General features: G+C 43.3%; 2 protein-coding genes across 4 annotated transcripts; both read right to left on the minus strand.

Annotated features, from left to right (window-relative positions):
• Positions 1–21,811: 21,811 nt before the first annotated feature.
• Positions 21,812–29,715, minus strand: LOC115776534 (matrix remodeling-associated protein 8-like). The gene is made up of 4 exons (XM_030724251.1): positions 29,646–29,715; positions 28,390–28,752; positions 27,692–28,051; positions 21,812–21,984 (listed from the first exon to the last, which is right to left on the minus strand). Exons 1-4 carry the CDS (start codon positions 29,713–29,715, stop codon positions 21,812–21,814), a joined length of 966 nt encoding a protein of 321 aa, XP_030580111.1.
• A 25,581-nt stretch (positions 29,716–55,296) lies between these two features.
• On the minus strand, positions 55,297–71,615 carry LOC115776560 (NACHT, LRR and PYD domains-containing protein 12-like). 3 transcript variants are annotated; one of them, XM_030724281.1, is made up of 11 exons: positions 71,559–71,615; positions 71,031–71,163; positions 67,066–67,185; positions 65,329–65,396; positions 63,439–65,221; positions 62,599–62,769; positions 59,737–59,910; positions 59,021–59,194; positions 58,389–58,562; positions 57,753–57,926; positions 55,297–57,523 (listed from the first exon to the last, which is right to left on the minus strand). In XM_030724281.1, exons 2-11 carry the CDS (start codon positions 71,150–71,152, stop codon positions 57,508–57,510), a joined length of 2,976 nt encoding a protein of 991 aa, XP_030580141.1. In that variant the 5' UTR covers positions 71,153–71,163; positions 71,559–71,615; the 3' UTR covers positions 55,297–57,507. The 3 variants fall into 3 exon arrangements, with proteins under 3 accessions (XP_030580141.1, XP_030580140.1, XP_030580143.1); XM_030724280.1 differs by having other exon boundaries at positions 63,439–65,224; XM_030724283.1 differs by lacking the exon at positions 59,021–59,194 and having other exon boundaries at positions 63,439–65,224.
• Positions 71,616–72,089: the final 474 nt, after the last annotated feature.

Genomic DNA, 72,089 nt, shown 5'->3' on the forward strand with positions numbered 1-72,089 from the left:
GGACACACAGAGGGAGAGAGGAGCAGACACACACTGAGAACTGGATCAAACCTGTGGCTCACTTTGATTTGGAGCTCATAAAGTGAAGCTGTGAACCAACCAGAGACACACGAGGTGAGGATGAAGAGCAGCAGGAGCCTGCAGATCATCTTCTCCCTGTGAGGAGGCAGAGGAGAAGAGTCAGGACCACAGGAGGTCAGAGGTCACTCAGTACAGTAAATCTGCAGTAAAGTGATTCCTGCCTCCTTCAGAGGTTCTGTAGAACAAACTGTTTCATGAACTGATGCTCAGGTTCAGGTTACTTTAGTCATTCCTGTGGACAGATTTACTCTGCAGCATTAACTCCTCCATCAGACACACAGCACACAAACAAATAAGCACAAACACTGAAAAATAAAATAAATTAATGATAAATAGAGAATCTCCACATTATCAAAGCTTTGATTGTTTTTCCTCTGGTTTCCTCTCGCAGTCCAAAGACATGCAGTTACTGGGCTGAGGTTAATTGGTCACTCTAAATTGCCCGTAGGTGTGAGTGTGAATGGTTGTCTGTCTCCCTGTGTGAGCCCTGTGACAGGCTGGCGACCTGTACAGGTGCACCCTGCCTCTCACCACAGCCACCCACAAAACTTTGTTCAGAAGGAAGAAACTGAAAGTCACTCTGCAAAGGTGGAGAGTCATCAAGTCAAAATGAAGCAACCAAGAAAATCATTTCCAAATAATCAAAGAATAATAATTTATATATTTTTAAATCACATCTATAAATTACAGATGATCGATTCTCACATTCTTTCTTGACTTGAAACGACGTTTCAACACTGCATAAATGTTGTGATCAGGCTCTAACAGAAACACACAGTCATGATGAGTGAGGCCTTTTTATCTCACATCATTTCCACCCTCTGACCACAGCTCATATGAAACTGCTAGACTAAATAATGGCACACTGATATATATTATGTGTTGTTGTGCATCAGCTTAATTTTAAGACCTGCTAATCACCATTTTTTTTATTTGTCAAGTTGTTTTTTTTTCTGTGTACTGACTTCACTTTGGTGGAGTGAAAAATGATACAGGAAGATTTTTGTCTGAATGTTTTCACAATGTGAGCTCCAACCTGTGGGCCTGCTGTGACTCTGTGACCCACTGGGTGTGGCTTCCTCTCTCCAGTCTCAGGTGCCACCCCCTTTGGTGCAGCAGACTCAGGCCATAACTGCTGATTGATGTCAATTCTTTATGCAGGAATCTGTTCAGCTGTCATCTAAAGCAGCTGTGTGTGTGTCTGTGTGTGTGCTGGTGGAGACCAGGATTTCATTATTTCTGGATACAAAAGAAGATTTCCAGACAAAAACATCAGCTTTGCTTTCATGTTCCAGTGATTTATAATCTGATCTAAGATCAGCCTTCACTGATAGATGATGGCTCTCTGACGGCTACAGCAGAGTTACTATTAATATAAATCCACTTTAACTCTTTAACATTGAACTAAAAACGACCGAGCGGCGAGTTTCTGCAGCTGTCAGTGTGCCGGTGAGAACGTTCCACATGTTGCTCTGAAGGAGGCTGGAAAACTTTGTGAAAGCAGTTCAAATCAAGTGAAGCTCTGCTGATCCTGAGGACATCCTGACCTCTTTCTGTCAGAGTCACTTTGCTATCTGGGCAATCAATGAAATCAATGAAAACCTGGAGGAGTGCACAGAGGCAGAGCCTGAGGCAGGTCCAGCTTCTGCTCCCAGAGATGAACCCACCTCTTGTGTGAGTGCAGCAGAGCAGGAACTCGCACATTTGGACTCATTAGCTGAGAAAATTTCCAGGCACCTCATGGTCTATCTCTTCACAAAGGTAATTTCAAAGTGTAGGATTTCTAGAGAAATTTCTACCATAAGAGTCAGGGACACCGTCAACAGACTGACAGAGGTGATTACACAAGTTGTGAAGGTGGAAATCACAAAGGTCCAATCTGTGACAAAGCTCATAAAGAACAGATGTGAATTCATTGAGGCTGTGACGAAAGGCGTCATGAAGGAGTTCAGATCTCCAGACCACCTCTTGGAAGCTGCTCTGACTTTAGAATATTCATCTTTTAAAGTGGCTCTCCTGAAGCACCTGGAAATCAATCTTGGTGTCTTCTTCAAGCCTAGAAAGAAGTCCAAAGTTTCCAGGTTCTTTTCAGCAGTGGGAAAAGCTTTGACAAAGCCCTTCAGGTGCTGCTGTAAGGGCAGCAGTGGAAGCCCCATCATGCCACTATATTTAAGCAAAGAGAACTTCCAATCCAACATCTCTGAATGGTTTCCCTCCCTCACACCTGAAATGGTTGTAAGTGAGATCCTCAGTGCAATAAGAAGAAACGTGCATCTCTTACATGATGAAGTCAAGGAGTGCACAGAGGCGGAGCCTGAGGCAGGTCCAGCGTCTGCTCCCAGAGATGAACCCACCTCTTGTGTGAGTCCAGCAGAGCAGGAACTCACACAACATTTGGACTCATTAGCTGAGCAAATTTCATTGCGCCTCATGGTCTATCTCTTCACAACGGTCATTTCAAAGTGTAGGAATTCTAGAAAACTTTCTGCCGTAAGAGTCAGGAACACCTTCAGCATTCTGACATTGGTGATTGCAAGAGATATGAAGGTGGAAATCAAAAAGGCCCAATCTGTGACAAATCTCGAAAACAACATACTCCTGTTCATCGAGTCCGTGACGATAGGCGTCATGAATGAGTTCGGATCTCCAGACCAGCTCTTGGAAGGTGCTCTGATTTCAAAAGGTTCATCTTTTAAAGTGGCTCTCCTGAAGCACCTGAAAATCAATCTCGATGTCTTCCTCAACCCCAGGGTCTTTGTAGGGGTGAGAAGAGATTTGAAAGAGCCCAACTGCTGCTGCTGCCTTTTAGGCTTCATCATCCTACTGTTGTCACGCATACTGAGACTCCAATCCAAAACCTATGAAGAGTTCCTCACAATTGAAATGGTTGTAAATGAGATCCTCAGCGCAATAAGGAAAAATGAGCATCTCTCACTTGAGGAGTACACAGAAACAAAAAAAACTGCTGAAAGGTCCCAACCTTACAGCACACCACGAGAAGATTATTGTAGTCAATACGGTGAACTGATGATATGTGGCTAAATGAGGAGCGGGGCTTTCCTTCATGAAAGTTTAATTGTTGAACTGCCACTTCATCTACATATACTCAAATCATAAAACTACAGCAGACATAAAACACAACATGTCAGTTAGAAACGGCTTGTTACACTTTCACATGCATTTAAATATTTCTTATCAAAATAAGCACTCTCACATTAAGCGATTATCAAACACGGACATCGTTGCTAGGTAACAATGTATAACACAGGCTAGTAGCAAAAGGCTAACACAGAGGTGCTTCATCAAAACTTAACTTAATGATTAAAAGAAAACGATTCACGTGTCGTATTATATGACAAACTGGAAAAATTTCTGCCATAAGAGCCAGTTGTGAAGGTGGAAATCACAAATCTCCCCGTGTTCTTTCCCCCAACCAGCCATGGCAATCGGCCGCCCCTGTGAGCCTGCTTCTGCCAGAGGTTTCTTCCTGTTCAACGGGAGTTTTTCCTCTCCACCGTCGCCTAGTGCTTGCTCACAGGGCATCACCTAAATGTTGGGGGAATTCTTGCTAACACACCAGGGTCCTTATATTACATCAGAAAGCACCCTGAGGAGACCTTTGTTGGGATTTGATGCTAGAAAAATGATCTTGAATTGAACGCAATCTTAAGATCATTTAATACGGCATCAAATCAATACAAAAACAGATGAAGCCTTTGTAATCATATTTATACCTAGTTAAATCATATTTGTACCATCAAATAAAAAAAAAAAAAAAATTCTAGTTTCTGTTGTGTTTTCCTGTGTTATAAATGAATCGTACTGTTGCAGTACTGGGCAGAAAAACAGAAAATGGAGCAGAGACTGCATCATTACACAAGCAATAAGTTTTGGAGAAGCATTAGATCTAATAAATATGAGCATTTTATTATGGTTTGAATTGAAAACTATTGAGAAACAAATTTCAATTGTGCATTTTGTGAATAAATTTTGAGAAAAAAGTCCAAATGTGCAGATTAAAGTGGTTTTGAGTCAAACAACTGCCACGTGATGTCTGCTATACCCTCTGCAGAACGTCATGTAGATGAGTTGATGAAACTATACTTCAGAATGGGGTTTGGTAACAAGGAAATCATTTCTCTTTTAGCACATAAACACCATGTAGTGATAAGTATGAGGATGTTAAAGAGATGGAGCTCTTTGAGCAGGTTATGACCTGTCATATGACAGCAGCACAGTACGACTTTACCGCCTGCTGCAGAGAGCGCCCCCTGGTGTTTCTTTGGGTTTTCTGGAAATGGATGAACAGGATCAGCTGCTGCCAGCACTGATCAGAGTCACTCTGAGACTCCGACCATCAAAATGCCATCATTTAGGCCAACATCTGGGCCAGGGGTTTTAAATTAGTATTTTTAAATTAACATCATGAAGCAAGAAACAAAACCGATAGTAATGGTTTAGAAATATATATAAAACATATAAATTTAAATAATGACAGAACAATGATATTGTGAATGCAGTCATGTAACCTCATAAGTTTTTCTTCTTTTCCCTGAAGGTCATTAACTGACAGATGTTGCTCAAGTCAACACATAACTGATGAGCCTGATTGTTCCTGATACATTAAAGCTTATGAAACATAATATCCTTAAGACTGTTTTCATAAAGTGCAATAAAGATTAATTAGAGTCTCTGTGACTGTTGTTGTAGTTTTCCACCCACGGTTGCTTGGAGCAAAGCTCGGGAGGACGAGCTGTGCTCCTCTGACTCTGATTCAACACCAGAGGGAACACACAGGAGGGTAACAACAGCACATATCATGGCTCAAATGGGACTGCTCCCAAAAATGACTAACATACAAATTAACCTCCCAACCTCCTGTCCTCTGTCTCTGTGAACCTCAGCCTCCTCTCAGTTTCTCTCTCTGCCAAAGTATTGCTTTTATTAATTAAAAAAAAGTCTGTTTTTGTGTTTCGACTTGAAGCTGTGACTGAAACCAGCAGATTAAAGTCTCTCCGCCCTTTGTTTCTGCATCAGTGTCTGCTGTGGGTTCAAAGCTGGAAACTCATGAAAGCTTCCTGCTCACATTCAGACAGTGTGCAGTGATCCTCCCAAAGAAAAGAGCACATTTAGACAAGCTGAGAAACGATGAAGCACTCAAAGGTGCTGATTTTTTTGAGGGTTTGAAGTTCAAACAGGCTTTTAATGTCAGTCCAGCTTCAGCTCCCTCTGATCCAGCTGAGTCACCTCTCCTCTGTGAACCGGCTGCAACAATGAAGTGATGACTTTCACGCTTAGTTTTTATTATTTTTTTCATGTTGAGTTTGCAGAAAAGTATTAATGTCTGAGCACTTTAAACACAGTTTGACATTAAAAGCACTTCATGCTTTATTTTTTATTTTTTAAATCAGTTCTGAAGAACTTCTCCAGCTACTGATTCCATTTATACTCACATACAAATATTTATTTCCTGGTGATGGACGTAAATCAGTTCATATGAGAGAGGTCAGAGGGGAAAGTTGTGTTTGTGAAAGTGAACATAAAACGGTAGAAAACAATAAACAGTTAAAATTAGCCTTAAAAAACAGAGAAATGGGGACTATGTGTCCACAAACATGAAGAAAAAAATATTCGCGTTTATGTCTCTAATTTGAGCCCACAAACAGTCCAATATGATTTTAATTGCTCTAAAACTAATCCCGAAAACTATTAGGGAAATATTAAATGAAACGAGCAAACGTAATGTGGAAATAAAGTGTAATAAAAAACTGTATTATATTAAAATCTTATTTAAAAAACACAATAATGGTGTTTAAGATTCTCCGCTGTACCGGATCGAAAACGCCTCCGCAGAGCTTTGAGACCGTCGGTGCTCTCAGTGTTTTCATAGGCTGCGACAAAACAGAAGAGCACCTGTTTCTGTCCGAAGGTGACAGCTTACCTGCTCAAAAACGCTCTTCGACACTGAGTTAATCGAAGATTGGTGAATAAACGTCGGCGCAAAAGGATGGAGGAGACGCGGCTCCTGGTTAACTCGCAGCGAGAATGGCTACATTTACACCTGCGTCGCTTTTCGGGGGCGTGGTCTGCGTCTGCTTCCTGGTTTCGGCCGCTGAAGGTGAACTCCGCGGTCATTCAGACTCTGATACAGGTGAGCAACACCTGAACAGCTCCGCGCCAGCAGAGCCGAGTCAAAGCTGATGATCATTTTAAATGTGGTTTTATACAAATACACAGGATAGCACTGCACCCATTATTATTATTATAATAATTATTATTATTATTATAGATTGACTGCTCAGACACCTTAGTGTCTGCAGCTCTCCGTTCCTCTTCAGTCCGTTTCTGTTACCGTAGGCTGACCCAGGCCCGGATTAAGGTGGGTCTGGGCCCTGGGGCAAGGAGATTGCAAGGGCCCCCCCCTCCCCCCCTCCCGCTCCGAGCCCATACCAACCCAACCCCCCCCCTTCCGACACACACTCCCCTACAAAAGTCTCTTTCTACTCCTCCTTCGTGCAAAATCATCTACCAACTCATCAAAGTTCAGCTGTTGCACAAACTGTGATTCAATTGCAAGAAGTGAGAGGGAGTTCAGACGATTTTGGGTCATTTTCATCCTGAGCTCATTTTTTATTCGAGCCATTCTGGAGAATGACCGTTCCCCTTCACAGTTCGTAATTGGCAGAGTCAAGAACAGTCGAAGTGCGATGTAAAGACTTGGAAAAGTGGACTGCAAATCCAAATTTACCACGGTCTTTAGCATTGTATTTGGGCATCTTTGTTCTTTTGGAATGAATGATTTGAATTGAACAAGTTCATCTGCCAGGCTCATGGTTAGATCAGTGGGATATGCTGCAGCAAGTGCTTCGGCCCTTGAAGTGAGCTCACTGATTGACATATTATCAGGCATGAAAAGAACATGAAAAAGATTGGTCAAGTGTGTGTATGCAGTTAACCGATGGTCAAGACAGGACACAAGCTTGTCAATTAGAACATTGAACGTTTCAATTCGAAACTTTTCTTTTCCACCTAATTTAACATCTGGCTCTGCACTTTCATCAGCCATATGTTTGCGCTTCTTTGTGAGCTGGAGATCATGTCTGTAGTCTTGGGAGACTGAATCAGTAACACTTAAGGCTGATCTTTCAAAATGGGCAAAATTGTCTCTCTGTGCTGCCACAAAATCACAAAGAGAACTGAGAAGCTGTGTTGCCGTATTTATGTTGATGTTAGGCTTCTGTAACTGCAGGCTTGTGGCTTGGAACCGCTGCAGTATTGTATCCCAAAAGTATGCCATGACAGCTATCTCTAGGGTGTCCAGCTTGCCACAAAGTGCAGAGGCCTCACTTCTAGTGTCACGTTTCTCCTGTGGATCTTTGGAAATATTGTTCAGTGAATCTCTCACTTGTGCATAATATTTCCACAGAGCATTTGTTGATTCAGCTCTTGCACTCCAGCGAGTGCCTGACAAGGACTTCAGTGTGAGTTTCACATTTGTATTTCTGAAAACCTTTCCCCACCTGTGTGTTGAAGAGGCACAAAATGTGTACAAAGATTGCAGGAAGTCAAAGAAACGCCCAGCTTCTGGGCTACTGTCAACAGCACTGACACCAACTAAATTCAATGAATGCGCAGCACAGGGGACATAACAAATCAATGGGTTTATGCGTTTCAGATGAGCTTGAACTCCATTGTACTTTCCTGACATATTACTTGCATTGTCGTAAGACTGGCCACGACAGTTACTTATGTCTAGGCCCAGGTTCTCCATCATTGCAACAACACACTCAGCCAAATTGCTCCCGCTATGATTCTCAATAGGGTCGAAACCCAGAAACCGCTCAACAACGTCTCCCCCAGCTTCAACAAATCTGAAAATAAAAGTGAGTTGGTCCACATGTGCAAGATCGGGAGTGGAGTCAACGATAACAGAAAAGTATTTGGCCTCTTTTATCTCACTGATAATCGCTTCCTTTGTTCTTTCTCCCATTAAGTGGATAAATTCCCCACAGATTGTGGATGAGAGATAGGACACAGAGCCTTTGCCCTTGCCTCCAAACCTTTGGAGATGGTCAGCTAGAAAAGGGTCAAATTTGGCCAACAGTTCGATAATGCCTAAGAAATTACCATTGTGAGGTGATCCAAACTGCTCGTCATCTCCCCTGAACGCAAGGCCCCTCTCTCCCAAAAACTGAATTACAGCAACAACTCTTCTCAAAACGTCCCGCCAGTATTGCCTTTCTGCATCAATTTGTTTCATAAGATCAGAATCAATTCTTCCTGTGTCTTTGGAACGACTGTGTAATGCTAACATGCAAGCCCTATGCTCCTCATTCCTCTCATGCTCACCGATACGCTCAGAATGTTTCCAATCAGAAAACCCATTGACAAATGCATTGCACTTACTTGAGAACAGTTTGCAAGCAAAACAATAAATGCAACCAGAGGAAGATGAGTAAAGGAGCCACTGCCTTTCCACAGACTGACCATTAGGTAGACAGCATTTGACTAAGGAATTTGTGAAACTCCTAGTGCCACCCCCCATGGTCATATCTCTAATTGAGGCAGGGTACTTTTCACTCCGATTTTGAAAAGCAACTGCTCCTCTACTAACCAGAATCGACTTAGCCTGTTCAGTAATGGCATTTGGCCACAAAGCAGGGTCATTAACGGTTTCACACCAGGAGTTTGAGGTCCTAGCTGCTAATGGGATACTGGTCTCAGTGTACTCCTCCTGGTCTGACAGTGAGTCTGCTGTTGTAAGAGTACACGAGTCTGGAATGGCTGTGGTATTTGAGCATGAAGCAGAAGATCCATGACTGGAGATGGTGTCCCCAGCTTCTGGGTGGAAACTGAGCTCTGTGTGTGGCCCTGAAGCCTGAGCCTGAGAGGCCAGGTCTACACCGGATTGGATCTGTGTGGGCTCCGGCATGATCAAATCAGTGGTGCTCTCTACACTGCTGCAACTCGGACCACTGATGACATTATCAACATTGGTATCAACATTGGAATCCTTTGGCTTATCAAAAAAGCCAGAAATCGAAGGCACATTTTTTAAGAAGTCAGCCTGTTTTGCCTCTCTGTTTTTTTTTGGCTCTTCGCTTTGAAGCGCCACTTTTTTGTTTGCAATCCATAGGCCTACTATTAATGACAGTTGCAAAAAAAACCAAAAAAAAAAACAAGACAAACAAAAAACCAAGTCGCCACTGGCTCTGTGAAAAGTCACTTGATGACAACACGATATATGATTAAGGGCAGAAGCTAGATAAAGGTAATATCTCAACCGTGTAAGACTTCCTAAGACAGAACAGAATATGATGAAATGATTAAAATGGGAAAAAGTCGCTTATCAGCTTTTTAGTTATTAAAGATGGCCAAAAGTTGCAGTGTGAAGCTTAAAGGCAGAAAGTAGCTGTTGTTTACATATCAAAACTAATAGGCAATGTCGCTAAATTCACTAAATGAAGTTGCCAGAGAATGGCCAAATACAATACAACACTCCTTAAAGTTCGGAAGGTGTTATATTTAAAAACGAAATACACTAGCCTTTTAAGGTAGGCTTTTAACCTTTAAAGGTGTAATGTGATATGCGTATAATGTGATAAAGTATAATGTGATATAGTACACAATTATAAAATATAAATGTATACAAGCCTTTAAAAAGGCTGTTGAATATTAAACTACATATGATGATATAGTATGATATAATATAATACAATATAATATAAATGTATACAAGCCTTTAAAAAGGCTGTTGAATATTAAACTACATATGATGATATAGTATGATATAATATAATACAATATAATATAAATGTATACAAGCCTTTAAAAAGGCTGTTGAATATTAAACTATACGTATAATGATATAGTATAGCTTAATATAATATGATACAAATGAATGCAAGCCTTTAAAAAGGCTGTTGATTATTACAACTAAACAAGTGATGTTGCACAGGTTGAATGCAAAGCAATTTGTCAAGCAGTAAGCCAAGGTCAAGTTCTGAGTGAACAGAAGTGATGCAGGGGGTTATATATATAGAGACAGAGCCAAAGTCTCCGCCCCTTCTTTCAGTCCACTACTTGTGGCCAATTCAGCGACTTTTGATGGTCCCTGGCGACTAAAAATGTTGTGTAGCGCCTTTGGCAACTTTTTGGTCAGCTGATGACTCAACTCATCTTTTCAGTGGCATTGTCCGTTGATTCTCGCTATCCCGACATGCCGCTATTCCGACAACTAATGTAATAAATATTTGCCTTTACTGACGGTTAGGGTTAGGAATAGTTTTAGGGTAAGGCATATGCCTTTATTGACGTCATATGTCACGTCATGACGTCATCTGGCGATTTTTCAGAGAGCCAATAGTGACTTTCTGTGATTTCCACAGGAAAATCCATATTGGACATCCAAATTTGTTCATATGGACATATGCAAGCGAAATCTGCAAAGTTGAGAGGTACAAAACCTTGTGTTCTTAAGGTGAATATCTACTGGTGTATTACTCTCCCCGAAGAGAACTAATAGGTTATAATGACAAGTGAATCACCATGTCATTTTGTGTGCAAACAATATTGTGCAGGAGCGAAATCACTTCCCACAGAATATAGATACAAGTTCTGCTAGCTCTCTACTGGGGCCAGCGTTAGGCCCAGGATATGCGGTGGTCACAAAGCGACAGTGTTGCTAGGTCTAGTAACTTGTGCGCATCTCTAGCGATAAAAGAAACCATCTATTGACTTTGGCGATTTTATGGCGAATCTGGCTACTTGTCTTTTAAGTGACAAAAGCATTATTTTTCAACACAACTGTAGCCCTGCGCCACTGTCAGAAGCCATTCTAATGGAGAAATAGGGCAGCAGATTAGCTCTGATCTGTAAAAAGCTGCTAGCACTGCCTTGGTTAGCAATACCTATTCCGACATCCCGCTATGTCGACATGTCGCTATTCCGACACTTCTTCACTGATGGTTAAGGTTAGGAATAGTTTTGGGTTAGGCACATATTGCTATGCCGACAATAGACATCAATTGTCGGCATAGCAGCATGTCGCAATAGCGACATGAATCCCACTGCCTTCTTGTAGGATAGTCGTAGCCGTGCACCCGTTATAACGCTGTGACATTATACATAATGTCATGACTTTATCTGGCGACTTCTAGCGACTTTTGAGAGAGTCAATAACAACTTTCTGTGATTTTCTTAACAATACTGAGTCCACTGGAAAATCGACATTGGAAATCCAAATTTGTTCACTGAAAAAAATACAGTTGCTCTTTCAATGACATAAGTCTTTAAGTACAATATAATTTATTCCAATACAGTTATAATATTATGTAAATGTCTATGAGCTTTTAAACAAATTGTTGGTGGCTAAATCTGATATGTGAGATATTAATAAAATAATATTGATAGAAGTTTCGATAAATGGATTTAAGAATATTAGATTCAATTTTCACTTAACTGTGGGACATATGGAAGCGTAATCTACAAAGTGAAGTGGTACAAAACCTGGTGTTCCGAAGGTGAATGTCTACTTGTCTATTACTCTCCCCGAAGACAACTAATAGGTATCATGACAACTGAATCACCATCGAAATCACTTCCCACAGAAAATAGATACAAGTTCTACTAGCTCTCTACTGGGGCCAGCGTTAGGCCCAGGATACGTTGTGGTCACGAAGCAGGTGTTGTCAATTGAGAAACTTTGCCGTTAGATTTAGTGACTTGTGGGGGTTACACCTCTCCATTACGAAACCCCGCTACTCCGAAACCCGAAACCGGGGGTGCATATCCCTACCCCCTTACCCTAACCCTAACCCCGTTCGGAGTGGCGGGGTTTTGGAAAGGAAAAACGTCCGCACTTGTGGGCGTCCCTAGCGACAAAAAAACATTTAGCAACTTTCGCAACCTTTTGGTGAATCTGGCTGCTCGTCTTTAAAGTGACAAAAATCATTGTTCTCAACATAACTGTAGCTTTGCGCCGCTGTCAGAAGCATTTCTAACGGTGAATCAGTGCTGCAGATTAGCTCTGATCTGTAAAAATCCGCTAGCACTGTCTTCTTCTACTACAGACATAACCGTCCCCACACGTTTTCTAGAGATTGGCATTGCGTGCATGGTGCTGTGACATCATACGTAATGTCATGATGTCATCTGGTGACTTTAAGCGACTTTTCAGAGAGCCAATTGCGACTTTCTGTGATTTTTAGCAGGACTGAGTCCACTGGAAAATCCATATTGGTTTTTCTCTTACAATGGCTGCCGTTCCTCATGGCCCAGGGATCCTCTGGTTGTCATCCCCCATGCCCCAGGGGCCCTCTGGTTGCCATACATCATGGCTCAGGGGCCCTCTGGTTGCCATATTCTGTGGCCCAGGGGCCCTCTGGTTTTCGTACTGCATGGCCCAGGGACCATCTGGTTGCCATATCCTGTAGCCCAGGGGCCCTTTGATTGCCGTTTCCTGTGGCCCAGGGGCCCTATGGTTGCCATATCCCGTGGCTCAGGGGCCCTTTGATAGCCGTCCCCCGTGGCCCAGGGGCCCTCTGATTGCCGTCCCCCGTGGCCCAGGGGCCCTCTGGTTGCCATATCCCGTGGTTCAGGGGCCCTTTGCCATCCCCCGTGGCCCAGGGGCCCTCTGATTGCCGTCCTCCGTGGCCTAGGGGCCCTCTGGTTGCTGTACGACATGGCCCAGGGGCCCTCTGGTTCCTATGTCCTGTGGCCGAGGGCCCTCTGACTGCTGTCACTCCCCCCAGCCCATTTCAGTTAACCCTTATAGACTAAAGAAGTACAACTAAAGAAGATCCTAGAATAGAGGGCTCTATCGCAATCAGCATCGACATCGGTATCTGGATTGTTGTTTGGCCTCCCCTGGGCCCCCTGGATCCATGGGCCCCGGGGCGCCAGCCCCACTCGCCCGGTCGGTAATACGGCTCTGGGCTGACCTTTTGGTTTTCACAGCTTTTGTTGTCTAAACTATAACAGTTTGTTTTAATGATATTTTCACGCTGCAGTTTGCTTATTTAATTATTTCTGTAAAGTAATACTAATGATGTGTGGAGAAAAAGATCGATCACTTTAAGACTCCGCCAACCCTTCAACCTTAAAGTGTGGATTTTATCATCCTTTAAATAAGGAAGATATTTATTTCCTGCACATGGACACAAAGCAGTGCACGTGTGAGGTCAGATTAAAGAGATTAAAAATAAAACAAACTGTTTCCGCTCCGCAGCTAAAACCCGGAATGAAGGCTTTCCGAAATGTTAATCGAGATTTCGCTGTTTACACGTTGGTGCGAAATTATGGAGGAGACACCTCCCTCGGTTTGTTCTCAGCGAGAATGGCTACAACAACTGCTGCGTCACTCCTCCGGGGCGTGGTCTGCGTCTGCTTCCTGGTTTGTGCCGCTGAAGGTGAGCTCAGCGTTCATTCAGACTGTGACACATGCGGAGCAACAGTATGAACAGCTCCACGGCAGCAGAGCCGATCTAATAATGCAGTATGAGAGTTTTTACATGTTGTATTAATGGGGACAGATCAGCAGTAATAATACTCAGTGAGGTAACTGTAAGTGAACTTAAAGACGCTTTCAGGGCTCATCAGGCTCTATGTGTGGCTGTCTCACTGCAGTCTGTGAAATGTTCCACTTTTAAAGGAGGAAAAACTCCACCTTTGGGGGTTGATGGTCTTGGTTGGAGACGTTCACAGCAGAGACAACAGTTCTAGTTTTAAACTTATTATTTTAGGTAACTGATGCACACGATTAACTTAGGCAATAATAAAAGTTTGACTCAACATCATAAACAGAAGTCCACCAAATACCAAAAATCCTAATCAGTGTTGTTTTGGTCAACTTTAATTCACTTAAACTTCAAACAGTTATTGATCGGTTGCCCTTTGACCTCTGTGACCTCTCTGCTCTGTGCTGCTTCCTCTTTCAGTCCAGAAAAACATCCCAGCTGAGTGTGGACAGAAGGTCACTCTGCCGTGCCGAGCTCCAAACATCAGCAACATAGATGTGAACTGGAGCCGAGCTGACCTGGGAGAAGAATATGTCCTGTTCCACCGGGACGGGCGCTTTGATCCAGCCAACCAGCATCCAGCTTTTAAGAAGCGGGTGGATCTGCGGGACGGACGGATGACGGATGGAGACGTGTCTCTGACTGTGAAGGATGTGACCGTTAATGACACTGGAACATACGAGTGTCGCGTCTTCATGGAAGAAACACGCTTATGGAAATCCATCTGCATCATCAGCCTGACAGCTCACAGCTCACACCTGAGTGTCCCTGAAGGTCCACCAGGAGGACTCAGAGAGGGTGGAGGGAAGGAGGGTGGAGTCAGCAGAGGCCGTGCTGCACTGATAGCGAGTGTGTCACTCTCTGCTGTACTTGTTGTTGCTGCTGTTGCTTTGTGGATCCACAGGAAACATAAAGAAGAGCAGAGTCAGGATCCATCCCATCCTCCTGCTGAACAGCAGACTGTTTGAAATGTCTCAGAGCTTTTTCCACATGAACTCTGAGTCTGCTGCTGCAACACAGAGACACACAGATGACCCGAGGACAGACGCCATCCAGCACCAATGAGCCCTGAATGCATTTCTTACTGGTCCCTTATTTCTATGACATCACTCAGCTGTGTGCATCTCTGATCACCTGCTGTGATACAGTGACTGTACTGTGCGATCAGTCAAGTTCTCCTGGAGATCTCCGTGTTTGAAACAGCAGCAGGTCTCAGCTCTGCCTCACTGCAGCTGATTATATTTAACTTACATCAGATGTTTGTGCACTAACATGTAACACTCAGAGATTCTGCTCTTAGCTGTGACTTTGTATTAGATTATTTATGCATAGTTGTTGATGTTTTCATCATTTGTTTAGCCTTTCATTCATGTTTTTATGTAAACTGTAACAAAAAGAGAATAAATGTTAAACTCAGCACTTTGTTGGTCTGCTTGTTGTTAGATTATCACTCTAACATCCACCCAGTAGTGATAGGTGGATTGATCCGAATATCAATAATATCGATACCAATGTTGATATTGATATTGATCAATACCAGTGTAATGAGATCGATACTTAAGCTTCAGTTTCTCTCCTGTATGTAGTGCTGCGGTTTAATCAAAGATGTGAGCTGACTGTTTAAGTGCCACCCCTGTCACAGCACAGAGCTTTGCTCCTCCCCTCTCCGCAGTGTTTTGACGTTATACTATCACATGACACATAACATATTTTACTTGCGGTCTCAAAGTCCCGGCCCCACCCCCTAACTCCGACCCACAATTTGATGTTAAAAATATGAGACATTTTGGCCCTTTAATTTCCTTTTTTGATATTTCGCTTTCCCCTCCAATTAAGAGGAGTGAGCGAAATGTCAAAAAAGTAACTTAAAGGGCCAAATTGTCTTACATCTTTCACATCAAATAGCAGGGTGGAAGTAGGGGGCGGGGCCGGAAGCATAAATGTTTTAACATTGTGGAGTGATAATTTTGTACAGTTTGTTTATTTAAGAAAAAAATCCAGAAAATTAGTTAATGAATGGATATTTTTTTGTTGCATTTTTCTATTATACTTTCTGAAAATCTACCTGAAAATAAGTTTTAATTTGTTCTTGAGTGATCGTTTTGTACACTTTATTTAGGAAAAAAATCCAGACATCACAGTGTGCGGGGAAAATTGTTTTGTACTGTTCTAATGTTTTAATTTTTATTTTGATAAAAAATTTTCTATTTAACTATGAACTTTGTTCAATTCTATCCTGGGTTTTTACTAATTAATGATCCAAAGGAAAAATAAAATCACAGAACACTTAAACTTCATGAAAAGTCTTCATAATTATTAAAAAAGTATCGGTATCCGTATCAGTATTGGCAATACTGGCCCTGTATTTACTTGGTATCGGATCGATACCAAATCTTGCAGTGTCACACACGCTGGATATTTGTTCCACAGATATACAATTATGATATCTGACAATCATGGCTGTTTATTTATCAGATATAAAGATATATGAGTCTCTTTAATCAGCCTGACCCACTCTGTCAGCATCATAGACAGAATAAAAGTTTGTTATAAATATATCATTTCTGTTATAATGTCTGCTGTCATCATTTACACAACTTGAATCTCCATCAGATGAAGCTGAATCCTAATTTTACATTTAATTTATAAAATCTAATCTAATCCTGAGGCTCACTTGATGGGTATGTAAGCCAAAGGAAGTTTTCAGTCCTTGCTGGACTGTTGCCCCTACCAGGTAGCCAAACTAGGTGCCTTATTTCTGTGCTGTGTAACGCTCTCTTTGCCTTGTGGATTAATCACTGTTTGTGTGCAGAGTTGAACTGGGTTCCATTAGCGTGCGAGCCAAGGATTCTGAGGGTCACTGAACACATAGTCAGACCGACAGAGTGCTGGAGACGAGCCTGCCTATTCCCGGACATCCCCCCCTCAAAAGCTTTGTTGGATTTGTACAAATAAATGCTCTAAACATTTAACGTCTGCCTCTGCAGTTGGGTCCTTCCTTTCCCTGCAAGCCATGACAGAACGATCCGGCCAGCTGGACCCAGCGGAAGCAGCGTCACTGCAGGGAGTGCTCTTATCTCTCAGAGAGCAGCTGCAGAAACGTGACCAAGTACTCTGGCATCTAATGGCAGATCAAGCAGCGGTGACTCCTAAGATGGACAAAATTAGAAATGTGTTGCAAATGCTATGCTCACCCAGTCGTGCCTCCCCCACAGCTTCTCCTCTGGAAGAGGGCACCTCACAGCCTGTCACTGTGCGTTCCCCGGAACGATCTCTTCCCTCTCCTGCTCTCTTCTCCGGTGGATTGGAAGAGGCTCCAGGCTTCCTGATGCAGTGTTCACTTGTGTTTAAACAGCTCCGGAAGACATATACTACGGACAGTGCTAAGATTGCATACATGACCACACTAATGAGAGGCAGGGCATTACATTGGGCACAGGCGGTTATTAGTGCTAATGATGGTCTTTCTTATGCAGAGTTTTTGAACAAGTTTAAGTGCATGTTTGTGAAAGGGGATAGCTGTGACCAAGCAGCCTAGCGCATGTTTAACCTATGGCAGGGCAAACGGCGTATGTCGGATTATGCCATTGACTTTTGGATTCTAGCAGAGGAGACAGGGTGGGGGGGTGAAAACTTTACGGGGGGCCTTCCTCAACGGCCTCGCAGACTACATCCATGATGAACTTGCAACTAAGGAACTCTCGTCTTCTCTAGATCAGTTGGTAGCAATGTGCACCAAATTAGATGACCGTGTCCATGAGCATTGCAAACAATCGTGCCCCAGACCCAAAAATCCTCATGCTCAGCCTATCCCTTCTGATGAACTGATGGCTGCAGGGTGGTCTTTTGAGAACAAAGTGGAAGCCATGCAACTTGGCCTCGCACACCTCACCCCGGAAGAACGTAGGCTGGCAGCTGGTGAGCGCCTTTACTGTGGTGAAGTGGGTCATTTTCTTTCCTCCTGCCCGTGGCGGCCAAAAGGCAGAGCCCATCAGTCCAAGTAGGGGTGCTGGCGGGTGGGTCCTCCTCCCTACCTCGTCTAATGGTGCCAGTTACTGATGATTTCGCCCTGTAGGCATTGGTGGACTCCGGCGCTGAACAAAAGTTACTGGATTCTGCTCTTGCTCAACAATTGAAACTACCTCTTATTCACCTCCCGCAACCTCTGCAGGTCAAAGCTTGTTGGGTTGGATTATAGTGGGTCACAGCTGGATTATAGTGGATTACAGCTGGATAATCAAGAATCAAGAATGCCTTTATTAGTCCCACAAATGGGGAAATTGCAGTTAACAGAACATCCATCCAAAACAAGCATAAACATAACACAGACAGGGGGGGACAGATGTCTGAGGTCATGCAGCCGTTTCTCAACGGCGCTACCTTTAGCAGAAAGACAGAAAGAGATACATTGGGATAGTTAGGTTCAAAAAAATCATCTCATACTGTGTTCATAAAGAACACCTTACGAGGTTCCAAAAAACACCTCAGCAAAAGCATATTGCACATATAAAGCCGGGATAGCAGTATGGTGGGTAGGGTCAGGGTCAGGAGGGGATGCAGACGGAGACGAGAGGGTGGGGGCATTGTGGAGCCCAGATGCCAGCTCCTAGCCAAACAGTTCGCTGATAGTGATGGAAGTTCATCAGCGGCCGTGGTACACCAGATCCAGCTTCACAAATCACAGAGAGGGCTGAGGGGGAGGGCGGCCGTCACGCATAGCTCTGGAGAGATATGATTGCCAGCCAAGGCCGGCTAGGGAGCCGAATTCTGATAATGCAGGTGTTGTTTTGGAACAGGCTGCTTGTTTTTTTCAACAGCCTTCAGTCTCACTGGGAAACCATTCAATAAATCCAATAATCCAAATTCATTAGTTACCGTCCTCACTGTGCAGAACCGTACCTTATCTCCAGATCGAACCCCTCTCACCTGCTACTCCCCAAGTCTACGGCTCAGGTTCATCAGGCTTTGAGTCTGAGTCTGTACGGTTCTGGTCAGCCCATCCACCTGGGTCGGCAGCCTCTGCAGATGTCGAACTGCCATCCAGGTTTTCTTGATTTCTCGGTAAATCAGGTATCCTCTGAGCCCAAACAGAAAAGATACTGCTACCAGATAGCCAAATATGTAAGCGTCTTCCACGTCTTCCACCTCGAGGGCCGAGAAGCACACAGGTCTCCACGAGCTCCAAGAATCGATGACGTATCCAACCGGGTCTGTTCCACTCGGACACGCAGGCTCCCCTTTCCCAGATCTCATAGTGGAAAAAATTCGATCAATGGTCTTGAAGGCCCAGTTTGCCAAATCCATATTGCTCTCAATCTTATTCTTATTCGAACAGTGTGCAAGAGACGCTCTCACAGCAAGCAGCAAGCAGGAAAGATAGGGAGGGCAGGGACAGAGATAGAATGCGACCGTCCCCGTCAGAGGCTGGAGCAAGAAGCATACTGGAACTGGAATACTGGAACACGATTGAATTATAGTGGGTCAAAGCTGGATCATAGTGTGACACATTTGGATTATTGTGGATTACAGCTGGATCATAGTGGGGCACAGCTGTATTATCTTGGATTACAGCTGGATTATAGTGGGTCACAGCTGGATTATAGTGGGTCACAGCTAGATTATAGTTGGTCACGGCTGGATCATAGTGGGTCACAACTGGATTATAGTGGGACACAGCTGGATTATTGTGGATTACAGGTGGATTATAGTGGGTCACAGATGAATCATAGTGGTTTACAGCTGGATTATAGTAGGTCATGGCTGGATCATAGTGGGTCACAGTTGAATTATAGTGGGTCACAGCTGGATTATAGTGGATTACAGCTGGATCATAGTGGGTCACAGGTGCATTATCTTGCATTACAGCTAGATTATTGCGGGTTACAGCTGGATTATAGTGGGTCACAGCTGAATCATCGTGGGTCACAACTGGATTATAGTAGGTCACAGCTGGATTATAGTGGGTCACAGCTGGATTATACTGGATTACAGCTGGATCATAGTGGGTCACGGCTGCATTATCTTGGATAACAACTGGATTATTGTGGGTCACAGCTGGATTATAGTGGGTCACAGATGGATCATAGTGGGTCACAGCTGAATCATCGTGGGTCACAACTGGATTATAGTGGGTCACAGATGGATTATAGTGGGTCACAGCTGGATTATAGTGGATTACAGCTGGATCATAGTGGGTCACAGCTGCATTATCTTGGATAACAGCTGGATTATTGCGGGTCACGGCTGGATTATAGTGGGTCACAGATGGATCATAGTGGGTCACAGCTGAATCACCGTGGGTCACAACTGGATTATAGTAGGTCACAGCTGGATTATTGTGGATTACAGTTGGATTATAATGGATCACAGCTGAATCATAGTGGTTTACCGCGGGATTATAGTGGGTCATGGCTGGATCATGGTGGGTCACACCTGGATTATAGTGGAATACAGTTGCATTTATTGTGATAAGCCTGTTTTACATTTCAAATGTGGAGGCAAAGCTGTTGCTCATGGTGCAACCACAGTCAGAGGTCGGGGGGAACGGACATATTTATCTTTAATGATAAAGCTTATAGTTAGGGCTGGATCAGGTGACCCTGAACCATCCCTTAGTTATGCTGCTATAGGCCTAGTCTGCTGGGGGGTTCACATAATGCACTGTTTCTCATTCACCTTATTTACTTTGTTTATACTCCACTCTGCATTTAATCATTAATTGATATTAATCTCTGGCTCTCTTCCACAGCATGTCTTTCTCTCCCCTCAGCCCAACCGGTCGCGGCAGATGACTGCCCCTCCCTGAGCCTGGTTCTGCTGGAGGTTTCTTCCTGTTAAAAGGGAGTTTTTCCTTCCCACTGTCACCAAGTGCTGCTCATAGGGGGTCGTTTTGACTGTTGGGTTTTCTCTGTATTATTGTAGGGTCTTTACCCACAATACAAAGCGCCTTGAGGCGACAGTTTGTTGTGATTTGGCGCTATATAAATAAAACTGAATTGAATTGAAGTGTTGTCTCACTGTTTCTATGGCTGCGCCCTTATTCACCGTGAAACACACATTTTAGTTCAGACATCTCTTCATGTTACCTTTGTGCTCTTAGTGAGACTAAAAAATACCAAAGGTCAGCATGAAGGCTGTGAGTCCTGGCTACACTCTCTGAGCTCCATCGCTCCACTGGTTCTGTGAACACAGCATGAGTGGTCACAGCAGTAATGAATGAGTGATGACTCGTGATGAAAGCACAGTGTGAGGGGGTCCACGTGCCTCCCAGCACCCTGCAGGTATTTTACTGATGACCACAGACACAGGGCTGCTGCTCAGTCGTGTTTTTACAGGATCAGGAGAGAAGCTGTCCGCACAGAGGGGGGCAGACCATCATCTGGAGGTCTTGGTTCAGTTCAGAAGTTTCAGCACCAAGGACAGCGTGCAGCACTGGCCTTCAGCAGCACAGATGGGCCCAGACAGGAGAGCTGTCTCAGTGGCAGGACTCAGAAGTCTTTAAACCAGGAATCAGTCTCCAGCAGCACACACAGAGACACACAGAGACACACACAGAGATGCACACAGAGACGCACACAGAGACACACACAGCTGCTTTAAATGGCAGCTGAACAGATTCCTGCATAACAAATTGACGTCAATCAGCTGTTACGGCCTGAGTCTGCTGCACCAAAGGGGGTGGCACCTGAGAGAGGAAGCCACACCCAGTGGGTCACAGAGTCACAGCAGGCTAGGGCACACACACACACACACACACACACACACACACACACACACACACACACACACACACACACACACACACACACACACACACCCCTCAGGTGAAATGTTCAACAGAAGTTGCCAGTATGCTTGCCGTGCCATTTCAACATCAAATTTTACCTTCACCAAACACCAAGGCAACGGGTAGGTAGAGCTCGTGGAACTTGCCAAAAGCTTCTCAATGGATCCAAAACACTGAAGGAAGTTTTACTTTGACATTACTGGTACAAACATCAACTTCACCTCTGATCACAGACACACTGAACTCTGCTCACTCACCTGGAGCAGCAACCTTCAGCCTGATTTTATGGGTAGTGGTGCAACTGTTTCCTGTGTCTCCTGTGATGATACGACACCCATATGTTCCAGTGTCATTAATGGTGGTGCTGTACACAACGATGGACATGTCCCCATTTGTCACCTGCGGATCTCTCAGCCTCACTCGACCTTTAAACCGGATGCTGGAAGCTTTTATGCAGACGATCATCCTGATAGAAGAAGACGTATCCATCTGACAGCAGATCCCGTCTCTTCCACTCTAGCAGTACGAGTTTGGCATTTTCAGGACCGTGACACTCCAGATGGGCGTTCCTGTCAGACTCCACATGTACGTCTCTCGCACCTAAACAAAAGGGCAAAAAGCAGGAAGGAAGTTATGTGGGCTTTGTTCAAGGGCCACTCTGTCTTTATAGAGTCACAGGAAAATCAGACCAAGGACGAGTTTATGAGGAACATCCACAATGTGGTATTTTTTCCTTTTTATGATCCCTGTATGCTGCTAATCTCTGCACAGACACCAGGACTATTAATAACTATAGGGGTCACATACACTGGATTGATGAACCCTGTGAGCTTTAGGTCATTAGCTTGGGGATGAGACCTGTTATAGTTACTTTCATATTACGCCTGAGGCCTCAGATTCAATTATGCACACATTTTTGTTCACATGATACCTCATATTATGTTTTAGTTTACTTTATGACTGTGTACCACCTGAAGCGTTCTTCAGCAGAGCAACCTCTGTTTGGATACTGCGAATCATTATGGGGGTAAATTCTAATTAAGTGGGTTCTGCTTCAAAGTGGTGGTGTACTGAAGGCCTTTTAATTATTTCCTATGCCTTTTACAACAGGACACTGGTCCCAGTCACAGTCCAGACCTCAACCTGACTAAAATGCTGTGCTGGGATCTTAAGAAAGCTGTGCATTAACAAATGCCTGCAAACTTCCATGAACTGAAGCAATGCTGTAAAGGAGAGCATTCCTCCACAACCGTGTGAGACTGAAAGTCACACAGCAAACAGTTACTTCCAGTTACTGCTGCCAAAGCTCCTTCTACAAGCTCCTGAATCACGGGCTGTGTTAGCTGTTGTCGCTGAGACCTGTCAAAAATCTCACAGTCTCTTAACCAGCTTGCAGTCTGAAATTGTTTTCAACCTGGTTGTCGCTACAGCACAAACGAGCAGCCTTTTTCTGTTAGTGTCCTTTTGGTGTTATCAACGTGCAGACTCGTCACTGTGGTGTTTGAACGTGTCATTTCATCAGCAAACACATCAGCTTCCTCCTCCTGCTTCACTCTCTGATTCTGAAATTGTAGTGTTGTATAAAGCTGTGCTATAGGGCAGCTTTTAAACGTGACAGATACAAACTGACACACCTCACTGCTTCTGTTGGAGGAAGAGAAGTGAAACTGTGTGTGTGCGCATGCGTGTGCGCGCATGCGTGTGTGTGTGTGTGTGTGTGTGTGTGTGTGTGTGTGTGTGAGTGTGCTCTCAAACGTGAAGCTGATCCTGAAAGTACCAAAAACTGCAGTTCCAGCTCCAAACGTGAGTCGGTCTTCAAGGCCTCCCAAATTCAAACGTCCAACTTCACAGTAGAAGTAAACAGGTTTAAACACACAAAAAACTTTTTATGACATTTAGTGGTGCTACAGTGGAGCGATGGTTAGAGCCTCAAAGCAAGAAGGTCCAGGGTTTGAATCCTGGCTGGAGACTTTTTATTAAAGCTGGGCCCTGGTGGGTGTGTTCTGTGGTTATATTAATGATGTTCTTTAATTTCTTCTTGTTTGTGATTCACTTTCTAAAAGCAACAAGTCAGAGCTTAATAATTAATAATAATAATTCCCATGGTGTTATTTTCCTGCATTTTTTTTTTTCAGTTTTATGCATAAAATCAGTTCTATTTCTTTCAGGTCTGACTTTAAAGCCATTCATTAATTTGAATAAACTGCCGAGTGTGGAGATGATTACCATCGGATTCTTTAAACATCATTTTTTTTAAGCTTCATAATTCAGTAGCTGATAATTAGAATCAACAAAGAAATGATGTTTGTGTCCAGCCCAGTGCAGGAAATGAAGTGAGCTGTTCTTGCACCTGATCGCCCCCCAGTGGTTACAGATGTTACTGTAACAGGCTGGAGCTGCGACGGAGAGCAGGCGCATCGCCAGCTCTGCTTTTAATACCAAGTGTTTATTAAATAACCCAGAGCCACAGTTGAATTCTGCTGCCTCCTATTGGCCACATCGGGGTATTATAATCAAGCTGCAGATTTGTCCCCACAAGAAGAAACTTGGAAATTATTTAAACAATTAGCAACTAACATTTTATGTGTTATTGATCCTGGAACAATGTACCCCTAACTTTTCATTTGGCCACCATGAGACATTTCATGGACAGATACAGGTGCTGGTCATCAAATTAGAATATCATGAAAAAGTTGATTTATTTCAGTAATTCTATTCAAAAAGTGAGACTTGTATATTATATTCATTCATTACACACAGACTGATATATTTCAAATGTTTATCGCTTTTAATTTTGATGATTATAACTGACCACTAATGAAAACCCCAAATTCAGTATCTCAGAAAATTTGAATATTGTGAAAAGGTTCAATATTGAAGACACCTGGTGCCACACTCTAATCAGCTAATTAACTCCAAACACCTGCAAACGCCTTTAAATGGACTCTCAGTCTAGTTCTGTAGGCTACACAGTCATGGGGAAGACTGCTAACTTGACAGTTGTCCAGAAGACGACCTTTGACCCCTTACGCAAGGAGGGCGAGACACAAAGGTCATTGCTAAAGAGGCTGGCTGTTCACAGAGCTCTGTGTCCAAACACATTAATAGAGAGGTGAAGGGAAGAAAAAGATGTGGTAGAAAAAAGTGTACAACAACAGGGATAACTGCAGTCCACTCACAAAGAGTGGACTGCAGCTGGAGTCAGAGCTTCAAGAACCACCACGCACAGACGTATGCAGACATGGTTTCAGCTGTCGCAGTCCTCGTGTCGAGCCGCTCTTGAACAGAGACGGCCAACATTTCTAAAAATCCTTTTTTTGTATTGGTCTTAAGTAATATTTTAATTTTCTGAGAAACTGAATTTGGGGTTTTCATTCAATTATAATTAGCAAAATAAAGAAGAAAAAAACATTTGAAATATATCAGTCTGTGTGTAACGAATGAATATTATATACAAGTCTCACTTTTTGAATGGAATTACTGAAATAAATCAACTTTATATTTTAATTTTATGACCAGCACCTGTAGAGAAAATGCTCTTTCCATGCGGGATCACTAGAACAGGAAGCAGTTTGACTAAAAATAAAAACAGAAGAAAAAATTTTCCTTTACTGACACAATAGCAGAATCTTTTTCACTGTTGCTGTATGATGTTAGTCAGAGCCAGTGAGACCTGTTCAGGAGTTCTAATGCTCAGCATTTTCAGATCCTATTTCTGTTCTAATGGAAATATCTGCAGAACCTTTTTTCTACTTTAAACCCTTTAAAGATTCGAATCTGTATGAATCTAAAGGTCGTCTGACTTCCTGAGAGCCGGCCATGTGTGTTAACAACGTAACCAGATTAGTTTTTATCAGCAGGGTGTTATCATTTCAAACCTGTTCTTTTTATTTCCACCTGAAATGTTTTTATCTGAGGCAGATGATCATGTGATAAAAAGGCTTTAAGTAAAATGTGCTAAAAATGAAAGAACAAAGTCTGAGCTGGATCAGAGGAGTTACAGCTGGACCTGACAGAACATGTAAGGTGTGGAGGCAAAGCAGTGATCCAATCATTACAAGTGTGTCGTATCCTCATGAAAGGGACTGTGTGTTAACAAAGAAGTCTGAGCGTAAAATTGTTACAGTTTTCTGCTCCAAAGCTTCATATTTTCTGCTCCAAAGCTTCATTTATATTTCTGCCATAATGAATGTGGAGCCCATGATGCAGCCCACAGCAGTGGCGACACTGTTTGCAGCATTTATGCTTGTGTGCCTGTGCAGCGGCGTCAACGCAGGACACACCGCACACCGTGCTGAGATATGCCAGGTTTTCAGCTACAGTAGCAGCTTTTATGGAATCAGCCTGTGCAGGAACAAAAATACTATTTTAAGCCTGTTAAACTGTTTGTGTTTGATTATTTTTCATGGATTCTGCAGAAGAAATGTGAGGTGTGAAATGAAGCACTCCAATGTTGGTGTAGGTTCTCAGTCATCCAGGTCACAGTATCTTTGGAGCTTGAAAACAGGGTGACTGGACTGTTTCCTAAAGGCTTCCTCAGTTCTCACAAATATTTAAATTTGGTTCTTTGCAAAGTTGTCTGTTAGACACGACACTGGTTTATCCCTGGAGTTAGGTGCCTCTTTTGTCCTTGAATGATTTATACAGTTTGCCAGAGTTAAGAAGCCACTGAAGAGCTCGAATCAAGCTCTGAACATGTTCAGGTAGAAGTTCCAAAGAACACTTTGAAAAACCTTCAGAAAGCTGCACCCCTCTAACAAAGTGATTCCAGGTCACTCAGCCGACTGCACCTTAGAGCTTTTCTACTCAATCCGAGCACACAAAGCGCCTTCTTACTACAAGCCTTATTCACCCATCATACCTCTAACCTGATGTTCACACACCAATGGATGTGTTGGGGTGACGTGGGGTTCAGTATCCTGCCCAAGGACACTTCAACTTGTCAGGGATCCAATCACCAACCTTCAGATTAGTAGCGGGCCTCCTCTACCTCCTGAGCCACAGTCGCCCAACTGTGAGCGGCAATTTTAGTACCAGTGTTTCCTCCGGCCACGTCATCTTCTGCCACCATTGTTCAAACCAGCTGGATGAGACTGGATCTCCTCACAGTGAAGCAGGTTTTTGGAATAGATGAAAGTACATTAAAAAAGTAAAGCTTCATGAAAGTGTAGTTTTCATTGTGAGTCAGTGTCTCCATAGACACATTCAAACTTTATTGATAATGAACAAACACAACAAAGAAACTTGCAGTAAAAGCTTAAAAGGCCTCACTGAGCTTAGAAAACAGCAGCAGCTGCACCTGATGGAGAACCTGTTATCTTTAACCTTCAATTCCTTCATTTCAATCCCTTTGTTCCAACATTAACAAATAAATCCACAGAGAAACAAACAGGAAAGCTGTTCTGAAAACTGATGACAAAGAAAGAAAAGAAGCATTTAAAAGTTCCTAAAGCAGGAATCTTTGTTTTCCTACTTGTAAAAAAAAAAAAAAAAGGAAAAAAAAAAGTTTGGTGCCTCCAAAGAGGTTCTAGTTTGTCCCCAAAGGAAAATCATCCCAACTGTGCTAGAAATATTTTAAATGATTGTTTTAATCCCTGCATTTTTCATGAGGAAAATAACCACAACAGGTGTGTGTATGTCTTCTCATTTAGAACACAAAGATGCTGATTTATCTGTGTGCAAACTAACCACGTCCAATCCCACAGATCCAGGAAATCCAAGAAAAACACCTAGAGTCATCTACAGGTGACCGTGGGCTGCTGGATCCCATCAACGTGAGCTTCTGTGTGTCTTCACAACATCTGTCTTTCTTCCACGGAAGACAGAATGACTGGGACGCACGGAGCGTTTCGACTTGCTGCTCGGCGGGGGGGTACTGCTTTTTTCTGCTTCTGCCTTTGTCCTTTCAGTCTTTTTATTGTATTTTATCAAAATTGCACAAGAAACAAAAGAAAGCACAAGAAAAACTAGCAGACCGATAAATCGATCCCTCTTCCCTCCATCCTCTGTGGTTCCTCCTCCTGGACCTGCAGGTAGAAACAGGTGTGAGGTGTCAGCTGTCAGGTAGGTGATGAGTGAAGAACAGAACAGAATCCATTTCCTCTTCAAACTGCTGTCAGACATTATCTACTGCACTCTGATCACATCACTCAGACCAGCTGCTTTCTACAAAGTCTCATCAACAACATCTTTAGAAACAAACATCAACAACCAGGAAGCAGCTTCAGCTCCTTTTTACACCTGCCATAAACATTCATCTTCATCAGATCAGAACTGGACTGAGCCAAACTGAATTTGACCAACTTACCTGGTGAAAGAACCTTCAGGTGGATGATGCTGATGGGCTCAGACTTGAAAACGATCGACTTTCTACCGTCTCTGACTTCCTGAGAGATGCAGCACTCGTAGGTTCCGTTATCAGCAGCCGTCACATTGTTCAGAACCAAAGACAGGTCTCCATCCTTCATGTGTCTGTCCTGCAGACCCACCCGGTTCTTAAAGGATGGATGCTGGTAATATGGAACAAACTGCTTTTCCCAGTACCAAAGGACATATTGTGTCTCCAGATCACGTCTGCTCCACTCCACGCCCGGTATGAGGATGTGATTTGGAGCTCGACATGTGAGAGTGACGTTCTGTCCAGATTTAGCTGTGATGTTTTTCTGCTCTGAAAGAGGAAACACAGAGCAGAGAGGTTAAAGGCATAACTGCTCACCACAGCAGCCACTAAAAACATAATTCATCATTTCTGGTCACTATATGTACCATGTTTCATCTTGTCGTTCAACATGTGGTCCATTGCTTATTTTATCTAACTTAGTGTGACCATCTGAGAAGAAAAGATGTTGCCTAGTTCTGCTCTACAGGCTGCATTTTTCTGTGGGCACCAAAGTAAAAGGTACAAACACAAGGACCAAAGCTTTGCACCTCTATTACATTTAACAGAAAAACATCTTCTCAGGCATGTGATAGGCTGGCAGCCCCTGGGATGGATGGATGACTCACCTGGAGCAACAACACTCAGGTAAATGGTGCTGATGGGGTCACCATCCAGACTGGCTCTCGTCCTGCGGTTTGTTCCTCTCTGAACGACGTGACACTCGTATGTTCCGGTGTCATTAACCGCCACGTCCTTCAGAACCAAAGACGCGTCTCCATCCTTCATCCGTCTGTCCTGCAGATCCACCCGGTCCTTAAAAGACGGATGCTGCTCTTCTGGATCGAGCTTCTCGTCTCGGTAAAAAAGGACATATTCTGTCTCCAGGTCCGCTCGGCTCCACTCTACGACTAAGACGGGATAGTTGTTGTTGGGAGCTCGACACGGCAGCGTGACAGTCTGTCCCGGCACAGCTATGATGTTTTTCTGGTCTGAAAGAGGCAACAACACAGAGCAGTACATATACAGTTTATATGTGCAAACTAAAATCAGTGAATGAAGTCATGTGTGGTCTTAATTAACTCTCCAGCCTGTTCTACACCACTGCTGTGGCACACAACAGCACACAGCTTCTAAAAGTGATCAGGCTGTTTGTGCGTTATTGCTCACAGTGAATATTCGGTCGCTTGTGTTTTTTAAGTTTTTCATGCCAGCTAATAAATCCTAATAAATGTCCCCTGCAGAGACAAACAGGAGGCAGAGACAAAGCTCAGCAGATATAGAAGTTACAGCAGCCTTTCCTGCTGCACTCAGAGTGATAATGAAGGACTAAGCTGGAATCTTGCACCAAATTCAAATCTGAAATATCTGTTCTGCTGCTTTTCAAAATCTATTTTGAAGGCATTCAATGACAGCGTGCAGCGGGGTCTGTAAGGCTTTAATATACGACTGCAGAGTCAGAGTCAGTTACCTGATGACTGTTATGCAAGAAGTGATTGAATCAGAGTTTCAAAGGCGTGAACGTCTGCAGATGAGCAGATACCAGATCTGCTCTGATATGAACTTTGACATGAGCTGCAGGTATGAGGAAATGAACCGCGTGAAGCAGGACAGGTTTCTGCTGTTACCTGACTCAGCTCTCTTTGTGGCAGAGACCCTCATCTCAGGGGTAACACAATCATAGTTTTCACTGAACCTGCTCTGGAACAAGAACAGGCCCCAGATCAGTTCTAGTCTCAGCTTTAACTCTTTAAATGGGGTGAGACCTGGAAGGTCATACAGCCCAGTTAAACACACATTTTAAATCATGAATATGAAAAAAGTCCTGAGATATTGTTTTATGAATTAGAAAATCCTGTTGGATGTAAATCAAGTTGAATCTCACCTGCAGAGACAGAGAGGAGGCAGACGGAGAGTAAAACCCAGCAGAGAGACGCAGACGTTACAGCAGACATTTCACTTCATCTAATATTGTGACAAGTGTCCAAAAGATGGCGTGACTGTCCCAGAACAGCTGCGTTTCAAATGTCACTGGACTGACCTGAAAGTCTCAGAGTTTCAGCAGCTGCTTCCTGCCATGGTGGAGTGGAGATGGAGGCTGGCTGCCTACCTGTCTCTGCCCCGCCTGGAGGCGGAGTCTCTACTGCTGCCCCTGGACTGTTTCCCATCACACCTGTTTGACATTACTCATTACTGCAGTGGATTTAAAGCCTGTCTCTCACCTCTGTTCACGCTAGTAATGTCACATTGCAATAAATCATTCTCAAATTTCACATATTTTGATATGAAAACTTTGTATCAAGCTTTAGCAACAACACAGAGTTGAGAAAAAAATACACTTTGAACTATAATACCACAACTGCATGAATATATATATACAAATATGAAAAACTTCTCTGTGCTCAGCAGGTCGATTCAGAGAAATGAAGTGACTAAAAAGGCTCTGAATGCTGTTAGAGAAGGAAAAGGGTAGAAACACCAGCAGGTAACAGACTGCAATCAGCTGTTTTCTGACCCCTCCCACACCACCTGTATAAAGGGAGCTATGGTGGCTGCTGAAGGACAAATACAGATCAAAACCATTACATTTAGACTGCACCACATAATGGCTGCAGCCTTGCTGCTACTATAAAAACATTTTAGTGCACACTATATTTTAACAGATTTAAATAATATCAACACTTAGTAATAGATCAGAATAAGAAGAAAAAAACAGGATTGTGTCAAATATTTTGCAGGATTCTACATTTTTACCCTCAATTCATCTCAAAAAGCCGTCCATCATTGTACCTGAGGCTGTCAGTCTGCTGTTAATGTGCTGGCTGAGAGGCACCTGTGCTGATTTACTCTGGAGGTCGATGAGTCAGAGAAGCTCACTACTGTCTGATGTTGGGGGGGGGTATTATTTTATTATTTTTGATTTGTTTGCTTTAATATTGCTGCTTTCTCACCTCATGAATACCATATTTTCTCTAATAGTGTCAGGTTTATTCAGTTACATATTTGTTACTGCATTACTCAGCAACCCTGAAAAGGAGAAGTGGAAGATGGATGGATGGATGGATGGATGGATGGATGGATGATAGATGGATGGATGGATGGACGGATGGATGGATTTTTGTCCCTGTTGTTTAAATCTTGTTTCAAATAAAGATGAAAAGAGATTCAGTACAAAATTAGACTGACAGCCAGCTACCAATTTAATTGTTTTACCAAAACAGAGAATGCATCTAAACACCACACCCCAAAAACCGAGGACACTGATTGGTCAAAGATTCAGAGTCAGATCACAAACAGAGACTTCAGCATTCAGTCGGATTCATCCCTCCCTCTGGACTTTCTCTAGTTGTACTTTTTTCTAGTTTCCTCCATTACCCACCCTGAGGTGCTGTCATCCCTCTTTTATGGGATTTTGACCATTGTGTCATCCCCAGATGGATATTTTATAACTAATTTAACATCTTCTAGTTCCCCAAACTGTTGTTAGCATGTGAGTAAAATGTAACCTTATTTGCACACAAACAGATTTGATGGTGAATGTTAAGAAGTTTAACTGTTATTTATGAAAAATAAGTAACACTCCCTTTTACCAGTAGATGGCAGCAGAATTTAAATATAATTTATTTCACTGACAGGTTTACTGTGAATTAAAATACAAACTAAAGAACATGATTTTTGCCATGTCAGTTGTGGTTGGTTGGTTTCTGGCTGTCTAGCCATCCCCAAAGTCATGACCGCTGTGGCCCACTTAAAAACCAAAGCACCCCCCAATACTGCCACTCTGTTAAATTTCCCTGGCTTTAAGTCTGTCTTCACTATCATCAAAATACAAAAGAAAGTCATTGACAAAAAAATATTGAAAAACACAAACAACATAGGCTATGAATTGCTAATACTACCATATGCAAAGTGCTAATATGTGACCCACTTGCCACTGGGACACAAACTGCAATACAAGAGCAGTAAATTTGGGCCAGAGTAATATTACAAACACCTCCAATTAACAGATTTAATTTACTTTTTATATAAATAAACGCATTTATATAAATATGTAATTATGCATACATGTGAGTCCTTTTAAACTGAATTTCTGTCATTACTGCGGCCTCCTGCAGTACCTTTGCGGCCCACCAGGCGGCCACAGCCCACACTTTGGTAACCACTGGTCTAAGGAAACAGATAAAAACAGTCTATATCATTGAACAATAATATTCCTGCTGTTTTCCATCTGCAGTTGTGGTTTAATGTTTACTTTGTCTTCTACACTGCAGAGAAGTGAACATAGGTTAGTCACAACCAAACAAGTTCAATTTTCCATTTGACATGTTTTTAAATCCAAATGAGGAAACCAAGTGAGACCTGATGTTTATTAACAACACAGAGAAGCAAAGGACAGGAGCCAGCGACCATCAATAAAGTGAAAACAAGTGAAGTTATGCAAAGCATCGTATTTATGATTTTGCAGCAAATACACTATTTTTTTTCTTGAGGTTATAAGAGGGTAAAAAGCATTAAAAAAAGCATAGAAAAATATTTTAACACATGGATGGTCTGTGGTGTGAGGTGCTGGGAGCAGTCAGAGAGCAGCAGCTGGACGTCAGTGGTTGGACTGGTGGATACTTCAGTGAAGAGTAGACGACGTCTGGCTCTGGTTTAAAGTCTGAACACAAACACACACAGTTCAAACAACAGGAAACATGATTACAAGCTTTGGAGTTCAATCAAGACCTCCAACCTGCACCTGTCTGTATCACACAGTCCCAGTTCATATTTACCAGTGTGAACTGGGACTGAGCTTGAGTCAGGATGTGGTTTGGTTAACTTAGCTTAGCATGATGGCTGCAAACAGCAGCTAGCTTGGCTCTGTCACAGAGCAGCTGTACCTGGGCCTCCTCGATCTCATCGCTGTATGTTCATAACTGACGTCTTCAGTTCTCACTGCAGCTGAATCAGTGTCTGCACAATAAAACACATTTAAATTACTGCAGGTACAACAACTACATGATGTTTACACAGAGGTGGCAAATAAAAAAGTACAAATACTTCATTACTGTAGCTAAGTAGAATTTTCAGGTTTCTGAACTTGAATATTTTTTTTTGACTACATTTTACTTCTACCACCTACATTTTAACCCAAATATCTGTACTTTGTACTCCTTTCACTTTCAGAACACGCTCATGGTAAATGGACCCGTTCTTATATACCACATTTAATAACTACTCTAGCTGAGCACTCAAGGCGCCTTATACAACATGTCTCATTCACTCTTAACACACACAAACACACACACCTCCTTCTACAGCTAAGGGCTCTCTATCTAACATTCAGATACATTCATACTTCGACGGGTTGGGTTTCAGAATTTTGCCCAAGGATACTTTGGCATGCAAACTGGAATAGTCAGGAATCAAACCACCAACCTCTTGATTAGCAGAGGACCTGCTCTACCTCCTGAGCCACAGCCACCCTGAACATAAAACTGATTTTAGCTGATCGATAAAAAGTCCTATTAGTTTGTCCAACAGTGGGCTTAGTGATGGGAGCGTGAAACTGAAGCTTCGATATGTGCTTCGAACCCTGGGCTTACAACTCTAGAACCTTCGAAGCTTCAGGACAAAAAAGAATCATGTGACATGACGTCCAAAGCAGCAACTGCTTCATTCTCAGAATGAATCACCTGACAATCAGCAGGTTCATACTCACAGTTTTAGCGTTGTTATGACCAACAGTTACTGCTGAGTTATGGATTAAAGACAACCTTTGCTGGCTCGTCCTTTCAACGTGATGACGGACGCTGTCATATGAAGATTAACGCAAAAGCGGTAGTTACACAAGCACATCCAGTTCCTACCATGTTTTCCTAGCACTCTGCTCAATAACACAACACACATTCATCCATCTTTATTTGTAATAGAACCTGATATGAAGCTGGTGTGTAATTGAAAACATTGCACTTTTCCAGGAGAGGGCGCTATAATTGAAGCTTCGAGTAATGAACCTATTTTCGAAACAATTGTTCAAGTGATTCAGTGCTTCACAAAAGCTTCAGTTTCTCATCACTGGGGGGGCATCAGTACCAGGGATGCCAGCAGGATCAACAAACTGATTTGCAAGGCTGGAACCATCATAGGGCAGAATTTAGAGACATTTGAGTCAGTGAGGGACAGGAGGTCACAGAACAAACTGCTCTCCATTGTGGACCACCATCTCACTCACTCCACTCCACACTGCTGAGGCAGCAGAGCTCCTTCTCCCTCAGACTGATTCAACCATAACATGTCCTTAACACACACCATGTTCAAACATAAGGATTTCCATAATTGTACGTGGCACCAGGACACCCTAGGTCACAGGTCAATGATTGATAATCGATAAGTGTAATCGTATCATCAGATCTTTCGCTGTATGTTCTGGACACTGAGGTAAAGAGAGGTGAGCTGTTAACTAATCACCACCACGTGGTGAGCTGGATCTAGTGGTGAGGGAGGATGCTGGACAGACCTGGTGCACCTAAACGTATAGTGAGGGTGTGAAATTCTGGGGCAGTGCCATTGGATTGGCAGACCGGTCCCCATCTTTAAGAGGGGAGACCGGAGGGTTTTCTCCAACTATCAGGTCAATCACATTCCTCACTGTCTCCGGTAAGGTCTATGCCAGGGTGCTGGAAAGGAGGGTCTGTCCATCAGTTGAACTTTGGATTCAAGAGGACCGATGCGATTTCCATCCTGGACAAGCTCTTTGTCCTCTGGAAGATATTCGAGTGTGCGTGGGAGTTTGCCCATCCTGTCTACATGCGTTTTGTAGACTTGGAGAAAGCATTCAACCACGTCATTCGGGGTGTCCTGTGGGGCGTGCTGCAAGAGTATGGCGTGGTTGAGGGCAATTCAGTCCCTGTAAAACCACAGTGAGAGCTTGGTCTGTATTGCCGGCCATAAGTCAAACTCGTTTCCTGTGGGTGTTGGACTCTGCCAGGGCTGCACTTTGTCACCGATTCTGTTCATAATTTTATGGACTGAATTTCTGGGTGTTACCAAGTGATGGAAGGCTTCTTCCTTGGTGGCCTCAGAATCTCATCTCTGCTCTTTGCAGATGATGCGATCCTGTTGGCTTCATCAGGTGGTGGCATCCAGCTTGCAGTGGAATGATTCGCAGCCAAGAGTGAAGCGGCTGGCATGGGAATTAGCACCTCTAATTCTGAGGCCATCCTCCTCAGCCCTTAAAGGGTGGAGTGTCCACTCCGGCTCAGGGTTGAATCCTGCCCCAGGTGGAGGAGTATCTCAGGGTCTTATTCACAAGTGATGGGAGAAGGGAACGGGAGATTGACAGATGCCTCGGGGCTGCATGTGCAGTGATGCGGATGCTGCACCGGTCTGTCATGTTAAGAGGGAGCTGAGCGTGAAAGCCAAGCTGTCAATTTACAGGTCGATCTACATTGTTACCCTCACCTATGGTCATGACCTTTGAGTAGTCGCAATGAGATCATGAATACAAGTGGAGGAAATGAGCTTCCTCCCAAGGGTGGCTGCCCCCTCTCTTAGAGATAGGGTGAAAAGTACAATCACCCAAGAGGGGTTCAGAGTCAATCAGCTATTACTCCACATCAAAAGAAGCCAGTTAAGGTGGTTCAGCATCTGGCTAGGATGCTTTTTGGGTGCCTTTCGGGTGAGATGTTCCAGGCATGTCCTACGGGGAGGAGGCTCCAAGGCAGATCCATGACATGCTGGAGTGATTATGTCTCTGGCCTGGGAATGCCTTGGGGTCCCCCCGGCCTAGCTGGAGGAGGTGGCTCGGGAGAGGGAGGTCTGGGCTTCTATGTCTAGGCTGCTGCCTCACAACCGGGTAAGTGGACGGACGGACGGATGGATGGATGATGCAAAGTAAGATTTTCAATTTGATACCATAGATGCCATACTTCACAATTGATACCATTATGAAGGCTTGTGAATACTTTGTTTTAGTAGCACTTTGAGTGACTGACTCCAGGAAGAGTAGCTGTACTTGTTACAGCTAATGGAGATCAAAATAAATAAATAAATAAATCTACTAAAAATCTTGGATAGTTAAATATTGGTGATGTGAGGAGGTTCAAGGGTATGAAGTATATTTTAACATTATTTGAAGTATCTGTACTTCAAACATAGTTGCCCTACAACTGTAAAAAAATATATTTTTCTCATTTGTAATGTTCCACAGTGAAGAGATTAATAAGTTTTATAAACCAGGGCCACTTTTCATCCTAACGACTTTGCTGTGAAACACTGATGATTCAGTCGACCACAAACGTGCCATCTTGTTTCAGTGCAGGCTGATACACTTGACCACCGACCACAAAGCAAACATGTTTGCACTGCATGAACGATATTTTTAGCCTGACCAGGTACAGTGTGGTTAGAGGTCTCATCAGTTTCAGACTACAGTTAACTAGAACATGATGAATGTAGGTGGAAAACATGTCAGTATGTCACAGAAACTACCAAATTATTAACTTTATTAAAGTCAGATTAAGATTTTCAGCATAAATTCTGAGATAGACTGGAATTAAAATCTCTGAGTCACATGAATTTAAAAGGTAAAACAGTAAATTTAAAGGACAGCAGTGAACAATGCTGAACGAACTGCTGCTCTGTGTGCAGTTTAGACAGATGAGCTGTGCTGAAAGTCCTGCAGCTGATTTTGATCAGAAACAGGAAGCATGATGACTGCAGAGCTGTTCGCTTCAGTCAACCACAAACACACAGTCAGCAACACTCAGTGTGAAACACACGATTAGATTAGACTACATTTTCTAATTTTGCATGAAATAAAAAAATGTGCTATATCACGGTTCACTTATTGCAGTTTTTTTTTTTTTTTAAAAACATATCAAATTCTGTATTGCAGAGTTTTCGCTATATCTGGAATTTTTCCAGTATATATTTATTTATATAACTCCCCATAACTACGTTCATCACTCGGAGAAAGAGATCAGTTACACCTACACCTTTAGCAGAAACAGAAGCTACGGCCAAGGGTGAAGATACTGCACCACCTGATGAAGAGGTGCCTTCAGAGGAGCTGTAATGCTCTTCTTGGCTGTGTAGTTCTGTACATTCATCTCAACGTCATCACCTTCATTGTCTCTGTGATTTCAGGTGTTGATAGAATCAAATCATGAATGACAAAAAAGACATTTTTATACTTCTGATCATTCCTCACATCTTCATCATGTCCTCATAAAGCCATCATATCAACAAAGTCAGCAGCAGTCTTCATGAAGCTGAATCTGATTCTACCTTCAAGCTAAACTCAGTCTCAGACATTTGAAGAGGAAGAAAGTCAGAAAATGTTCACACAAACCAAACTATCATAATCATAATGCACTCTAATTCATTTCCAGGTCCTCATATACTCTCCCTCCTACTGTCCATGAGTGTTCTCACACTCAACAACTGCACAAAAATAGAAGCAAAATCCAACCACTCAGCAGCCATCTGGGAAGATGCAGTTATAATAAAATCCCTGCAGAAATGATGGGAATTACACTGTAACTTGAACTTCAGAGGTCACCAGTGCATAAAAGCATCATGTATAGAATAAATAAAGTTAAATAAAGTTACTGTGATCATAATGAAAGTGAACTTTCTTCTACTAAACAAACTCAAACATGAAAGATCAGGAAGTCTGAGTCTCACCTTCAGGTTTCCTGTGAACACATCGTCTCACCAGCAGAACCAGTAACACCAGTAGAACCACAACACAGACTGATCCAACAGAGGAGATCACAGAGAGAACAGCAGGAGAGGTGGATGCAGGTGGAGGTGTGGATGTAGGTGGAGGTGTGGTGGTGTGTCTCTCTAAAATAAAGCAAACACAGTCATTAAGTTATGGTCACATTGTGAATGTTGAAACCTGCAGAAACACAGACAGGTGAGTGTGTCACCTGTGACAGTGATCCAGCTGGATGGAGACTCTCCATGACCGCTGATGTCACACTTGTAGAGGCCTTCATCAGACCTGGAAACATGCTGGATGGTCATGTGACCTGTAGGCTGCTTCCTGATGAGGGAGCCATCTTTATAGAAAGCAGCTGGGTGGTTGGAGGGAGTGGTCTTTGTTTGACAGAGCAGAGTGACGTCATCTCCCTCCATCACAGGGAGGACAGGACTCTGCAGGATCACTGATCCACCTCAACACAGAGACAAACTACAGCATTTCATCCATTTACACACAGCTTCATCAACACTAACTCCACACACTCAGCTTACCAGAGACTGTGAGCTTAACCATGTTACTGATGGCACCCTCTCTGGACTCACACCAGTAAACTCCACTGTCCCCTTTGATCAGTGACGTGCGGTGAGGGTCGTGACTGGTGAGGCACTGACGTCATCACATCAGATTTACAAACATATAGCTTATTCACCTCCTCCGTGAATCGCCACCTTATCGTGGTGGAGGGGTTTGTGTGTCCCAGTGATCCCAGGAGCTATGTTGTCTGGGGGCTTGTCCCCCTGGCAGGGTCTCCCATGGCAAACTGGTCCTGGGTGAGGGTCCAGACAAAGAGCGGTTCAGAAGACCCTTATGAGTGAAAAAACAAGGGAACAGTTTACCCTGCCCGGGATAGGGTTACCGGGGCCCCACCCTGGAGCCAGGCCTGGGGAGGGAGCTCGAGGGAGAGCGTCTGGTGGCCAGGCATTAGCCCGTGGTGCTTGGCCGGGCGCAGCCCGAAGAGGTTACATGGGCCCGCCCTCCTGCAGGCCCACCACCCGCAGGAGGTGTCGTAGGGGTCGGGTGCAATGTGTGTCGGGCGGTGGCCGAGGGCGGAGGCCCTGGCGGACCGATCCCCGGCTATCGAAACTGGCTGTTGGGACATGGAATGTCACCTCTCTGGTGGGGAAGGAGCCTGAGCTAGTGCGTGAGGTTGAGAGATACCAGCTAGACATAGTTGGGCTCACCTCAACGCATGGCCTGGGCTCTGGAACCAGTCTCCTGGAGAAGGGCTGGACTCTGTTCCAGTCTGGAGTTGCCCTCGGTGAGAGGCGGCGAGCTGGGGTGGGTATTCTTGTATCCCCCCGGCTTGCTGCCTGTACGTCGGAGTTTTCACCGGTGGACGAGAGGGTAGTTTCCCTGCGCCTTCGGGCTGGGGAACGGGTCCTGACTGTTGTTTGCGCTTATGCGCCGAATGACAGTTCAGGGTACCCACCCTTTTTGGAGTTGCTGGGTGGGGTGCTGGAGAGTGCTCCATCTGGTGACTCCATAGTCTTGCTGGGAGACTTCAACGCTCACGTGGGCAATGACAGTGAGACCTGGAGGGGCGTGATTGGGAGGAACGGCCTGCCCGATCTGAACCCGAATGGTGTTTTGTTATTGGACTTCTGTGCAAACCACAGTTTGTCCATAACAAACACCGTGTTCGAACACAAGGATGTCCATAAGTGCACATGGCACCAGGACACCCTAGGTCGCAGGTCGATGATCGATTTTGTAATCGTATCATCAGATCTGCGGCCGTATGTTCTGGACACTCGGGTGAAGAGAGGAGCTGAGCTGTCAACTGATCACCACCTGGTGGTGAGTTGGATCAGGTGGCGGGGGAAGATGCTGGACAGACCTGGCACACCTAAACGTATTGTGAGGGTGCGCTGGGAACGCCTGGCAGAAGCCCCAGTCCGGGAGATCTTCAACTCCCACCTCCGGCAGAACTTCGACAGCATTCCGAGGGAGGCTGAGGACATTGAGTCTGAATGGACCATGTTCCGCACCTCCATTGTTGAGGCTGCTGCTCAGAGCTGTGGCTGCAAGGTGGTTGGTGCCTGTCGTGGTGGTAACCCCCGAACCAGATGGTGGTCACCGGAGGTGAAGGGAGCCATCAAGCTGAAGAAAGAGTCCTATCGGGCTTGGTTAGCCTGTGGGACTCCGGAGGCAGCTGACAGGTATCGACAGGCCAAGCGGAATGCAGCTCGGGTAGTGGCCAAAGCAAAAACTCGGGTGTGGGAGGAGTTTGGTGAGGCTATGGAAAAAGACTTTCGGACGGCATCGAAGCGATTCTGGCAAACCGTCAGGCGACTCAGGAGGGGAAAGCAGTGCTTCACTCACACTGTTTATAGTGCGGGGGGGGTGCTGCTGACTTCAACTGAGGCTATAGTCGGACGGTGGAAGGAATACTTCGAGGACCTTCTGAATCCCACTGACACGCCTTCTGTAGTGGAAGCAGAGTCTGGGGATGAGGGGGATGACTTGACCATCACTGGGGGTGAGGTCACTGAGGTAGTTAAACAACTCCTTGGTGGCAGAGCCCCTGGGGTGGACGAGATTCGCCCTGAGTTCCTGAAGGCTCTGGATGTTGTAGGGCTGTCTTGGTTGACACGCCTCTGCAACATCGCGTGGAGATCTGGGGCAGTGCCATTGGATTGGCAGACCGGGGTGGTGGTCCCCATCTTTAAGAAGGGAGACCGGAGGGTGTGCTCCAACTTTCGGGGGATCACACTCCTCAGCCTCCCCGGTAAGGTCTATGCCAGGGTGCTGGAAAGGAGGGTGCGTCCGTTAGTCGAACCTCGGATTCAGGAGGAACAATGCGGTTTTCGTCCTGGTCGTGGAACGCTGGACCAGCTCTTTATCCTCTCAAGGATATTCGAGTGTGCGTGGGAGTTTGCCCAACCAGTCTACATGTGCTTTGTGGACTTGGAGAAGGCATTCGACCGTGTTCCTCGGGGTGTTCTTTGGGAGGTTCTGCGGGAGTATGGGGTGTCTGGCCCATTGTTGCGGGCCATTCAGTCCCTGTACAACCACAGTGAGAGCTTGGTCCGTATAGCCGGTAATAAGTCGGATTTGTTTCCTGTGGGTGTTGGACTCCGTCAGGGCTGCCCTTTGTCACCGATTCTGTTCATAATTTTTATGGACAGAATTTCTAGGCGTAGCCAGGTGGCGGAAGGCTTCTTCCTTGTTGGCCTCAGAGTCTCATCTCTGCTTTTTGCAGATGATGCGGTTCTGTTGGCTTCATCAGGGGGGGGCCTCCAGCTCGCAGTGGAACGGTTCGCAGCCGAGTGTGAAGCGGCTGGCATGAGAATCAGCACCTCTAAGTCTGAGGCCATGGTCCTCAGCCGGAAAAGGGTGGAGTGCCATCTCCGGCTCAGGAACGAGTTCTTGCCTCAAGTGGAGGAGTTTAAGTATCTCGGGGTCTTGTTCACGAGTGATGGGCGAAGGGAACGGGAGATCGACAGGCGGATCGGGGCTGCTTCTGCAGTGATGCGGACGCTGCACCGGTCCGTCGTGGTGAAGAGGGAGCTTAGCGTAAAAGCGAAGCTCTCGATTTACCGGTCGATCTACGTTCCTACCCTTACCTATGGTCACGAGCTTTGGGTAGTGACCGAAAGAATAAGATCGCGAATACAAGCGGCAGAAATGAGTTTCCTTCGAAGGGTGGCTGGCCTCTCCCTTAGAGATAAGGTGAGGAGTGCGGCCATCCGGGAGGGACTCAGAGTAGAGCCGCTGCTCCTCCACATCGAAAGGAGCCAGTTGAGGTGGCTCGGGCATCTGATTAGGTTGCCTCCTGGCCGCCTCCTGGGTGAGGTGTTCCGGGCATGTCCCACCGGGAAGAGGCCCCGTGGTAGACCCAGGACACGCTGGAGAGATTATGTATCTCGGCTGGCCTGGGAACGCCTTGGGGTCCCTCCGGATGAGCTGGAGGAGGTGGCGGGGGAGAGGGAAGCTTGGGCTTCTCTGCTTAGGCTTCTGCCCCCGCGACCCGGCCCCGGATAAGCGGAAGAAACTGGATGGATGGATGGATGGATAGCTTATTCACCATTTGATTGGCAACAGTTGTTTTGTTTAACATTAACATAGTCTGAAGCAAACCTTTTAGCTCCGGTGTCTGTGTAGATTCTCAGTCATCCAGGTCATAGTAGTCTCTGGAGCTTGAAAAAGGCGACTGGACTTCTTTTTGTTTCTTGAAGACGTTTCACCTCTCATCCGAAAGGCTTCTTCAGTTCTCAACCAAATGGTGGAGAGACCCAGGTATTTAAACCCCTGTGGGCGTAGTCCCCTGGAGGTGGTTATGACCCTCTATTGATCATGTGCGTGAACACATGTGCCCAGGTGTGAAGAGGGCGTGGGTCATATTTAATCAGTGGTTTCAGTTGAAACCAATTTAGGACTCCGCTCCATTGTTTCCTGTGGCCTATTGAGGTCACTGGAACAAAGGTGTGAATGGGGGTTGAGACGTCTGGGAAGGGAGCTCAGGACAGCACTGTAAGCGGGGGAAAGTTGGTGACGTAATCCACCTCCTCTGTTCAATGATGGTTGTTCACAGTGGACATAGATGGCTTCTTTCACTCCTCTTTCAAACCATCTGTTTTCCCTGTCCAAAATGTGAACATTGGCATCCTCAAAAGAGTGCCCTTTTTCCTTCAGATGCAGATGTACTGCTGAATCTTGTCCTGTCGAGGTGGCTCTTCTATGTTGTGCCATTCGTTTGTGAAGAGGCTGTTTGGTTTCACCAATGTAGAGGTCCGAGCACTCTTCACTGCGCTGAACAGCATACACTACATCGCTGATCTTGTGTTTGGCGGGTTTGTCCTTGGGATGAACCAGTTTTTGTCTTAGGGTGTGACTTGGTTTGAAGTATACTGAGATGTCATGCTTGGAGAAAATTCTTCTGAGTTTCTCTGACAAGCCTGACACATATGGGATGACAATGTTGTTCCTCTTGTCCTTCCCATTCTCTGTAGTTTGTGTTTGGCCTTCATTCCTGTGCATCTTAGCTGATTTGATGAAGGCCCAGTTGGGGTAACCGCATGTTTTGAGGGCTTTCTTAATGTGTGTGTGTTCCTTATGCTTCCCTTCTGCCTTAGAGGGAACACTTTCCGCACGGTGTTGTAGGGTCCTGATCACCCCAAGTTTGTGTTCCAGAGGGTGGTGGGAGTCAAAGAGGAGATACTGGTCTGTGTGTGTGGGCTTCCGGTAAACTTCAATGTTGAGGCTTCCATCTTCCTCGATAAGCACCGCACAGTCCAGGAATGGTAACTTGTTATCTCTGGTGTCCTCCCTGGTAAAACGTATGTATTTATCCACTGAGTTGATGTGACGAGTGAAGGCTTCTACTTCATGGGTTTTGATTTTGACCCAGGTGTCATCTACATATCTGTACCAGTGGCTAGGTGCCATCCCTTTGAAAGAACCAAGAGCTTTACTTTCCACTTCCTCCATGTAAAGGTTGGCTACAATGGGAGACACTGGGGAGCCCATGGCACATCCATGCTTCTGTCTGTAGAATCCATCATTGTATTTAAAATATGTTGTGGTAAGGCAGAGATCTAAAAGTGCACAAATCTGATCTGGGGTGAGGCTGGTTCTGTTCAGTAAGGAATCGTCTTCCTGTAGTCGTCTTCTGACGGTCTCCACTGCCTCAGTTGTGGGTATGCAAGTGAAAAGTGAAACCACATCAAAGGACACCATGGTTTCATCTGGATCCAGTACAAGATTCTGGACCTTGTTAGTAAAATCTGTAGAGTTTTCAATGTGGTGGGGTGTGATGCCAACAAGCGGTGATAAGATGGTGGCGAGGTGTTTGGAAATGTTGTAGGTGACCGAGTTTATACTGCTGATGATGGGTCGAAGTGGGACTCCTTCTTTGTGGATCTTTGGGAGTCCATAAATGCATGGAGTGGCTTCTCCAGGGTACAGGCGGTAGTAAGTGGGGCGGTCAATGGCTTTTTCCTTTTCAAGTTGTTGCAGGCAGCAAACAACTTTTTTCTTGTAGTTGCTTGTGGGATCACGTCTCAAGACCTCATAAGTATTGTTGTCACTGAGGAGTGTAGTAATTTTGTTGTGGTAATCCGATGAATTCAGCACAACCGTGCACCTCCCCTTGTCGGCTGGCAGTATGGTGATGTTTTGATCCTTGCTTAGGGCTGTGATGGCCTTCTTCTCCTGAATGGTGAGGTTGGATGGAGGAAGTCTTGCACTGGAGAGAGTGGCTGAAACTTTCATCCTGATCTGTTCTGCTACAGGATGAGAAAGTTTGTTATTTCTTATAGCGGTTTCTGTTGCTGTGATGAGGTCTACTATAGGAAGCTGTTGTGGGGCTATGGCAAAGTTGAGTCCTTTGGCTAGCACATTTTCTTCTGGTTTGGTGAGGACCCTGTCTGATAGGTTCTTCACCCACTTTCCTTGGTTTCCATTGCTTATCGTGTCGTCCTGTTTGTTAACAGATGAATGGTATGCCTTGGTTTGCAGAGTTTGAAATTTACGTAGTTGTCTTTCCTTGCCTTTGATGTGTTGTGCGAGCTGGGCTTTGTCCACAAATGTAGAAACTTCTTCTGCGATGGTGTGAGGTAAGAGTGATGAGAGTTTCTGCTGAGTCTGGTGGATTTTGTTCTGGAGTGCATCTATGGTGAAATGGACCTGTCTTATCCTTTCACTCAAAAGGTGGTTCTGTGCTCTCCATAGAATTTGGTCAGCTCTATGTCCTTTTACTGTGGACCCAAGGTGCAAACTCTTGGGAACCAGTCTGGACTGTCTGCATCTCAAGTTGAAACGAAGGTGGTTCCTGTAGTCCGCTAGCTTTCTTGAGTCCCTTTCATACTCCCGCACCAATTGAAGGGTGTTCCTCCCAAAGTGCAAGGCAATATGTCTGTGTAGATTCTCAGTCATCCAGGTCATAGTAGTCTCTGGAGCTTGAAAAAGGCGACTGGACTTCTTTTTGTTTCTTGAAGACGTTTCACCTCTCATCCGAAAGGCTTCTTCAGTTCTCAACCAAATGGTGGAGAGACCCAGGTATTTAAACCCCTGTGGGCGTAGTCCCCTGGAGGGGGTTATGACCCTCTATTGATCATGTGCGTGAACACATGTGCCCAGGTGTGAAGAGGGCGTGGGTCATATTTAATCAGTGGTTTCAGTTGAAACCAATTTAGGACTCCGCTCCATTGTTTCCTGTGGCCTATTGAGGTCACTGGAACAAAGGTGTGAATGGGGGTTGAGACGTCTGGGAAGGGAGCTCAGGACAGCACTGTAAGCGGGGGAAAGTTGGTGACGTAATCCACCTCCTCTGTTCAATGATGGTTGTTCACAGTGGACATAGATGGCTTCTTTCACTCCTCTTTCAAACCATCTGTTTTCCCTGTCCAAAATGTGAACATTGGCATCCTCAAAAGAGTGCCCTTTTTCCTTCAGATGCAGATGTACTGCTGAATCTTGTCCTGTCGAGGTGGCTCTTCTATGTTGTGCCATTCGTTTGTGAAGAGGCTGTTTGGTTTCACCAATGTAGAGGTCCGAGCACTCTTCACTGCACTGAACAGCATACACTACATCGCTGATCTTGTGTTTGGCGGGTTTGTCCTTGGGATGAACCAGTTTTTGTCTTAGGGTGTGACTTGGTTTGAAGTATACTGAGATGTCATGCTTGGAGAAAATTCTTCTGAGTTTCTCTGACAAGCCCGACACATGTGGGATGACAATGTTGTTCCTCTTGTCCTTCCCATTCTCTGTAGTTTGTGTTTGGCCTTCATTCCTGTGCATCTTAGCTGATTTGATGAAGGCCCAGTTGGGGTAACCGCATGTTTTGAGGGCTTTCTTAATGTGTGTGTGTTCCTTATGCTTCCCTTCTGCCTTAGAGGGAACACTTTCCGCACGGTGTTGTAGGGTCCTGATCACCCCAAGTTTGTGTTCCAGAGGGTGGTGGGAGTGAAAGAGGAGATACTGGTCTGTGTGTGTGGGCTTCCGGTAAACTTCAATGTTGAGGCTTCCATCTTCCTCGATAAGCACCGCACAGTCCAGGAATGGTAACTTGTTATCTCTGGTGTCCTCCCTGGTAAAACGTATGTATTTATCCACTGAGTTGATGTGACGAGTGAAGGCTTCTACTTCATGGGTTTTGATTTTGACCCAGGTGTCATCTACATATCTGTACCAGTGGCTAGGTGCCATCCCTTTGAAAGAACCAAGAGCTTTACTTTCCACTTCCTCCATGTAAAGGTTGGCTACAATGGGAGACACTGGGGAGCCCATGGCACATCCATGCTTCTGTCTGTAGAATCCATCATTGTATTTAAAATATGTTGTGGTAAGGCAGAGATCTAAAAGTGCACAAATCTGATCTGGGGTGAGGCTGGTTCTGTTCAGTAAGGAATCGTCTTCCTGTAGTCGTCTTCTGACGGTCTCCACTGCCTCAGTTGTGGGTATGCAAGTGAAAAGTGAAACCACATCAAAGGACACCATGGTTTCATCTGGATCCAGTACAAGATTCTGGACCTTGTTAGTAAAATCTGTAGAGTTTTCAATGTGGTGGGGTGTGATGCCAACAAGCGGTGATAAGATGGTGGCGAGGTGTTTGGAAATGTTGTAGGTGACCGAGTTTATACTGCTGATGATGGGTCGAAGTGGGACTCCTTCTTTGTGGATCTTTGGGAGTCCATAAATGCATGGAGTGGCTTCTCCAGGGTACAGGCGGTAGTAAGTGGGGCGGTCAATGGCTTTTTCCTTTTCAAGTTGTTGCAGGCAGCAAACAACTTTTTTCTTGTAGTTGCTTGTGGGATCACGTCTCAAGACCTCATAAGTATTGTTGTCACTGAGGAGTGTAGTAATTTTGTTGTGGTAATCCGATGAATTCAGCACAACCGTGCACCTCCCCTTGTCGGCTGGCAGTATGGTGATGTTTTGATCCTTGCTTAGGGCTGTGATGGCCTTCTTCTCCTGAATGGTGAGGTTGGATGGAGGAAGTCTTGCACTGGCGAGAGTGGCTGAAACTTTCATCCTGATCTGTTCTGCTACAGGATGAGAAAGTTTGTTATTTCTTATAGCGGTTTCTGTTGCTGTGATGAGGTCTACTATAGGAAGCTGTTGTGGGGCTATGGCAAAGTTGAGTCCTTTGGCTAGCACATTTTCTTCTGGTTTGGTGAGGACCCTGTCTGATAGGTTCTTCACCCACTTTCCTTGGTTTCCATTGCTTATCGTGTCGTCCTGTTTGTTAACAGATGAATGGTATGCCTTGGTTTGCAGAGTTTGAAATTTACGTAGTTGTCTTTCCTTGCCTTTGATGTGTTGTGCGAGCTGGGCTTTGTCCACAAATGTAGAAACTTCTTCTGCGATGGTGTGAGGTAAGAGTGATGAGAGTTTCTGCTGAGTCTGGTGGATTTTGTTCTGGAGTGCATCTATGGTGAAATGGACCTGTCTTATCCTTTCACTCAAAAGGTGGTTCTGTGCTCTCCATAGAATTTGGTCAGCTCTATGTCCTTTTACTGTGGACCCAAGGTGCAAACTCTTGGGAACCAGTCTGGACTGTCTGCATCTCAAGTTGAAACGAAGGTGGTTCCTGTAGTCCGCTAGCTTTCTTGAGTCCCTTTCATACTCCCGCACCAATTGAAGGGTGTTCCTCCCAAAGTGCAAGGCAATATGTCTGTGTAGATTCTCAGTCATCCAGGTCATAGTAGTCTCTGGAGCTTGAAAAAGGCGACTGGACTTCTTTTTGTTTCTTGAAGACGTTTCACCTCTCATCCGAAAGGCTTCTTCAGTTCTCAACCAAATGGTGGAGAGACCCAGGTATTTAAACCCCTGTGGGCGTAGTCCCCTGGAGGTGGTTATGACCCTCTATTGATCATGTGCGTGAACACATGTGCCCAGGTGGAGCTCCGGTGTTGGTCTTCCTTTAATTATTATCTTCTGCTTCGATTGAAAGTCCAGTTTAGAAAATTCTTTCAGTTGAGTTATGTAATCTTCCATGTTGAACATAAGGCCAAGCAACAGGAAAAACTAACTGGCCTTGCTAACTGTTTATGGTAGCTTGCCGCCGAGGAGTCGTAGAGTCCCTGGGATCACCAGCGCCCCCTACCATGAGGCACGAGAACTGCGTGCCTCACCTAGAGTCTCTTCGCAGCAGTTTCATGATCGCTCAACACAAGAATGCATTACACACACATACAGTTGTTAATGAAAAAAACAAAAAATAAACTGTGCATTATATACACCAGCTAAAATATGGAAATTTAGTTCATATAGTAAAAGTGCAGTGAGACCGGAAAGTAATCCGGTCTCACTGCATAGCATGCCAGCACAGTTAGTAGTCATTGGCAATGACTATACTGAGCCGCACCACGGATTGCGCAATCCGTGGTGCGGCTCGCCGGGCTGGTGCCTCACCGTCCGTCTCTTAGTATTTGACCGGCAAATGCGAAAATTCAGCGATTTTGAAAAAACTAATCTAAAAATGGTGTAGTTAAATGGAAAAGAACTTTAAAATACAAATCACTGAATGAATATAACCATTTAATTTATTTTTTAATTTTATATTTCCACGATGACAGGTGAGGCCGTGCCTCACCTGCCTCCCCTGACTGCACGTCACTGCCTTTGATGATGTAGCTGATGTCACAGGAAGAATTAGCTAAACCAGACAATCCGCCCCACCCATCTCCACACTGAGTCCTCTGTGGTTTGCTTGTGTTCCTCCTCAGAGTCCATCCAGCAGAGCTGTTGTCCTCCTCACAGCTCAGAGACACAAAGTCTAATTCAAAGAACTGAGAGCTGCTGGGACTCACAGTCAGACGAGCTGTGAGGGTTACAATGAAACATGAAGCCAAACAGGTCATATTAGTGAGCATTTATCAGGTTGAAGCTGTGACAGAAGAAGGTTACTGACCTTGGTTTGTTGTGCAGCTCAGCAGTGAGATCAGAACTAAAGAGAAATGACACTCAGGTTGGTTTGAGGTGAACACAAAGAACAACTCCACACAAACAGCTGACAGACACACAAACTCGTCTCTCTGATAGATCTGCTCATTTTAGACTTGATGCAGCAACAAGTTTCAATAACGTTTGCACAACAGTCTCTCCTGTTCAGTGTGACAGTAAAGTCATGTGTCCTCTGTGCAGCTGTGTTCATGTAATCAGTGAATGATTTGAGCTTTTCACTGCCTGCTGTGTTTCCTGGACTCCTGAGCAAAGATAAAGAGTCAGTTCAGACCTGCAGTTGGTCCTCATGGTGTTTGAACTTGAATTCAGCCTGATTAGTTTTTCATGTCTTCTCCTCCATCATCAGTTATCAGGAGAGCAGACAGTCAAAGGTCAATAATTCAAACAAACACAGAGATTCTACTTACAGAGCAGACACAGCACAGATGTTTCCTTCATCGTCCTTCTCACTCATTTGAGCTTTTTTTCATTTCTCTCACTGACACCAAGTAAAGCCCCGCCCTCTTCCTCTGAGTGAGTGAGGGTGGGTTTTTTCCTTCTCTCTGTGTGAACACAGTGGTGGTTAACTTTTTTTTCTCATTATGAAGCACAGTGAATGCACCCAGATCCACTCTGCCCCCACATATTTATCATTTCACATTATGAAAAAAAGAATCAGCTAAACCATCCTCTGGTGTCAGTGAGCTGTAGTTTGATTCCTGATCAAATCCATTTCCATGTAGTGGACGTCCCCCTCAGTGAGAGAGGCAGATATGAGCTGAAACACAGGAATCAAACCAGGGACGCTGCTGTTATGGAGCTGAACTGGAACCATTCACACACTGAGGCCCTCTGAACACATTTTAATGACAGCTGTGCAGAGACACACTGATGACTGACTGGAACACTATGATTCACATTTTAGATTAACACCATCCTCCCACAGGCTTTAGATATGGACACTAGAGGGAGCTGCTGGACTGGAAACACTACATGGATAAACTGATGTCTCACAGATGGACCTTTGAATAAGATGCAGTGACCCTTGCATATTCATCATCACTCAGCCCTGTGTGTGCTGTTAAACATCTGGCTCTCCTCCTACTGTTTAAGCTAGTTTCAGGGAAACAAATGAATGTTTCCCATCTCTGCTCTGCATGCTGGCTTTTCTTTAGCCACAGCAACAACCAGGAATCACCCTCACCTCTAATCTCAACCTACCAACTCACCTGGAGGAACAACTCTCAGGTAGATGGAGCTGATGAGGACATCTTCCAGATGTGCTCCTCTCTGGACACGACACTCGTATGTTCCAGCGTCATTAATCGCCACATCCTCCAGAATCATCCTCACCCGCTTTGAATGTTATCAGTCCATTAAATGGAGATTACGACAGTCCTGCAGCCAGCTACCAATCTAATTAGTGATAATGACCTATTGAGCCAGCCAGCAGGTGCAGGAGGGCCAGTCTGAACCATATTTGTGGGACTGATGGCTGCTAATAACGTCCATTTAATGGTTTTATCACATTCAAAGCGGGTGGATCTCACCAAGTCTGAGTTTTAACCATTGATCCTCCTCATCAGTCCTTCATCAGATCTTCTTTCATCACTGATTGTTTTTATTCTTTTTCTTAAAAACCTTCAGCACTTGTGTTCAGCCTGTGGTAGCAGCTGATCAGGGGGCACCACGGGCTGAACAACTTAGGCTGAACTTAAAGTCAGAGGTTTCAGGGTCATTTGGAGGTGGTTCTCTTTTCCCCGTTAGGTCACGTGATTAATGAGGTAGGATTTTATAATCAGAGGAAACCTGTTGGCTTTAAAACAAGTTCAGTCTCACCTGCAGAGACAAAGAGGAGGCAGAGAGACAGTAAAGTCCAGCAGACATTTCACTCAGAGTGAAAGTTAAAAATCTAAATGCGTTTAAAACCCGACTGAGCTTTTTTAATGGATTTTTTAATGAAATTAAAACTCTAACAGGTGTATGATCACAGACATCCCAGCAGGACTGCAGGCAGGGTGGAGTCATGAAGACAGATGCTTCACAGGCTGTTTCTCAGAAACCAGCCAGCACGGTCTGACACAGCAAACACTTCATATTTTAATTTAAACAGCTGATATACGTCATGTTTGAAGTTTCTGTGACTACAAAGTCATAATTTTGTCTGTTGTTCAGGAAAAAAGCTACATGAACACATTAACTTGTACAGATTCAAATCTGTAAGAATCTAAGTGGATAAAAGGGAACTGGGAAAGTCAATAAATACAAACTAAAATATAATGAATAAAAGTCAAACTTGAACAAGAAACCATAAAGACACAACTCCAAAGAACTCAAAAGCCCTTCATCAGTGACCCAGGACCACGACAGAGGCTGCTCAGGATGAAGGAGGTCATAAAGGTCAGCTTCCCGTCCTTCATTCAGAGGTTGGTGTAACACAGGAGGATGCAGGTGATCGAGGACAATGACCTGCTGTGGTGACTCAAAGAGAAACAAGGAAAACAAACAGACGAGTGATTGGTTCTTTTTTTTTTAATGAATGTGATCATTGATGAGGAAACAAGAAAGAAAGTGGGATGTGAAAAGTCCATACAACAGGAATCATCAGCGCATTAACAGCAATGTTTTCAAGTTTTCCAACATTCCCAAAGAGTCCAAAGACAGCAGGAATTTTTTAATGTGGGAGCTTACATTTTTATCAGGAAACAGGAAAATGCTCAAACTTCTGTGACTTTATGACATCAGATTTTCTGCTCCTAAGAAGAAAAGCAGCAGGTCCCTCAGTCATGGATCAGGTGGTAGAGCAGATGTTTCACCTGCGGTTCGTCATTAGGGCATCAATTCTTCTACACCATCCATTTTTATAGCACAGATAAAAGATTAAAAAACCAACAGGAAAAACGAATGCAATCCAAATTCCTTGACCAATTATCTGTCCATCAGATGCTCGTGTTGGACCTGTTGGACCTGCAGGTAGAAACAGGTGTGAGGGGTCAGCTGTCAGGCAGGTGATGAGTGAAGAACAGAGTCCAGGAGAAATGAACTCTTTGGTCTTCGGCACACTGACTAATCATTGGAGCTAAAAGCTGCTTCTGGCTGCTGCACTGTGGGCAGCTCTGCATGTTTGGCAGAGCGTTCCTGATGGAACCATAAAGAACCTTTGTGCCTCTGGCTGGAATCAAACCAGCGATTCCTCATTTGAATAAAAGGGAAAATACACAGAAATAAAAACAGGAAGTAATAAAAGTTTAAAAGGAACACAGAGTACTTTGTGTCCTTAATTATACACCAGAATATTTACTTTCACTCGTTGTTTTAACGTAATGTGTATTTTTCCACAGTACTGAAATACAGTTCAGGCTACAAAGACGTGGTTCCCACATTTACTTGGCATCAGCCTCACCTTTGATCACAACCTACTGACTCACCTGGAGGAACAACTCTCAGGTCCACACTCATGGGCTTGTCCTCAGCGTCTCTCTTATTGCGCCCTAACCCTAACCCATTAACGAGGTGTTAATTTGTTTTAATGTAATGGAAATCTGTGGATAATTAATGTATAAACCCTGACAGCTGACTGACAGGAGGAACCTCAGGAGCAGTTATTCATTGGTGGAAAATGTAAATACAAACACACAACCCTTCATCCCCTCTGACACACAGACACGCACACATACATACAGTAAATACATTATCATGTGACTGCAATGCAGTTCAGCAGGTTTTAGTTCAGACAGACTTGTGTGAGTCAGCTGTTCTCCTTTAGCTAAACTGCTTCTCTACACACACACAGAAAACAATCATAAAGTCCAGTCTTCACTTTCATCTCTTTGTCCACAGAATCAGAACAGAATTAATATTTTTATGTACAAACCACAGCAGCCTTCACCTGTGTTTGTGAGTCTGCACAGTCAGAACATGATCAGGACAAAAATATTAAATCCATGGCTCATTTTTGCTGGAATATTTTGATGAAGGTGCTAAAACTGTCAGAGAACATGTATTTATTCACAAACCCTTTCTTCATAAACTCCTGTGTTATTTATCATCATGTTTTATCTGATATTTACTGAGCTGCTGTAATTCTGTTTGCACTCTATCAGCTCATGTTCATGGCTGTGTGTCATTAAAGGTCAGATTTCCAGTTCACACTATTGTTGGACTGACTGACTCACAGTGTTTGTGATCAGTCAGTGAAAAACTGCCTGCTGGATTTAACTGAAGTTGAGTCTCACCTGCAGAGACAGACAGGAGGCAGATGGAGAGTAGAGTCCAGCAGAGAGACGCAGACATGTCACTGTGAGAAATGTCCAAACGATGGTGGAAATGTCCAAGAATAAAGAATACGTGAGTTTAAATCCAGACTGGACCAAGCGGACCTATTTTAATGAAACTGAAAGTCTCTGAGTAAAATATATGCTGTGTGTCATTTCTGCCGCTCGCTCTGATTGGTGGATTCAGATTGACGGTAAGATCATAAACACAACCATGACAGAAAGGGTGGAGTCCTAAATGCAAACATTTGTGTGTTTCAGAGCCTCGAGACGATGCTGTGATGGCCACACAGCTTCCAGACCAGCATAACGAGCGCACATTCAGCCTTCTTGTTTTTCAGCTTGATCTTTGCTCACAGAGGTTTCTCCAAATTCTTAGAATCATATCTTGGAATCTTTATCTTTATGTCAATAGATATTCTTAAATTTTCAAACTCTTTGCTCACACAGTAGCACCCCCCCCCCCAACCCCCCCCATCTTTACATCAGTAAGAGCCTTCTACAGAAGCTGAGTCTTCTTTTCTTCCTTTCTTTCTTCTTTTTTTGAGTCCCAGCAGCTCTCACCCTTCACTGGGAACAGATTCTGTTCCTGCTGTAAAATATTTGTGGAATACTTTTTTCTATTTTAAACCTCAAGCTGAACATTCAAATCTGTAAGAATCTGTCTGAGTGGCAGCCACGTACGTCAACAATCTGATGTCATGCATTGTTGTGTTGGCTTGGATCCAAATGCAGGAGGCGTGAACCTCGAGCTTAACTCGAGGCTCTTATGCAGCAAAAAACAAAACAGAAACCAAAACCCAAAGCAGGACGTGAGTCTACTAAACTTAACCATGGAAACAAGAATAAATATATATATATATATATATATATATATATATATATATATATAGTGTTGACGCTTCCCCAGCCTTAGAAAACACTGAGGTGCTGATTTGTACAGGTGAGAATGATGCTTCTGATTTTCAGATGGGATCGTGGATCCTGGTGCCATGTCGTCACACTTTTTCAGCAACTTCAGTCATAATGAGGTGATCACGTGAGTCACTGTCCTCGTTTCTCTTTTGTCACGTGATATTCTTTTATTTGGAAACACCCCGTTTACTCGAAACAGGCCTCAGGACTGTAGCATCACCACCCTGACCTGTGGAGGCAGAAGTAGGAGGGACGCCAGCAGCTGCCAGAGTTTTCTGAGAGGATTCAGAGGGTGACAGCCTATATTGTAGCTGAGAAGCAGCAGGATGGCTGCACTCAGATCAGTTCTCCCCTCTTGGAACTGGCATACCTGATGGCCCGTGTTGAGGCTGCACATTAATATATCTGTGATCATTCGAACTGCACTCTTCTTCCACACTACAACAGGCCAACTAATCAGGTTGTTTTTAAAGCATCACTGTAATGTGTGCGCACTGGGTTTTATGAAGCTGAAAATGGTCGAACACGTTTGCAAGCAGCAGATCACTGTATGCAGGACTCGATCACAGGTCCGCGATTCATCCATGAGTCAGGAATCACTAAATTCTCAGTTATAAATCACCCACAGTGGGTAGTGACGCACTCCCAGATGTTTTCACCCGCAAAGCGGCGCTTTCAGCTGCGTGTGCCCCACATACGCTGATATACGAGGGTCAGATGAATCAGAGTCCGAGACAAACACTTCCGAAGTTTATGAACATCTTGTCTAAGCATCAAAAGAAGAAAATAAACTTAAATATACATTTCCAGTAAGAAGCAGGTAAAGCAGCCACACACATCCCACCACCTCTACACAGTTTCATTTAACAGGTAAATCTCACCTGTGCGCACTGAAGCGAGGAGGCAGGCGGACGCCTGAGTCCAGGTGACCAGGAGCGATATTCCAGCGGACATGTCAGACGTAATCCTGCTGATCTGGACTCTGCTGGTGTTTCAGGGCCTGCAGTGTTCTGTCATAGCCTCTTTCCAGCTGAGCTGCATCCTTCCTGCCTCCGTTTGTGGAAGCTGGAAAGCATCCTGTCCCTCTTCTGTGCTTCATCATGGTGTGGCACGTATTTCCTCCTTCCCATGAGAAGTCATTGTTGTGCCTTTAAGCACTGTTTTTAATCCAGAAATTGTAAATTGAACAATAACACCACTTTTCCAACATTTCCTGATTTAATATTTCAACATGGCTCCTTTTAGTTTTTTCTTTCTCCCGTTTATCTGTTAGATCATTCCCACCATGAATGTTTATTAAAGCTAAACCGCTTTGGTCACAATACAGGAAATCTGGTGGGAAAAAATTAATATTCCGCCTACATCATCTTTTTAGGTTGGAGATGTCAGAAAACCAACATTAGAGTACATATATAACTAAACAATAAAAAGTGATGTACACAACTGTGTACACAGTGACTGAAGATTTGAAGCCATCTCTGCTTTTCCTCTGTATTGGTTTTTGGTTCTTGCCCTTCTAATACTGTGTACTGTAGTTCTGTCAAAAATACTGCAATACACGAGTCATAGAGTGCAGTGAAAACAGGCAGGATTCAGACCCAGAGTGCAGGACTCAGGAGTCAGGATGTGAAATACGACTTTAATGATGAAGTTTGTTCCACTGGGAATTCCCAGCACTGGAATAAGGACAACACAAAGAACTCTGGGAAACACAAACTATTTATACACAAGGTAACAAGGTGAGAGGAAACGGGAACAAATCAGGGCTCATAAGATAGAACTAAATACATCTGAGGAAGGGCAGCACTCTCATCATGGTTTTTTTATTAAACGTATCCTTAATACCCAGCAGCTTTTCCTGGTGTGCAGACTTCCTGTTTTCCCAGCACCAGTTTTCACAGTATTGGACTGTGCATGTCCTCATTTCCATTCACTGTATAGAGTGAACATGGGAGGACAGGTTGGGCATCTTTGTCTTGTTCCTTTGTGAAGTTTGAAGGTGTAAATGTATTGATTTTGACTACAACCTGCGGGGAGTTTTGATCCCGTTAATAAAACACTTTCCAAATGTTTATTTAATTAATTCTTTAATTATTGGTGGCCTCTGAGGGACAGACACACACCTCAGTGCTTTCATCTGCTTTGATCTGCTTCACTGTGAGGAGAGGCTGCTGGGACATTCAAAAAAACCTTTGACTCTAATACAAATAGGCAATAAGAAAACTCTGATATTCTGAGCACCAGCTGATTATTATTATTATTGGTCAAATTATTGGTAAATTATTCTGTGCTTGTTATCAATCTTTGTCTAAAGCCTCGAGGACTGTTGTTGTTTGAATCTTCTGCAAAGGATTAAACTCTCAGAAAGACCATTTTTGGAGAGATTGATTTTATTTCAAAGATCTATAAAAATGTGGTGTCAGTGACGTGGAAAAGCCTCACTGATGTGGGATCTGGAGTTGATATGGTGGTGATTGATCCTGGAAGGCAGCCCCTCCATCCTCTAACCTCACATATTTGAGGAACACGTCCAACTGTTTGGATCTCAGACCTGTGTCAGGGTGAAGCCCCACATGCACGACTCACCCGAACATAAAAGCAGCTTTACAGTAGTGGAACAAGGAAACACAACCAAGAGGGATGATATGACAATGTACAAAAGGAGGGTCAGACAGTATAAACACACCGGATAACAAGGGACGTGGGGGACAGGTGAAAACACAGCTGAAGACAATAAGCTAATGAGTCAGAGGGGGACGTTAATCTAGACACAAGACACACACACACAAAAAAACACTTAAAATGAACCAGGATGGAGGTAGACAAACACACAACACAGAAACTTTACAAAGGAGGGGAGGAACTCCAAAACTAAAAGCATAATTATAATTACCAGACAGGCTCTGAATCAGCCAAAACTCTAATAAAACCATCAAACTGAACCCTGGGACCATGAATGAACTGCCCCACAGTGAAAAACGGTTTGGGTGTGTGGTGGTGATCGTGTCCTGTGTGTCAGAGTGGATCATGACCTCGATTGTGCACCTCCAATGACTGCACCTGTTCAACCTCCACCTTTTCTCCCACACCTTACAGTGACATGCAGAGCCTCCAGCAGCCCCTCAAATGCCCATGACTGAAGTCGTGGGCGTCACTGGACAGCCGCTACTTTTTTGACCTTCAGAATTGAGCCCTACCATGTTTCAAGCTCCTGCTGGAGGAAGAGGAGGCTACAAAACAGGACAATATGATCATTGCAACACAAGCTATTCCCTACCCCTAACCCCACCTTCTCAGGTTAGTGTTCACTCTGTCAGGGTGTCAGAAAAAATTTGTGTAATAATGAATTAGAGGAAATCTTTATCTGTTGCCAAAAACCTGTATTAGGCCATGATTTAATGTGTTGCCTGGGTATCAGGATTCATTTTGAGAGCTTCAGACTAATTGAACCTGAAGGGTTTGATCCTGACTGGTACGTCAGTCCTGACTGGATCAAATCAGACTTCTAGATTATGATGAAGAAACAGATTTTTATGTTTAAAATAGATGTTTTGTCACTGATTGGTTCTTATAAAACACACTAAATTGTTTGTGTGTGAATGAATAAAAAGATGACATAAAATGAGGTGGAGAAGGTGTGGAGCAGAAGGAGTGGAGGAGTTTCAGTGTGTCTACAGAGACTGTGACAGAGCAGCAGCAAAGCAGTCCAGGTACATCCAGAGGGGCACACAGGGATGGTGTTTGACCATACACTGTGTGGCAGTGGAGCTGTTCTCAGATCAGCTCGCTCTGCAGCAGTCAGTCACTGCTGGATGAAGCACTCAGCCTCCCATTAATGTGGCACAGTCAGATCTCTGCTCATAAGCTGCTGCTGCAGTTATCAGGACACAGCTCATCCACACTCAGCACCGTCCTGTTCACCGTGACTGCCACCTGTAGAGCAAAGAAGAGCAGAGGTGACAGCTGTGTTTACAGAGACTCTCCATCAGCATTATGTCAGCTAATGTTCAACTCTAAAAATCGCATGAGTTTATTCACTAAGTGTCCGAGTCTCACAGTGTTCAAAGAAAATTTCACTCATGCTGTCTAACCTGCCTGACCCTATGTGAAAAAAGTTAAAGGCTGTGACAGCATCAGGGACTGACTCCAACTCTATACTGACCTCACATCCTCCAGTCTGCAGTGGGGACGCTTCACAAAATCAGACAGCTGCTCCACATCTGGTTCCTGCAAGCTGTTTCCACTCAGGTCCAGATGTTTCAGATGGGAGGGGTTGGACTTCAGAGCAGAGTCCAGAGCAGCACAGCTGATCTCTGACAAACTGCATTCTGCCAGACTGATTATTGAATAAAACATGCAGATAAAATCAGTGATATTTCTGTCTAATATGTTCAGGTTTTAAAAAAATCCCATATGATAGAAACCTACGTTTATTGGGTCATAAAATATTGATGAACTCTGAGGTGTAAATGATGAGATGTGAGTGCCTGAAGTCTCTTACTACTGATGTTCTCCCAGCCCCCTCTGCTACTATTTCACCAGATCAGTATCACAGATGTTTCATTGATTTGATGCTACACTCTGATTAAAAAGGTTTCCTATATATATTTATTTTTGAGCAGTATATTTCTCCTTCATAAATCTTTCTCATTATAAATAACTTTAATATATATTTGTGACAACAAATGAAATTAAAAAAAAAATAATTCTCAAAATATTATCAAAGAAAACATAGAGCTTTATGGATAGAAGCTATACTATAAGATTTGTTGTAGTAAGAGGCACTGAGTGACCTGACCTCAGAGTCTCCAGTCTACAGCGTGGACTCTCCAGGAAACCACACAATTGTTTCACTCCTGAATCCTGCAGGTTGTTTGCTCTCAGGTCCAGATGTTTCAGATGGGAGGGGTTGGACTTCAGAGCAGAGACCAGAGCAGCACAGCTGGTCTCTGACAAACTGCATTCTGCCAGACTGAATATTGAATAAAACATGCAGATAAAATCAGTGATATTTCTGTCTAATATGTTCAGGTTTTAAAAATCCCATATGATGGAAACCTACTTTTATTGGGTCATAAAATATTGATGAACTCTGAGGTGTAAATGATGAGATGTGAGTGCCTGAAGTCTCTTACTACTGATGTTCTCCCAGCCCCTCTGCTACTATTTCACCAGATCAGTATCACAGATGTTTCATTGATTTGATGCTACACTCTGATTAAAAAGGTTTCCTATATATATTTATTTTTGAGCAGTATATTTCTCCTTCATAAATCTTTCTCATTATAAATAACTTTAATATATATATGTGACAACAAATGAAATTAAAAAAAAATAATTCTCAAAATATTATCAAAGAAAACATAGAGCTTTATGGATAGAAGCTATACTATAAGATTTGTTGTAGTAAGAGGCACTGAGTGACCTGACCTCAGAGTCTCCAGTCTACAGCGTGGACTCTCCAGGAAACCACACAATTGTTTCACTCCTGAATCCTGCAGGTTGTTTGCTCTCAGGTCCAGATGTTTCAGATGGGAGGGGTTGGACTTCAGAGCAGAGACCAGAGCAGCACAGCTGGTCTCTGACACACTGCATTCTGCCAGACTGAATATTGAATAAAACATGCATATAAAATCAGTGATATTTCTGTCTAATATGTTCAGGTTTTAAAAATCCCATATGATGGAAACCTACTTTTATTGGGTCATAAAATATTGATGAACTCTGAGGTGTAAATGATGAGATGTGAGTGCCTGAAGTCTCTTACTACTGATGTTCTCCCAGCCCCTCTGCTACTATTTCACCAGATCAGTATCACAGATGTTTCATTGATTTGATGTTACACTCTGATTAAAAAGGGTTTATATATATATATATATATATATATATATATATATATATATATATATATATATATATATATATATATATATATATATATATATATATATTTTTTTTTTTTTTTGAGCAGTATATTTCTCCTTCATAAATCTTTCTCACTATAAATAACTTTAATATATATTTGTGACAAGAAACGAAATTCAGAAAAAATAATTTTCAAAATATTATCAAAGAAAACATAGAGCTTTATGGATGGAAGCTATACTATAAGATTTGTCATAGTAAGAGACACTGAGTGACCTGACCTCAGAGTCTCCAGTCTACAGTGTGGACTCTCCAGGAAACCGCACAGCTTTTTCACTCCTGAATCCTGCAGGTTGTTTGCTCTCAGGTCCAGATGATTCAGATGGGAGGGGTTGGATTTCAGAGCTGATACCAGAGCAGCACAGCTGGTCCCTGACAAATTGCACTTCTCCAATCTGAATGAAGAATAGAACAGGTAGATAAAATTACTGGTAATCAAATGTGATGTGTTCAGATTTTAAATGTGCAACTCAGCATCACCATGTCCTCATCACTGAGGTTTGCAGATTCCAACAGCTTACAGGACATCACATGAGACAATGGGCAGCTGAATCACCACTCTGCTCTCTCATTAAATAGAACTAAACTCCAGGTGGCTACAATTCCTATATTGTGTTGTCCAATTTTCTCCCAACCAGGGAGAAAGAGAATGACAAATGGAACAGCATAGCCATCCTTTATGTGGTAGGTTTGTTAGAGAAATCAGGAGTTTTTTTCACCAAGCGTGACATCCCAGTGTACTTCAGATCCAGCCATACTCTAGGACAAACACTGGTTCTTCTCAAGGACACAAACTTTTGAACACTAGCTGAGAAACATACAGTAGTCTATGCTGTGCAGTGCAGTACAGCAATGAGTTCTTGGACTTCTACATTGGAGAAACCAAACAGCCTCTTCACAAACGCACAACATAGAAGAGCCGCCTCGACAGGACAAGACTCAGCTGTACACCAATGCCTAAAGGATGAAGGAAACTCCTTCAAGGAAGACAATGTTCACATTTTGGACCAAGAAGACAGATGATTTGAAAGAGTTTGACAGAGCAGTCAAAGAGTCCATCTATGTGCGCTTTGTGCACTGTGAATGACCATCACTGAACAGAGGTGGTGGCTTATGAGACCAGCTGTCAGCAAACTATAATGCAGTCTTGAGCTCACTTCCCAGGTTCTTCAACCTCCATTCACATCTTACCTCAGGTGGGGGGGGGGGGGGGGGGGGGGGGGGGGGGGGGGGGGGGGATCTTGCAGTGGTTTCACACTAAACCCCTGGTGATGTTAATGATGCACACCTTTTTTTTTTTTCACAGCTTGGTTCATGTGATAAATCACATGATAAGAGAGTCTAACTTCTGGTATTTGTCTCACTCATGTTGCCCCCTAATATTTCCAGCTGCCCCACTGTGGGGATATTTTTTACTACTTTCATTTATCATCTATTCTTCTAATACTGGCATCAGAGGCCCTTTCAATATCTTCTACTGTATGCTGGCTGGGTCTTTCTCACTGGTAGCAGCCTTACACATTGTGTCATATGCAGGACGGGACTTTCCCGCCCATAGCAGGAGGACATCTATCATTTCATGTACTGTGAGGGCCACTCTTCCATTGCTGGGGGACTCATTTATTATCTCAATATTTTACTCTACGTTCCCCATGGCTAATTACTGGCCCTGTTCTTAGGGGCCTCTGATGAGTCAGTGTTACTTCATTTATCATCACATCTATGGGAATATATCTACTCTTATTGTTCACCTATGTTATTTGTATTGTCACTATTTTTACTTTTATTACTTATACTGAGACTATTTTATATTCTGTATGGCCTTCATACTGGTGCATGGAGTCATTATTCTCATGTTTTCGATACCATGCGTCACTTTTATGGCCTGTGCAAAGTAAGAGAAACCTCCAGACACACACACCAATGTATAAAAGTGCTTTATGTTCTCGGGGTAACAGGGGTGAGGGTGAGACCTGTTAGATCTTAGGTGTGCGTTTGAGGCTTTTGGAGAGTTGCCAGAGTGAGCGCTGCTCCTCATGACACCTGTAACACTATGTTATACTTCAGCAGTGTTTAATGACAGGTACATTCTTAAAATGGAGTTCTGTAGGCCCCCACCCTCGCACTCTTCTGGCTAGGAGGGGGGAAGAGATAAGACTTGGCTGAGTGGAGTGGTACTAATGATGTTATTCTAGCAGATGTTTGAGTAGAAATGTTCATCATTGTGACACCTGTCTGAACTGTCATAAACCAAAAGGTACCCCTGTGATGTGTGTGCCTTGAACATGTGACTTTAGAGTGGGCGTGGTTTAACCAAAAGACAATTGGTTGGGGTTCAAGATTCATGGGCTGAGACATTATGTAAATTAGGAGGGGTCAAAGGCAAGTGGGCGGTTATCATGTTTAAGATATAAAATGTTTGCCACTCTTTGTCTCAGCTCACCTCTCTCTGTGTGCTCGTCTCTTTCCTGTTTCTGCTTCTTTCTCTGTCTCCCTGTTTCCCTCTTCTCTTCTTTCTTACTCTTCTCTTCGCTCTGTGTGTGTACCTCAGTCTCAACTATGTTACTGTCTGTGTTTTGGTTTTTGTCTGTGTTGTGTGTAACTAATATGTCTAATAAACAGCCTGCACCTGAACCTGCTCGTCCCAGTGAGTTTTTGGATATTTGGGGTTTAAATGGGTTTGAATCTTCAGCCAAAAGGAACGTGGAGACCCTAAGTAAATGTCACAGACACCACCCTAACACAGCAGGTTAGATCTGACACTGGTCCCTTAGTGGTGCAATGTTGAACTGAACATTATTAGACTGCTGCAGCTGTGTGCAGGATATCCCAATTCTATAAATGCTTGATTTGCAAGAATCAATTAAATTATGTTTATATATTCAGAACACACAACTCCTCACTGAAGTCCAAATCCTGGATACCTGAAGATAAGTGATCATACTAGAACTGAAAAAAAAAAGTTGGATCAGTGCATCCAAATCCTCCATCTTACAGCACTGGAGCCGGGTTATGAGGAGATTACATCAAAGTTCAGGTTATTAAAATACCTTCAGAAACAACAACAGATTCTGTAAACTGACCTCAGTGTCTCTAGTTTGCAGTTTGGACTCTCCAGACTAGCAAATAGTTTCACTGCTGAATCCTGCAGGTTGATTGAACTCAGGTGCAGCTCTCTCAGATGGGAGGGGTTGGATTTCAGAGTTGAGGCCACTATTCCGCAGTGACCCTCTGAGGGTGAAACATCATGAAGTCTGTATTGACATATACATTGGAAAACGTGTTATTATGACTGTGATACTTTAATTTTATGAAGATTTACTATTTGAAAATGACATTTCACTTTAGATACTAAATGCACTTCATGAAAAACAGTGGAACACTTCCTATTTGACGTTTTTCTCTTTACATCAGTGGTTCAGCTGATCTGATCTGACTTCTTAGGACTGCAGGATTTTAATTGGTTCTTGCTTTAATGTTCAGATGAAGGAGAGAAAGTGAAGTTCCATTAGGGGTTTCGTGCTGTCCACAGTCTGTCGGTGTGAGCTGATCACAATCAGAATTAACATTGTTATAACTGACTTTTCTGAATGGCTTCACTGATTTCTGCTGCTAAAATCAAATCACTGTGACAGCATCCAGTGTCATTCCATCATCTTCACATGTGACCACAATAACTGTTTCAGCTCAAACTACAGACATAAAAATTAAATCCAAATAATTATGTTAAAAAATACACACTTTTCCACAGTGTTTGAAAAAGCTCAACAAGGTCTGTGAAAAAATCAAACTGACATCTAAAGTTTGCAATAAACAAGTGAAAAACTATAAAAAGATCAGTTAGGATATTTTATAAAGAATCTTTTAAAGAACTAAATTATTAATCTACTCTGATTCATAACGTTAGTCACATCTGGACTCACCGAGCCTTTCTGCAGTTCTTCACAGCTGGCAGCAGTCTCTGTCGTCCCTCCTTTGACGTGTTGTACTTTTCCAAATCCAGTTCATCCAAAACCTCCTCTGACATCAGCAGCATGTAGGCCAGAGCTGAGCACTGGATTTCAGAAAGTTTCTTTCCTGATTTGTTCCCTGACTTCAGGAACTCTTGGATCTCTTGATATACTGAGAGGTCTTTCATCTCCATCAGGCAGTGGAAGATGTTGACGCTTCCGTCAGGACACTTTCCAGACACATTAATCTTCTTCAGGTTTTTGATGACTCTCTGGATCATTTCTGGACTGATCTCTGTCTGACCCAGCAGACCTCTAAGAAGTCTCTGGTTGTACTCCAGACAGAGGCCATGGAGGAAGCGAACAAACAGTTCCAGGTGGGAGGTTTCACTTAGGAAAGACTTCTCCATGGCGCTGGTCAGAAGTTCTTCTAGAGATGAGATTTCCTTACTCAGGAAGGTCTGCAGCACCTCCATCTTCCTGTTGGTGTAACAGTGGAACATGTAGACTGCAGCCAGGAACTCCTGAATGCTCAGATGAACAAAGCTGTAAACTGATTTCTTAAAGCTCACACACTCCTGTTTGAAGATCTCTGTACAAACTCCTGAGTACACCGAGGCCTCTGTCACATCCAGACCACACTGCTCCAGGTCTTCTTGGTAGAAGAGGATGTTTCCTTTCTCCAGATGTTCAAACGCCAGCCTCCCCAGCTTCAGAAGAACCTCCCTGTCAGTCTCACTGAGCTCCTGTTGATTTCTCTCATGTCCTTCATGGTACTTGTTCTCCTTCTTCTTTATCTGAACTAACAGGAAGTGTGAGTACATGTCAGTCAGGGTCTTGGGCAGCTCTCCTGTCTGCTCTGTAGTCATCATGTGCTCCAGAACTGTAGCAGTGATCCAGCAGAAGACTGGGATTCTACACATAACGTGGAGGCTCCTGGATGTCTTCATGTGGGAGATGATTCTGCTGGACAGCTCTTCATCACTGAATCTCCTCCTGAAGTACTCCTCCTTCTGGGCATCAGTGAAACCTCGTACTTCTGTCACCCTGTCAACACATGTAGGAGGGATCTGATTGGCTGCCGCAGGTCGGGAAGTTATCCAGATGAGAGCCGAGGGAAGCAGATTCCCCTCGATGAGGTTTGCCACCAGCTCTCTGATTGATGACTTCTGTGTGACATCAGACACGAGCTTCCTGTTGGTGAAATCCAATGAAAGTCTGCTTTCATCCAGGCCGTCAAAGATGAACAGAAGATTACAGACAGCGAGCCTCTCTGCTGGGACCTTCTGTAATGTTGGCTCGAACACATGGAGCAGCTGCAGAAGACTGTACTGCTGATCTCTGATCAGGTTCAGCTCCCTGAATGAAAGCAGCATCACCACACTGAGGTCTTGGTTCTCCAAGCCCTCTGCCCAGTCCAGAGTGAACTTCTGCGCTGAGAAGGTTTTTCCAATGCCAGCAATGCCGTTTGTAAGAACCACTCTGATGGGTCTTTGTTGGTCAGGTAAGGCTTTAAAGATGTCCTGGCACCTGATTGGTGTTTCAGGGATGATCATCTTCTTGGAAGCTCTGTCCACCTGCCTCACCTCATGTTGGGTGTGAATATCTTCCCTTTGTCCATCTGTGATGTAAAGCTCAGTGTAGATCCTGTTGAGAAGGGTTCCACTTCCTGTCCTATCAGTTCCTTCTGTCACATGTTCAAATCTTCCCCTTTGAGTGATCTTAAGTCTGTCTGAAACCTCCTGCAGAGCAGCATCTGCTGAAAGAAAGAAAAACATTGAAACTAGAGAGGAAGAAAACTTTTCAACGTCTGAACACAATAAGAAATCCAGTTTTCAGAAATGAGTAGATGCTAAGTCCTACTTTGTACACAGCTACTCTCACTGGGTGCCTGCAGCTCTGGTTCTGATTTTTTCTTCACAATGGAGACTCTGTGGACACAAGTACAAAAACAAACAAAAAACAAAGCAAACAAAAATAAAAACAGTGAAGGGAGAAATATTGAATTTTCCAGAAGAATTTTTATTTCTGTGGAATGTTTGTGGGTCAGAGGACTAATTTGTTTCTCTCCTTCAGTAACTTTTATTTCTTGTCTTCTTTGAGCTCCAGGAGGGAATTTACCTAAGTGTATTTTATGTTCTGGAAACAACTTTTGTACTAAACATAGAAATCACCAAATCTGCTAAAATAGACACAACTCTTCTCATATTTGTAGCTGAGGATTAGTTCTCAGTTTACTGTCTAGTTATGAGTGCAATCACATGAAAAATATGGTGTTGGTGGCATCAAATCAATCACAAACATGCATAAGTGTACTGGTGGGACAGCAGCTTATTTTACAAAGGAAGATAAAAACTGCACTGGGAAAAAATATGGAGAATTTTACAATATAGACTGAAAGCACCTCAGCTGCTGTGTGAGCAGTTGTTTGATGAAAACTCTACTTAAGCATTACTAAAAGCTTTATAAAAATGTGTGAGTGCTTTAAGAACATTGATCAAACAGACTGGAAAAGAGCTACTAAATGTATTAAGTTTACCTATTCTTCCACCATTACTGGAAGATATAGTTAGGCCTGAGCCAACCAAAGGGATCGGTGAGGAGCCTATTGTATCCTGTAGGCAAAAAGCTCAAAAATGCACAAAAATGCTAAAGGTCACACGGAACGTTGTCCAAATTCATCATGGACCCAATAGGAACGTGGGTCATGTCAAAGGGTTTCCATAAAGGTATGGTTGAGGGTGACTGGAAATTTACTTAATTGGAATCGCTCGAGTTCTTAATTATTTTTATTTATTATTAGGCCCGAGTCTCCCAAAGGGATCGACAGGGAGCCTATTAAATTCATTAGCCCGGAAATGAAAAAAACGGTCAATGTCAAAGGTAGGTCAGGTCGAATGCTTCTCGAAAATGTATATATTGGGGTGAATGGAAAAACCCGTAATTGAAATCGTTAGCATCATGAGTTAGCTTGTATGATGAAATGGACCCAACGACAACGCTGATCAGGTTGAGCACTTTCTGAAAACGTATATATATGAGGGTGACTGGAAAAACGCAAAACTGGAATTTTTAGAGTTCTTCATTAGGCCTGAGTCAGACCTAAGGGATTGGGGAGGAGCCTATTGTAATCGCAAGGGGCATACACACACAAAAATGGGCAATGTTGCATGGGACGTGGTCACAAGTGACACGGTCGCAAGTGACGCGGTCGCAAGTGACCATGGACCCCATGGGGATGTGCGTCAGGTCGAATGGTTTCCGCAAAGGTATATATATGAGGGTGACTAGAAAAACACCTAATTGGAATCTTCATTATTATTAGGCCTGAGCCAACCCAAAGAGGTCAGCGAGGAACCTACTGGAACCACGAGATTTTATTTTCCAAGAATGGTGACTCTGCTTTATAGAGAATTGATTTGTCGAAAAGCAGTGATCTCATAGCTGTCGATCTCCAATCTTAAACACAACCTGCTCCAGAGGAGGGTCAGCACAATTCACTGAGTCCACCCCTACAAATTGCTTAGAAAACATGTCAATGGATTGAAAAAAAAAAAAAAAAAAACCTTCCGTTCAGTTTACACCAAATAAGTCTCTTACTTTGTGTCAGAGGGTCTTGGTTCATGACTGAAGAATGGAGAAAAATCTTTGGAACGGTCACTCTTGATTGACAGACAGCTGGATTCTGGAGACTCTGCTCTGAATCTGTACTGCTGACGTCTGGAAACACAAACAGAATAAATCACACATCATTTGGTTCATGTTCCTGTTGTTGGACACTGAGCTGCTTCTTGCGCAGTGTCAGATTTACGGGGCTGAAGCTCTGGATATTTTCACAACAGAAACTGCACAAAGAGGCTGTTGTCAAGATGATCCTTTTGATACACTTTTGAATCCTTCATTAATATTTTTAGATTGTTTTTACTAATATATAACCAAGGCATCTTTCCTTTATTTGGATTCACTAATACTAATATTGGTAATTTTTCAATTCAGTTCACTTTTATTCATATAGCATCAAATCCAACACACAGTCACCTAGTGCTCTATTTGGGTGATATGGTACTATGAGGTCTTTGAGATAAGATGGGGCCTGATTATTCAAGACCTTGTATGTGAGGAGAAGAATTTTAAATTCTATTCTAGATTTAACAGGGAGCCAATGAAGAGAAGCCAATATGGGAGAAATCTGCTCTCTCTTTCTAGTCCCTGTCAGTACTCTAGCTGCAGCATTTTGGATCAGCTGAAGGCTTTTCAGGGAGCTTTTAGGACAGCCTGATAATAATGAATTACAATAGTCCAGCCTAGAAGTAATAAATGCATGAATGAGCTTTTCAGCATCACTCTGAGAAAGGATGTTTCTAATTTTAGAAATATTGCGCAAATGCAAAAAAGCGGTCCTACATATTTGTTTAATATGTGCATTGAAGGACATATCCTGGTCAAAAATGACTCCAAGATTTCTCACAGTGTTACTGGAGGCCAAAGTAATGCCATCCAGAGTAAGTATCTGGTTAGACACCATGTTTCTAAGATTTGTGGGGCCGAGAACAAGAACTTCAGTTTTATCTGAATTTAGAAGCAGGAAATTAGAGGTCATCCAGGCCTTAATGTCTTTAAGACATTCCTGCAGTTTAACTAATTGATGTGTGTCATCTGGCTTCATTGATAGGTAAAGCTGAGTATCATCTGCATAACAATGAAAATTGATGCAATGCTTTCTAATAATACTGCCTAAGGGAAGCATGTATAATGTAAATAAAATTGGTCCTAGCACAGAACCCTGTGGAACTCCATAATTAACCTTAGTGTGTGAAGAAGACTCCCCATTTACATGAACAAATTGGAGTCTATGAGATAAATATGATTCAAACCACTGCAGTGCAGTACCTTTAATACCTATAGCAAGCTCTAATCTCTGTAATACAATGTTATGGTCAACAGTATCAAAGCTGCACTGAGGTCCAACAGGACAAGAACAGAGATGAGTCCACTGTCAGAGGCTCTAAGAAGATCATTGGTAACCTTCACTAATGCTGTTTCTGTACTGTGATGAATTCTGAAACCTGACTGAAACTCTTCAAATAAACCGTTCCTCTGCAGATTATCAGTTAGCTGTTTTACAACTACTCTTTCAAGAGTCTTTGAGAGAAAAGGAAGGTTGGAGATTGGCCTATAATTAGCTAAGACAGCTGGGTCAAGTGATGGCTTAATGGTACAGTTAATGCCTACTTAACTGCCTATGTATCCAATCAGGAGATGGAGTCAGACAAAGCTATCAACTTAATAAGTTAATCCAGAGTTTGTCAGTCTAGCTGCAAGTGCATTCACAGGTGTTATGTTAGTAACATCTAACCATAAACATGCATAAGTGCACTGGTAGGACAGCAGCTGATTTTACAAAGGAAGATAAAAACTGCATTGGGAAAAAATATGGAGAATTTTACAATATAGACTCAAAGCACCTCAGCTGCTGTGTGAGCAGTTGTTTGACGAAAACTCTACTTAAGCATTACTAAAAGCTTTATAAAAATGTGTGAGTGCTTTAAGAACATTGATCAAACAGACTGGAAAAGAGCTACTAAATGTATTAAGTTTACCTATTCTTCAGCCATTAATGGAAGATATAGTTAGGCCTAAAACTACAAAATTATATGGAACAAAATATTAAAAATTTAAACACATAATATAGACTGAAAGCTACGCAGCTTGTTTGAGGAAAATCACTGTGCATGTTGTAACCTCATTGGCCGAATTAGTTAAGCCTGCCCACTTTCTTCTGCAGAGGATATGTTTGTTTTTGAGAGTGTTGGAACTTGGAACTGAATGCTTTAGATTTTTCCCTGATGAGGATGGCAAGCCACCATTGAGCAGTGATGGCATAGTTACCTAGAAAAAGTAACCTGTTTTCTGATTACTCATTACTCCTTTAAAAAGTAACTTAGTTACTTTACTGATTACTTGATTTTTAAATTAACCAAGTTAGATTACAAGACACTTAATTAGTTACATTCAATCTTTCCTTAAATTTGGTGTCACGTTTCTGAAGCTAGATAGTACTTTGTTGCCAGTACAGAGTGGACAACAAAGCTTGATAATGTCATCTTTAGCTGACAAACTCCAAATAGTGTCATGTAATGCTGTGGCAGGCAAGGCAGAGGACCACAGTGCAGGACTCTCAGGTGAGAGTTGAATTTAAATTTAGGCTTTATTAACAAGAGTAGAAAAGCAAGGCAGAGCTGGTCAGGAGCAACCAGCACAAACTATAAACTTACTAAAACTTAACTTGAACAAAAGCATTAGCATCGATCAAGAACCAAAGGCATACAGCGGGGACATGACAACAAGCAGGGGAAAACTCAGGGCTAAAATAAAAAAGGGATAATGAGGGGAGTGAAGACAGCTGGTGAACAAAATGACACTAATGACACAAGGGAAGCAAAAAAGAACACATCACACAGGGAACAGTGTGATGTATTTCCAGTATTTCCGTGTGTGTTGCTGTGTGGTATTACACGTGAGTTGTCCTCTTGCTGAAAACATGACTAAATTGTCGCATCAGCCAGATGTCACTCCTTGAGACGCAAGAAGAAAATAAAATATATATCTGTTTACTAAAGGAAAATAAAAATAGTAATGTACAGTGACTCGGATAAGTAACTTTAATCTGATTACTGGATTGGAAATAGTAACTGGTTAGACTACTCATTACCGAACAAAGTGGTCAGATTAGAGTAACGCGTTACTAATTAATGTGTTACTGACATCACTGCCATTGAGAACTGAACAGATCCTTCTTGGCCCCATAGAGAACAGGCTGTTCCACTACTATAAACTCTCATCTGTGCGGTAGGATAATTGATGTGCTACCTCAGAATACACACTGTCTCCTAAACATGCAACTCAGATTTGACTTAACTGACTAAAGTCAGCAGAACTACAACACAATATGAGCTCAAAGGGTAAAAGACACTATATTTTTGTTTTTGTTATTTTCATCTGGTATTGTGCACAATTAATATTACATTGTTAATTTTGCAACTGTTCAATGCAATTCAATGTATTTGCTACCTGTGTCTCCATTCATTCTTTTGCATGTCACAGCTTGACTTTAACCCTCCAGCGAACCTAGTCATTGGCCCAAATACCCAAATAACCAGTTAGACCTTCTCTTTCCTGTACAGGCTACAGGTAGTTTAGTATTGAAAGCTTTATATTAATGTGCAAGTGCTTTAACAGCTAAGAACAGAAATACGGGAAAAAACCTACAGTACTATGCTGATACATTTGATCCTATTTTTCAACCATTCTTTGAATACATAGTTTAGTCCATATCTTCTAAAAATGGTTTCTCTGCTTTCCAGAGAATTGATTGGTGCAAAAGCAGTGATCTCATAGCTGTTGAGTTCAACCGTTGAACGTACCCTGCTCCGGAGGAGGTTCAGCACAATTTAGTGACTCCACCGCTACAAATCTCTTTGAAATAATATCAAAGGACTACAAAAAAAAAGAAAAGAAAAGAAAAAACACAACTCAAGATGTGTACAGCAAGAATAGTCTCTCACTTTCTGTCTGAGGGTCGAGGTTCATGACTGAAGGCTGGAGGATAATCGCTGGAATTGTCATTCTTCGTGGACAGACAGCTGGATCCTGGAGACTCTGCTCTGACCTCCTCTAAACCACTCATCTTGAGTCAGTCTATGAGTGAAACAAGTATCACAGACTTTGAGCGCAGTACAAATATAAAAAAAAAAAAAACCAAGACTGGCAGAACAGGAAATGCAACATACACAAGTTCCAGTGTAATACACGCAGTCGACTCGTAAATGAATAGGTTCTTTGTTTTTCTGTTACATTTCACAGAGAAACAGCTGAATTGGCAGATGAAGAAAAATGTTCTGACCACCAAACAAAGATTTATTTTTATCCATCATGTTTCTTCCTGGATGATGTCACAAAGTCGAGTACCAAAATGGACCAAAACAAGTTTCAGAGGGTGTTTTTCCAGTTTGAGAAACGTTCATGTGACTTCTTTCCAGTCAGAAACATTTTCTGATCATTCTAACACCACATAAATGCAAAATAACACTCACCTCGTTTTCCTTTTCCTGCTTTGTGACTATAAACCTGAGTCTGAACACACTGAGTTCTTTGTTTCCTTCTCACCTGAGCAGAGTAGCTCCTCCCCTTACCACAGTCGAATGACTACATTCCAGGTGTGTGAGACAAAGATTTACCTTTTTGAAGAGATATCTTTGTTTAAAAGCCATAAATGTGAATGTAGATATAATCCAAACATATCAATACTGATACACTGTGTTCAAATGTAAGCTGATAGTGAGTACAGATCTGAGATCAGAGTTAAATTAATAAACTGTGTTCCTCTCTGTGAGGATGAGACTGTGAATCATTCAGGCTGGATAGAAACGCTGTTTTACTTTCTATGTAAAATAAATTGGAATGAATAAATCAATCCAAGAATAGAAACCATAGTTTTATTCAGTTCTATTTGAGCTATGGCCGAAACTGTCTTTTGACTACTAAACTGTAAACAGGCAAGCAATGACTCGAAGAGAACATATGTCTTAAATTCATTTTGTAGAGTCTTTAGCTGACCCCCCCCC

The sequence above is a fragment of the Archocentrus centrarchus genome, unplaced genomic scaffold, assembly GCF_007364275.1.
Source record: "Archocentrus centrarchus isolate MPI-CPG fArcCen1 unplaced genomic scaffold, fArcCen1 scaffold_33_ctg1, whole genome shotgun sequence".
NCBI classification, from domain to species: Eukaryota; Metazoa; Chordata; class Actinopteri; order Cichliformes; family Cichlidae; genus Archocentrus; species Archocentrus centrarchus.

What these genes read in the sequence shown, in the direction of transcription:
- LOC115776534 (XM_030724251.1), bottom strand. Translation starts at nt 29,715, where the DNA reads ATGTCTGCTGTAACGTCTGCGTCTCTCTGCTGGGTTTTACTCTCCGTC. An exon ending in CCTCCTCTCTGTCTCTGCAG is followed by an intron (nt 28,753 to 29,645) that starts GTGAGATTCAAC and finishes TGCCTCTTTCAG; the next exon opens with ACCAGAAAAACATCATAGCT. An exon ending in CCTGAGTGTTGTTGCTCCAG is followed by an intron (nt 28,052 to 28,389) that starts GTGAGTCATCCA and finishes TTCCTCTTTCAG; the next exon opens with AGCAGAAAAACATCACAGCT.
- LOC115776560 (XM_030724280.1), bottom strand. Translation starts at nt 71,152, where the DNA reads ATGAGTGGTTTAGAGGAGGTCAGAGCAGAGTCTCCAGGATCCAGCTGT. An exon ending in CCTCGACCCTCAGACAGAAA is followed by an intron (nt 67,186 to 71,030) that starts GTGAGAGACTAT and finishes TTGTGTTTCCAG; the next exon opens with ACGTCAGCAGTACAGATTCA. An exon ending in TGTAGACTGGAGACTCTGAG is followed by an intron (nt 57,927 to 58,388) that starts GTCAGGTCACTC and finishes TTCAATAATCAG; the next exon opens with TCTGGCAGAATGCAGTTTGT.